This window comes from Poeciliopsis prolifica, unplaced genomic scaffold (assembly GCF_027474105.1).
Source record: "Poeciliopsis prolifica strain line A6 unplaced genomic scaffold, Auburn_PproV2 SCAFFOLD049, whole genome shotgun sequence".
Taxonomy (NCBI): Eukaryota; Metazoa; Chordata; class Actinopteri; order Cyprinodontiformes; family Poeciliidae; genus Poeciliopsis; species Poeciliopsis prolifica.
In genome coordinates this window covers 4,159,628-4,231,716 of record NW_026562424.1, presented here as the reverse complement: position 1 = coordinate 4,231,716, position 72,089 = coordinate 4,159,628, and the positions used below count along the sequence as shown (strand labels likewise).

Sequence of the window (72,089 nt, the reverse complement as noted above, 5' to 3'; positions counted from 1 at the left end):
CCAACCACAACCACAGCAGCTCCAACGACAACCACAGCTGCACCAACCACCACAGCTTCTCCAACCACAACCACAGCAGCTCCAACCACAACTACAGCTCACCAACCACAACCACAGCAGCTCCATCCACAACCACAGCAGCTCCAACCAACCACGAAGCTGCAACAACAGCCACAGCAAACCAACGACCATCACAGCAGCTGCAGTCATAACCACAGCAGAACCAACCACAACTACAGCTCTCCAACCACAACCACAGCAGCTCCAACCACAACTATAGCAGAACCAACCACAACTACAGCTGCTCCAACCACAAACACAGCAGCTCCAACCACGACTACAGCAGAACCAACCACAACCACAGCAGCTCCAACGACAACCACAGCAGCTCCCACCACAACCACAGCTTCTCCAACCACAACCACAGCTTCTCCAACCACAACCACAGCTGCTCCAACGACAACCACAGCAGCACCAACCACAACCACAGCAGCTCCAACACAACCACAGCAGCTCCAACGACAACTACAGCTCCTCCAACCACAACCACAGCAGCTCCAACCACAACCACAGCAGCTCCAACCACAACCACGGAAGCTGCAACAGCCACAACAGACCAACGACATCACAGAAGCTGCAGTCATAACCACAGCAGAACCAACCACAACTACAGCTTCTCCAACCACAACCACAGCAGCTCCAACCACTACTATAGCAGAACCAACCACAACCACAGCTGCTCCAACCACAACTACAGCTTCTCCAACCACAACCACAGCAGCTTCAACCACAACTACAGCTGCTCCAACCACAACCACAGCAGCTCCAACCACACTACAGCAGAACCAACCACAAGCACAGCAGCTCCAGCCACAACCACAGCAGCTCCAACCACAACCACAGCTGCTCCAACGACAACCACAGCTGCACCAACCACGACCACAGCTCCAACACAACCACAGCAGCTCCAACGACAACTACAGCTCCTCCAACCACAACCACAGCAGCTCTCCAACCACAACCACAGCAGCTCCAACCACAACCACGGAAGCTGCAACAACAGCCACAGCAGAACCAACCACAACTACAGCTTCTCCAACCACAACCACAGCAGCTCCAACCACAACTACAGCAGAACCAACCACAACCACAGCACCTGCAACCACAACCACAGCAGCTCCAACGACAACTACAGCTGCTCCAACCACAACCACAGCAGCTCCAACCACAACCACAGCTTCTCCAACCACAACCACAGCAGCTCCAACGACAACTACAGCTGCTCCAACCACAACCACAGCAGCTCCAACCACAACCACAGCAGCTCCAACAACAACTACAGCTGCACCAACCACGACCACAGCTTCTCCAACCACAACCACAGCAGCTCCAACCACAACCACAGCAGCTACAACCACACCACAGCTTCTCCAACGACAACCACAGCAGCTCCAACCACAACTACAGCAGAGCCAACCACAACCACAGCATTTCCACCACAACCACAGCTTCTCCAACACAACCACAGCTGCCAACCACAACCACAGCTGCTCCAACGACAACCACAGCAGCTCCAACCACAACCACAGCAGCTCCACAACTACAGCTGCTCCAACCACAACCACAGCAGCTCCCACCACAACCACAGCTTCTCCAACCACAACCACAGCTTCTCCAACCACAACCACAGCAGCTCCAACAACAACTACAGCTGCACCAACCACGACCACAGCTTCTCCAACCACAACCTCAGCAGCTCCAACGACAACTACAGCTTCTACAACCACAACCACAGCAGCTCCAACGACAACTACAGCTGCTCCAACCACAACCACAGCAGCTCCAACCACAACCACAGGTTCTCCAACCACAACCACAGCATCTCCAACACAACCACAGCAGCTCCAACACAACCACAGCAGCTCCAACGACAACTACAGCTGCTCCAACCACAACCACAGCAGCTCCAACCACAACCACAGCTTCTCCAACCACAACCACAGCATCTCCAACAACAACCACAGCAGCTCCAACCACAACCACAGCAGCTCCAACGACAACTACAGCTGCTCCAACCACAACCACAGCAGCTCCAACCACAACTACAGCAGAACCAACAACAACCACAGCAGCTCCAACCACAACTACAGCTTCTCCAACCACAACCACAGCAGCTCCAACCACAACCACAGCTTCTCCAACCACAACCACAGCAGCTCCAACGTCAACTACAGCTGCTCCAACCACAACACAGCAGCTCTAACCACAACTACAGTAGAACCAACGACAACCACAGCAGGACAAACAACAACCACAGCAGCTCCAACCACAACTACAGCTTCTCCAACCACAACCACAGCAGCTCACACCACATCTACAGCTTCTCCAACACAACTACAGCTCTCCAACCACAACCACAGCAGCTCACACCACAACTACAGCTCTCAACCACAACCACAGCAGCTTCCACCACAACCACAGCTTCTCCAACCACAACCACAGCTGCTCCAACCACAACCACAGCTTCTCCAACCACAACCACAGCAGCTCCAACGACAACTACAGCTGCTCCAACCACAACCACAGCAGCTCCAACCACAACTACAGTAGAACCAACGACAACCACAGCAGAACCAACAACAACCACAGCAGCTCCAACCACAACCACAGCAGCTCCCACCACAACCACAGCTTCTCCAACCACAACCACAGCTGCTCCAACCACAACCACAGCTGCTCCAACACAACCACAGCAGCTCCAACCACAACCACAGCAGCTCCAACCACAATACAGCTTCTCCAACCACAACCTCAGCAGCTCCAACAACAACTACAGCTTCTCCAACCACAACCACAGCAGCTCCAACCACAACCACAGCATCTCCAACACAACCACAGCAGCTCCAACCACAACCACAGCAGCTCCAACGACAACCACAGCTGCTCCAACCACAACCACAGCAGCTCCCACCACAACCACAGCTTCTCCAACCACAACACAGCTTCTCCAACCACAACCACAGCAGCTCCAACAACAACAGCTGCACCAACCACACCACAGCTTCTCCAACCACAACCTCAGCAGCTCCAACGACAACTACAGCTTCTCCAACCACAACCACAGCAGCTCCAACCACAACCACAGCTGCTCCAACCACAACCACAGCTTCTCCAACCACAACCACAACTCCAACGACAACTACAGCTGCTCCAACCACAACCACAGCAGCTCCAACCACAACTACAGTAGAACCAACGACAACCACAGCAGACCAACCACAACCACAGCATTCCCACTACAACCACAGGTTCTCCAACCACAACCACAGCTGCTCCAACCACAACCACAGCTGCTCCAACACAACCACAGCAGCTCCAACCACAACCACAGCAGCTCCAACCACAACTACAGCTTCTCCAACCACAACCTCAGCAGCTCAAACAACAACTATAGCTCTCAACACAACCACAGCAGCTCCAACCACAACCACAGCATCTCCAACCACAACCACAGCAGCTCCAACCACAACCACCGCAGCTCCAACAACAACTACAGCTGCTCCAACCACAACCACAGCAGCTCCAACCACAACCACAGCTCTCCAACCACAACCACAGCTCTCAACAACCACAGCAGCTCCAACAACAACTACAGCTGCACCAACCACGACCACAGCTTCTCCAACCACAACCTCAGCAGCTCCAACACAACTACAGCTTCTCCAACCACAACCACAGCAGCTCCAACACAACCACAGCATCTCCAACAACAACCACAGCAGCTCCAACACAACACAGCTCTCCAACCACAACCACAGCAGCTCCAACCACAACCACAGCATCTCCAACAACAACCACAGCAGCTCCAACCACAACTACAGCTTCTCCAACGACAACCACAGCAGCTCCAACCACAACTACAGCAGAGCCAACCACAACCACAGCATCCCACCACAACCACAGCTTCTCCAACCACAACCACAGCTGCTCCAACCACAACCACAGCTGCTCCAACACAACACAGTAGAACCAACGACAACCACAGCAGAACCAACAACAACCACAGCAGCTCCAACCACAACTACAGCTTCTCCAACCACAACCACAGCAGCTCCAACCACAACCACAGCAGCTCCAACCACAACCACAGCAGCTCCAACAACAACCACAGCAGGTCCAACCACAACCACAGAAGCTGAACAACAACCACAGCAGCTCCAACCACAACACAGCAGCTCCAACGACAACCACAGCCTCCAACACAACTACAGCTACTCCAACCACAACCACAGCAGCTCCCACCACAACACAGCTTCTCCAACCACAACCACAGATGCTCCAACACAACCACAGCAGCACCAACCACAACAACAGCAGCTCCAACAACCACACACAGCTCTCCAACCACAACCACAACCAACCACACCACAGCTTCTCCAACCACAACCTCAGCAGCTCCAACCAACTACTGCTGGTCCAACCACAACCACAGCAGCTCCAACCACAACCACAGCAGCTCCAACAACAACCACAGCAGCTCAACCACAACTACAGCTCCAACCACAACCTCAGCAGCTCCAACACAACTACAGCTGGTCCAACACAACCACAGCTCCAACCACAACCACAGCAGCTCCAACAACAACCACAGCAGCTCAACCATAACCACAGCAGCTCCAACCACAACCACAGCAGATCCAACCACAATCACAGCATCTCCAACCAAACCACAGCTGCTCCAACCACAACCACAGCTTCTCCAACCACAACCACAGCTGCTCCAACCACAACTACAGCTCTCCAACCACAACCACAGCAGCTCCAACAACAACCACAGCTGCTCCAACCACCCAGCTGCCCAACACACCACAGCTTCTCCAACCACAACCACAGCAGCTCCAACACAACTACAGCTCCTCCAACCACAACCACAGCAGCTCCACAACCACAGCAGCTCCAACCACAACCACAAGCTGCAACAACAGCAGCAAACCAACGACCACAGCAGCTGCAGTCAAACCACAGCACCAACCACAACTACAGCTCTCCAACCACAACCACAGCAGCTCCAACCACAACTATAGCAGAACCAACCACAACTACAGCTGCTCCAACCACAACACAGCAGCTCCAACACTACAGCAAACCAACCACAACCACAGCAGCTCCAACACCAACCACAGCAGCTCCCACCACAACCACAGCTTCTCCAACCACAACCACAGCTTCTCCAACCACAAACCACAGCTGCTCCAACGACAACCACAGCAGCACCAACCACGACCACAGCATCTCCAATCACAACCACAGCAGCTCCAACGACAACTACAGCTCCTCCAACCACAACCACAGCAGCTACACCCACAACCACAGCAGCTCCAACCACAACCACAGCAGCTCCAACCACAACCACAGCATATCCAACGACCATCACAGCAGCTGCAGTCATAACCACAGCAGAACCAACCACAACTACAGCTGCTCCAACCACAACCACAGCAGCTCCAACCACAACTACAGCAGAACCAACCACAACCACAGCTGCTCCAACCACAACCACAGCAGCTGCAACCACAACCACAGCAGCTCCAACGACAACTACAGCTGCTCCAACCACAACCACAGCAGCTCCAACCACGACTACAGCAGAACCAACCACAAGCACAGCAGCTCCAGTCAAACCACAGCAGCTCCAACCACAACCACAGCTGCTCCAACCACAACCACATCTGCACCAACCACGACCACAGCTTCTCCAACCACAACCACAGCAGCTCCAATGACAACTACAGCTTTTCCAACCACAACCACAGCAGCTCCAACCACAACCACAGCTCCAACCACAAACCACGGAAGCTGCAACAACAGCCACAGCAGAACCAACCACAACTACAGCTTCTCCACACAACCACAGCAGCTCCAACCACAAACTATAGCAGAACCAACCACAACCACAGCAGCAACCACAACCACAGCTGCTCCAACGACAACCACAGCAGCTCCAACCACAACTACAGCAGCTCCAACCACAACCACAGCTGCTCCAACCACAACCACAGCTGCACCAACCACGACCACAGCTTCTCCAACCACAACCACAGCAGCTCCAACGACAACTACAGCTGCTCCAACCACAACCACAGCAGCTCCAACCACAACCACAGCAGCTCCAACAACAACTACAGCTGCACCAACCACGACCACAGCTTCTCCAACCACAACCACAGCAGCTCCAACCACAACCACAGCAGCTCCAACCACAACCACAGCTTCTCCAACCACAACCACAGCAGCTCCAACCACAACTACAGCAGAACCAACCACAACCACAGCATTTCCCACCACAACCACAGCTTCTCCAACCACAACAACAGCTGCTCCAACCACAACCACAGCTGCTCCAACGACAACCACAGCAGCTCCAACCACAACCACAGCAGCTCCAACCACAACTACAGCTGCTCCAACCACAACCACAGCAGCTCCCACCACAACCACAGCTTCTCCAACCACAACCACAGCTTCTCCAACCACAACCACAGCAGCTCCAACAACAACTACAGCTGCACCAACCACGACCACAGCTTCTCCAACCACAACCTCAGCAGCTCCAACGACAACTACAGCTTCTACAACCACAACCACAGCAGCTCCAACGACAACTACAGCTGCTCCAACCACAACCACAGCAGCTCCAACCACAACCACAGGTTCTCCAACCACAACCACAGCATCTCCAACAACAACCACAGCAGCTCCAACCACAACCACAGCAGCTCCAACGACAACTACAGCTGCTCCAACCACAACCACAGCAGCTCCAACCACAACCACAGGTTCTCCAACCACAACCACAGCAGCTCCAACAACAACCACAGCAGCTCCAACCACAACCACAGCAGCTCCAACGACAACTACAGCTGCTCCAACCACAACCACAGCAGCTCCAACCACAACTACAGCAGAACCAACAACAACCACAGCAGCTCCAACCACAACTACAGCTTCTCCAACCACAACCACAGCAGCTCCAACCACAACCACAGCTTCTCCAACCACAACCACAGCAGCTCCAACGTCAACTACAGCTGCTCCAACCACAACCACAGCAGCTCCAACCACAACTACAGTAGAACAACGACAACCACAGCAGGACAAACAACAACCACAGCAGCTCCAACCACAACTACAGCTTCTCCAACCACAACCACAGCAGCTCACACCACATCTACAGCTTCTCCAACCACAACTACAGCTTCTCCAACCACAACCACAGCAGCTCCCACCACAACTACAGCTTCTCCAACCACACCACAGCAGCTCCAACCACAACCACAGCAGCTCCAACCACAACCACAGCAGCTCCAACGACAACTACAGCTGCTCCAACCACAACCACAGCAGCTCCCACCACAACCACAGCTTCTCCAACCACAGCTTCTCCAACCACAACCACAGCTGCTCCAACGACAACCACAGCAGCTCCAACCACAACTACAGCTGCTCCAGCCACAACCATAGCAGCTCCAACCACAACCACAGCAGATCCAACAACAACCACAGCAGCTCCAACCACAACCACAGCAGCTCCAACAACAACTACAGCTGCAACAACCACAACCACAGCTTCTCCAACCACAACCACAGCAGCTCCAACGACAACTACAGCTGCTCCAACCACAACCACAGCAGCTACAACCACAACTACAGCAGAAACAACCACAACTACAGCAGAACCAACGACAACCACAGCAGAACCAACGACAACCACAGCAGCTCCAACCACAACTACAGCTTCTCCAACCACAACCACAGCAGCTCCCACCACAACCACAGCTTCTCCAACCACAACCACAGCTTCTCCAACCACAACCACAGCTTCTCCAACCACAACCACAGCTGCTCCAACGACAACCACAGCAGCTCCAACCACAACCACAGCTTCTCCAACCACAACCACAGCAGCTCCAACGTCAACTACAGCTGCTCCAACCACAACCACAGCAGCTCCAACCACAACTACAGCAGAACCAACCACAACCACAGCAGAACCAACAACAACCACAGCAGCTCCAACCACTACAGCTTCTCCAACCACAACCACAGCAGCTCACACCACATCTACAGCTTCTCCAACCACAACTACAGCTTCTCCAACCACAACCACAGCAGCTCACACCACAACTACAGCTTCTCCAACCACAACCACAGCAGCTCCCACCACAACCACAGCTTCTCCAACCACACCACAGCTGCTCCAACCACAACCACAGCTTCTCCAACCACAACCACAGCAGCTCCAACGACAACTACAGCTGCTCCAACCACAACCACAGCAGCTCCAACCACAACTACAGCAGAACCAACGACAACCACAGCAGAACCAACGACAACCACAGCAGCTCCAACCACAACCACAGCATTTCCCACCACTACCACAGCTTCTCCAACGACAACCACAGCAGCTCCAACCACAACCACAGCAGCTCCAACCACAACCACAGCAGCTCCAACCACAACCACAGCAGCTCCAACCACAACTACAGCTTCTCCAACCACAACCTCAGCAGCTCCAACAACAACTACAGCTTCTCCAACCACAACCACAGCAGCTCCAACCACAACCACAGCATCTCCAACAACAACCACAGCAGCTCCAACCACAACCACAGCAGCTCCAACGACAACTACAGCTGCTCCAACCACAACCACAGCAGCTCCCACCACAACCACAGCAGCTCCAACCACAACCACAGCATATCCAACGACCATCACAGCAGCTGCAGTCATAACCACAGCAGAACCAACCACAACTACAGCTTCTCCAACCACAACCACAGCAGCTCCAACCACAACTACAGCAGAACCAACCACAACCACAGCTGCTCCAACCACAACCACAGCAGCTGCAACCACAACCACAGCAGCTCCAACGACAACTACAGCTGCTCCAACCACAAACACAGCAGCTCCAACCACGACTACAGCAGAACCAACCACAACCACAGCAGCTCCAGCCACAACCACAGCAGCTCCAACCACAACCACAGCTGCTCCAACGACAACCACAGCTGCACCAACCACGACCACAGCTTCTCCAACCACAACCACAGCAGCTCCAACGACAACTACAGCTTCTCCAACCACAACCACAGCAGCTCCAACCACAACCACAGCAGCTCCAACCACAACCACAGCAGCTCCAACCACAACCACAGCATATCCAACGACCATCACAGCAGCTGCAGTCATAACCACAGCAGAACCAACCACAACTACAGCAGCTCCAACCACAACCACAGCAGCTCCAACCACAACTACAGCAGAACCACCACAACCACAGCTGCTCCAACCACAACCACAGCAGCTGCAACCACAACCACAGCAGCTCCAACGACAACTACAGCTGCTCCAACCACAAACACAGCAGCTCCAACCACGACTACAGCAGAACCAACCACAACCACAGCAGCTCCAACCACAACCACAGCAGCTCCAACCACAACCACAGCTGCTCCAACCACAACCACAGCTGCACCAACCACGACCACAGCTTCTCCAACCACAACCACAGCAGCTCCAACGACAACTACAGCTTCTCCAACCACAACCACAGCAGCTCCAACCACAACCACAGCAGCTGCAACCACAACCACAGCAGCTCCAACGACAACTACAGCTGCTCCAACCACAACCACAGCAGCTCCAACCACAACTACAGCAGAACCAACCACAACCACAGCAGCTGCAACCACAACCACAGCTGCTCCAACGACAACCACAGCTGCTCCAACCACAACCACAGCTGCACCAACCACGACCACAGCTTCTCCAACCACAACCACAGCAGCTCCAACGACAACTACAGCTTCTCCAACCACAACCACAGCAGCTCCAACCACAACCACCGCAGCTCCAACAACAACTACAGCTGCACCAACCACGACCACAGCTTCTCCAACCACAACCACAGCAGCTCCAACCACAACCACAGCAGCTCCAACCACAACCACAGCTTCTCCAACGACAACCACAGCAGCTCCAACCACAACTACAGCAGAGCCAACCACAACCACAGCATTTCCCACCACAACCACAGCTTCTCCAACCACAACCACAGCTGCTCCAACCACAACCACAGCTGCTCCAACGACAACCACAGCAGCTCCAACCACAACCACAGCAGCTCCAACCACAACTACAGCTGCTCCAACCACAACCACAGCAGCTCCCACCACAACCACAGCTTCTCCAACCACAACCACAGCTTCTCCAACCACAACCACAGCAGCTCCAACAACAACTACAGCTGCACCAACCACGACCACAGCTTCTCCAACCACAACCTCAGCAGCTCCAACGACAACTACAGCTTCTCCAACCACAACCACAGCAGCTCCAACGACAACTACAGCTGCTCCAACCACAACCACAGCAGCTCCAACCACAACCACAGGTTCTCCAACCACAACCACAGCAGCTCCAACAACAACCACAGCAGCTCCAACCACAACCACAGCAGCTCAACGACAACTACAGCTGCTCCAACCACAACCACAGCAGCTCCCACCACAACCACAGGTTCTCCAACCACAACCCACAGCATCTCCAACAACAACCACAGCAGCTCCAACCACAACCACAGCAGCTCCAACGACAACTACAGCTGCTCCAACCACAATCACAGCAGCTCCAACCACAACTACAGCAGAACCAACAACAACCACAGCAGCTCCAACCACAACTACAGCTTCTCCAACCACACCACAGCAGCTCCAACCACAACCACAGCTTCTCCAACCACAACCACAGCAGCTCCAACGTCAACTACAGCTGCTCCAACCACAACCACAGCAGCTCCAACCACAACTACAGTAGAACCAACGACAACCACAGCAGAACCAACAACAACCACAGCAGCTCCAACCACAACTACAGCTTCTCCAACCACAACCACAGCAGCTCCAACCACAACTACAGCTTCTCCAACCACAACTACAGCTTCTCCAACCACAACCACAGCAGCTCCCACCACAACTACAGCTTCTCCAACCACAACCACAGCAGCTTCCACCACAACCACAGCTTCTCCAACCACAACCACAGCTGCTCCAACCACAACCACAGCTTCTCCAACCACAACCACAGCAGCTCCAACGACAACTACAGCTGCTCCAACCACAACCACAGCAGCTCCAACCACAACTACAGTAGAACCAACGACAACCACAGCAGAACCAACAACAACCACAGCAGATCCAACCACAACCACAGCATTTCCCACCACAACCACAGCTTCTCCAACCACAACCACAGCTGCTCCAACCACAACCACAGCTGCTCCAACCACAACCACAGCAGCTCCAACCACAACCACAGCAGCTCCAACCACAACTACAGCTTCTCCAACCACAACTACAGCAGCTCCAACAACAACTACAGCTTCTCCAACCACAACCACAGCAGCTCCAACCACAACCACAGCATCTCCAACAACAACCACAGCAGCTCCAACCACAACCACAGCAGCTCCAACGACAACTACAGCTGCTCCAACCACAACCACAGCAGCTCCCACCACAACCACAGCTTCTCCAACCACAACCACAGCTTCTCCAACCACAACCACAGCAGCTCCAACAACAACTACAGCTGCACCAACCACGACCACAGCTTCTCCAACCACAACCTCAGCAGCTCCAACGACAACTACAGCTTCTCCAACCACAACCACAGCAGCTCCAACCACAACCACAGCTGCTCCAACCACAACCACAGCTTCTCCAACCACAACCACAACAGCTCCAACGACAACTACAGCTGCTCCAACCACAACCACAGCAGCTCCAACCACAACTACAGTAGAACCAACGACAACCACAGCAGAACCAACCACAACCACAGCATTTCCCACCACAACCACAGCTTCTCCAACCACAACCACAGCTGCTCCAACCACAACCACAGCTGCTCCAACGACAACCACAGCAGCTCCAACCACAACCACAGCAGCTCCAACCACAACTACAGCTTCTCCAACCACAACCTCAGCAGCTCCAACAACAACTATAGCTTCTCCAACCACAACCACAGCAGCTCCAACCACAACCACAGCATCTCCAACAACAACCACAGCAGCTCCAACCACAACCACAGCAGCTCCAACGACAACTACAGCTGCTCCAACCACAACCACAGCAGCTCCCACCACAACCACAGCTTCTCCAACCACAACCACAGCTTCTCCAACCACAACCACAGCAGCTCCAACAACAACTACAGCTGCACCAACCACGACCACAGCTTCTCCAACCACAACCTCAGCAGCTCCAACGACAACTACAGCTTCTCCAACCACAACCACAGCAGCTCCAACCACAACCACAGCATCTCCAACAACAACCACAGCAGCTCCAACCACAACTACAGCTTCTCCAACCACAACCACAGCAGCTCCAACCACAACCACAGCATCTCCAACAACAACCACAGCAGCTCCAACCACAACTACAGCTTCTCCAACGACAACCACAGCAGCTCCAACCACAACTACAGCAGATCCAACCACAACCACAGCAGCTCCCACCACAACCACAGCTTCTCCAACCACAACCACAGCTGCTCCAACCACAACCACAGCTGCTCCAACCACAACTACAGTAGAACCAACGACAACCACAGCAGAACCAACAACAACCACAGCAGCTCCAACCACAACTACAGCTTCTCCAACCACAACCACAGCAGCTCCAACCACAACCACAGCAGCTCCAACCACAACCACAGAAGCTGCAACAACAACCACAGCAGCTCCAACCACAACCACAGAAGCTGCAACAACAACCACAGCAGCTCCAACCACAACCACAGCAGCTCCAACGACAACCACAGCAGCTCCAACGACAACTACAGCTACTCCAACCACAACCACAGCAGCTCCCACCACAACCACAGCTTCTCCAACCACAACCACAGATGCTCCAACGACAACCACAGCAGCACCAACCACAACCACAGCAGCACCAACCACAACAACAGCAGCTCCAACAACCACCACAGCAGCTCCAACCACAACCACAGCTGCACCAACCACGACCACAGCTTCTCCAACCACAACCTCAGCAGCTCCAACGACAACTACAGCTGGTCCAACCACAACCACAGCAGCTCCAACCACAACCACAGCAGCTCCAACCACAACCACAGCAGCTTCAACCACAACTACAGCTTCTCCAACCACAACCTCAGCAGCTCCAACGACAACTACAGCTGCTCCAACCACAACCACAGCAGCTCCAACCACAACCACAGCAGCTCCAACAACAACCACAGCAGCTCCAACCACAACCACAGCAGCTCCAACCACAACCACAGCAGATCCAACCACAATCACAGCATCTCCAACCATAACCACAGCTGCTCCAACCACAACCACAGCTTCTCCAACCACAACCACAGCTGCTCCAACCACAACTACAGCTTCTCCAACCACAACCACAGCAGCTCCAACAACAACCACAGCTGCTCCAACCACAACCACAGCTGCACCAACCACGACCACAGCTTCTCCAACCACAACCACAGCAGCTCCAACCACAACTACAGCTTCTCCAACCACAACCACAGCAGCTCCAACCACAACCACAGCAGCTCCAACCACAACCACAGCAGCTCCAACCACAACCACAGCATATCCAACGACCATCACAGCAGCTGCAGTCATAACCACAGCAGAACCAACCACAACTACAGCTTCTCCAACCACAACCACAGCAGCTCCAACCACAACTACAGCAGAACCAACCACAACTACAGCTGCTCCAACCACAACCACAGCAGCTCCAACCACGACTACAGCAGAACCAACCACAACCACAGCAGCTCCAACGACAACCACAGCAGCTCCAACCACAACCACAGCTTCTCCAACCACAACCACAGCTTCTCCAACCACAACCACAGCTGCTCCAACGACAACCACAGCAGCACCAACCACAACCACAGCATCTCCAACCACAACCACAGCAGCTCCAACGACAACTACAGCTGCTCCAACCACAACCACAGCAGCTCCAACCACAACCACAGCAGCTCCAACCACAACCACAGCAGCTCCAACCACAACCACAGCATATCCAACGACCATCACAGCAGCTGCAGTCATAACCACAGCAGAACCAACCACAACTACAGCTTCTCCAACCACAACCACAGCAGCTCCAACCACAACTACAGCAGAACCAACCACAACCACAGCTGCTCCAACCACAACCACAGCAGCTGCAACCACAACCACAGCAGCTCCAACGACAACTACAGCTGCTCCAACCACAAACACAGCAGCTCCAACCACGACTACAGCAGAACCAACCACAACCACAGCAGCTCCAGCCACAACCACAGCAGCTCCAACCACAACCACAGCTGCTCCAACCACAACCACAGCTGCACCAACCACGACCACAGCTTCTCCAACCACAACCACAGCAGCCAATGACAACTACAGCTCCTCCAACCACAACCACAGCAGCTCCAACCACAACCACAGCAGCTCCAACCACAACCACAGCAGCTCCAACAACAACCACAGCAGAACCAACCACAACTACAGCTTCTCCAACCACAACCACAGCAGCTCCAACCACAACTACAGCAGAACCAACCACAACCACAGCAGCTGCAACCACAACCACAGCTGCTCCAACGACAACCACAGCAGCTCCAACCACAACTACAGCAGCTCCAACCACAACCACAGCTGCTCCAACCACAACCACAGCTGCACCAACCACGACCACAGCTTCTCCAACCACAACCACAGCAGCTCCAACGACAACTACAGCTTCTCCAACCACAAACACAGCAGCTCCAACCACAACCACAGCAGCTCCAACAACAACTACAGCTGCACCAACCACGACCACAGCTTCTCCAACCACAACCACAGCAGCTCCAACCACAACCACAGCAGCTACAACCACAACCACAGCTTCTCCAACCACAACCACAGCAGCTCCAACCACAACTACAGCAGAGCCAACCACAACCACAGCATTTCCCACCACAACCACAGCTTCTCCAACCACAACAACAGCTGCTCCAACCACAACCACAGCTGCTCCAACGACAACCACAGCAGCTCCAACCACAACCACAGCAGCTCCAACCACAACTACAGCTGCTCCAACCACAACCACAGCAGCTCCACCACAACCACAGCTTCTCCAACCACAACCACAGCTTCTCCAACCACAACACACAGCAAGCTCCAACAACAACTACAGCTGCACCAACCACGACCACAGCTTCTCCAACCACAACCTCAGCAGCTCCAACGACAACTACAGCTTCTCCAACCACAACCACAGCAGCTCCAACGACAACTACAGCTGCTCCAACCACAACCACAGCAGCTCCCACCACAACCACAGCTTCTCCAACCACAACCACAGCATCTCCAACAACAACCACAGCAGCTCCAACCACAACCACAGCAGCTCCAACAACAACTACAGCTGCTCCAACCACAACCACAGCAGCTCCAACCACAACCACAGGTTCTCCAACCACAACCACAGCAGCTCCAACAACAACCACAGCAGCTCCAACCACAACCACAGCAGCTCCAACGACAACTACAGCTGCTCCAACCACAACCACAGCAGCTCCAACCACAACTACAGCAGAACCAACAACAACCACAGCAGCTCCAACCACAACTACAGCTTCTCCAACCACAACCACAGCAGCTCCAACCACAACCACAGCTTCTCCAACCACAACCACAGCAGCTCCAACGTCAACTACAGCTGCTCCAACCACAACCACAGCAGCTCCAACCACAACTACAGTAGAACCAACGACAACCACAGCAGAACCAACAACAACCACAGCAGCTCCAACCACAACTACAGCTTCTCCAACCACAACCACAGCAGCTCACACCACAACTACAGCTTCTCCAACCACAACTACAGCTTCTCCAACCACAACCACAGCAGCTCCCACCACAACTACAGCTTCTCCAACCACAACCACAGCAGCTCCAACCACAACCACAGCAGCTCCAACCACAACCACAGCAGCTCCAACGACAACTACAGCTGCTCCAACCACAACCACAGCAGCTCCCACCACAACCACAGCTTCTCCAACCACAGCTTCTCCAACCACAACCACAGCTGCTCCAACGACAACCACAGCAGCTCCAACCACAACTACAGCTGCTCCAGCCACAACCATAGCAGCTCCAACCACAACCACAGCAGATCCAACCACAACCACAGCAGCTCCAACCACAACCACAGCAGCTCCAACAACAACTACAGCTGCAACAACCACAACCACAGCTTCTCCAACCACAACCACAGCAGCTCCAACGACAACTACAGCTGCTCCAACCACAACCACAGCAGCTACAACCACAACTAAAACAGAAACAACCACAACTACAGCAGAACCAACGACAACCACAGCAGAACCAACGACAACCACAGCAGCTCCAACCACAACTACAGCTTCTCCAACCACAACCACAGCAGCTCCCACCACAACCACAGCTTCTCCAACCACAACCACAGCTTCTCCAACCACAACCACAGCTTCTCCAACCACAACCACAGCTGCTCCAACGACAACCACAGCAGCTCCAACCACAACTTCAGCTGCACCAACCACGACCACAGCTTCTCCAACCACAACCACAGCAGCTCCAACGACAACTACAGCTGCTCCAACCACAACCACAGCAGCTCCAACCACGACTACAGCAGAACCAACCACAACCACAGCTGCTCCAACCACAACCACAGCAGCTCCAACCACAACCACAGCAGCTCCAACAACAACCACAGCAGGTCCAACCACAACCACAGCAGCTCCAACCACAACCACAGCAGCTACAACCACAACTACAGCAGCTCCAACCACAACTACAGCAGCTCCAACGACAAGCACAGCAGTGCCAACCACAACCACAGCATCTCCAACCACAACCACAGCTGCTCCAACCACAACCACAGCTTCTCCAACCACAACCACAGCTGCACCAACCACAACTACAGCTGCTCCAACCACAACCACAGCAGCTCCAACAACAACCACAGCAGCTCCAACGACAACTACAGCAGCTCCAACCACAACCACAGCAGCTCCAACAACAACCACAGCTGCTCCAACCACAACCACAGCTTCTCCAACCACAACCACAGCTGCACCAACCACAACTACAGCTTCTCCAACCACAACCACAGCAGCTCCAACCACAACCACAGCAGCTCCAACGACAACTACAGCAGCTCCAACCACAACCACAGCAGCTCCAACGACAACTACAGCTGCTCCAACCACAACCACAGCAGCTCCAACGACAACCACAGCAGCTCCAACGACAACCACAGCTGCTCCAACCACAACCACAGCTTCTCCAACCACAACCACAGCTGCACCAACCACAACTACAGCTTCTCCAACCACAACCACAGCAGCTACAACCACAACCACAGCAGCTCCAACGACAACTACAGCAGCTCCAACCACAACCACAGCAGCTCCAACGACAACTACAGCTGCTCCAACCACAACCACAGCAGCTCCAACGACAACCACAGCAGCTCCAACGACAACTACAGCTACTCCAACCACAACCACAGCAGCTCCCACCACAACCACAGCTTCTCCAACCACAACCACAGCTGCTCCAACCACAACCACAGCTTCTCCAACCACAACCACAGATGCTCCAACCACAACCACAGCAGCACCAACCACAACCACAGCAGCTCCAACAACAACCACAGCAGCTCCAACCACAACCACAGCTGCACCAACCACGACCACAGCTTCTCCAACCACAACCACAGCTTCTCCAACCACAACCACAGCTGCTCCAACCACAACCACAGCAGCTCCAACCACAACTTCAGCTGCACCAACCACGACCACAGCTTCTCCAACCACAACCACAGCAGCTCCAACGACAACTACAGCTGCTCCAACCACAACCACAGCAGCTCCAACCACGACTACAGCAGAACCAACCACAAGCACAGCAGCTCCAGCCAGAACCACAGCAGCTCCAACCACAACCACAGAAGCTGCAACAAAAACCACAGCAGCTCCAACCACAACCACAGAAGCTGCAACAACAACCACAGCAGCTCCAACCACAACCACAGCAGCTCCAACCACAATCACAGCAGCTCCAACCACAACCACAGATGCTCCAACGACAACCACAGCAGCACCAACCACAACCACAGCAGCGCCAACCACAACCACAGCAGCTCCAACAACCACCACAGCAGCTCCAACCACAACCACAGCTGCACCAACCACGACCACAGCTTCTCCAACCACAACCACAGCAGCTCCAACGACAACTACAGCTGATCCAACCACAACCACAGCAGCTCCAACCACAACCACAGCAGCTCCAACAACAACCACAGCAGCTCCAACCACAACTACAGCTTCTCCAACCACAACCTCAGCAGCTCCAACGACAACTACAGCTGGTCCAACCACAACCACAGCAGCTCCAACCACAACCACAGCAGCTCCAACAACAACCGCAGCAGCTCCAACCACAACCACAGCAGCTCCAACCACAACCACAGCAGCTCCAACCACAACCACAGCATCTCCAACCACAACCACAGCTGCTCCAACCACAACCACAGCTTCTCCAACCACAACCACAGCTGCTCCAACCACAACTACAGCTTCTCCAACCACAACCACAGCAGCTCCAACAACAACCACAGCAGCTCCAACCACAACTACAGCTTCTCCAACCACAACCTCAGCAGCTCCAACGACAACTACAGCTGCTCCAACCACAACCACAGCAGCTCCAACCACAACCACAGCAGCTCCAACAACAACCACAGCAGCTCCAACCACAACCACAGCAGCTCCAACCACAACCACAGCAGATCCAACCACAACCACAGCATCTCCAACCACAACCACAGCTGCTCCAACCACAACCACAGCTTCTCCAACCACAACCACAGCTGCTCCAACCACAACTACAGCTTCTCCAACCACAACCACAGCAGCTCCAACCACAACCACAGCAGCTCCAACCACAACTACAGCAGCTCCAACCACAACTACAGCAGCTCCAACGACAAGCACAGCAGTGCCAACCACAACCACAGCATCTCCAACCACAACCACAGCTGCTCCAACCACAACCACAGCTTCTCCAACCACAACCACAGCTGCACCAACCACAACTACAGCTGCTCCAACCACAACCACAGCAGCTCCAACCACAACTACAGCAGAACCAACCACAACTACAGCTTCTCCAACCACAACCACAGCAGCTACAACCACAACCACAGCAGCTCCAACGACAACTACAGCAGCTCCAACCACAACCACAGCAGCTCCAACGACAACTACAGCTGCTCCAACCACAACCACAGCAGCTCCAACGACAACCACAGCAGCTCCAACGACAACTACAGCTGCTCCAACCACAACCACAGCAGCTCCAACCACAACCACAGCAGCTCCAACCACAACCACAGCTGCACCAACCACGACCACAGCTTCTCCAACCACAACCACAGCAGCTCCAACGACAACTACAGCTTCTCCAACCACAACCACAGCAGCTCCAACCACAACCACAGCAGCTCCAACCACAACCACAGAAGCTGCAACCACAACCACAGCAGAACCAACCACAACTACAGCTTCTCCAACCACAACCACAGCAGCTCCAACCACAACTACAGCAGAACCAACCACAACCACAGCTGCTCCAACCACAACCACAGCAGCTCCAACCACAACCACAGCTGCTCCAACGACAACCACAGCAGCTCCAACCACAACTACAGCTGCACCAACCACGACCACAGCTTCTCCAACCACAACCACAGCAGCTCCAACGACAACTACAGCTGCTCCAACCACAACCACAGCAGCTCCAACCACGACTACAGCAGAACCAACCACAACCACAGCAGCTCCAACCACAACCACAGAAGCTGCAGTCATAACCACAGCAGAACCAACCACAACTACAGCTTCTCCAACCACAACCACAGATGCTACAACCACATCAGCTACAACGACAAACACAGCAGCTCCAACCACAACCACAGCAGCACCAACCACAACCACAGCAGCTCCAACCACAACTACAGCTTCTCCAACCACAACCACAGCATCTCCAACGACAACCACAGCTTCTCCAACCACAACCACAGCAGCTCCAACCACAACCACAGCAGCTCCAACCACAACTACAGCTTCTCCAACCACAACCACAGCAGCTCCAACCACAACCACAGCTGCTCCAACCACAACCACAGCAGCTCCCACCACAACCACAGCTTCTCCAACCACAACCACAGCAGCTCCAACCACAACCACAGCTGCTCCAACCACAACCACAGCTTCTCCAACCACAACCACAGCTGCTCCAACGACAACCACAGCAGCTCCAACCACAACCACAGCAGAACCAACCACAACAACTGAAGCACCGACAAGAACCACTGCAACTACCACCACAGAAGCCACAAAAACTACTGAAGTACCACTAACAACTGCAGCAGCGCCAACTACAACCACAACAGATCCAACAACCATCACAGCAGGTCCAACTACAACCAGAACAGATCCAACCACCATCACATCAGCTCCAACAACAACCACAACAGATCCAACAACCATCACAGCAGGTCCAACTACAATAACTAGTGCAACTCCAACCACAACAATAGCAGCTCCAACAACAGCCACAGAAAATCCAACCACAATACCTGAAGCATCGACAATATCTACACCAGCTCCAACTACAACCACTGCAGGTCCAACCCCAACCAGACCATTTCCATCCATAACCACAGTGACTTCCACAACAACTGGAGCAACAACCATATCAGCCCCAACCACAACTGGAGCACCATCAACAACTACACCAGTTCCCACTGCAACTGAAGAGCCTACAACATTGACAGCAGCTCCACCAACGACCACAAAATCTCCAACAACTGCGGCTCCAACCACCATCACAGCAGCTGCAGTCATTACCACAATGGCTCCCACAACAAATGGAGCAACAACAACAACCACTGCAAAGCCAACCACAATAAGTGAAGCACCAACAATAACTACACCTGCTCCAACCACAACCACACCAGCTCCTACAACTACAGATTATCCAACCACAACTGGACCACCAACAATAACCACTGCAGAACCAACCATAACTACAGCTTCTCCAACCACAGCCTCAGCAGCTCCAAACACAGCTTCGGCATCGCCGACCACAACTACAGCAGCACCAACTACAACCTCAGAATCTCCAACCACAACCACTGCAGCTCAAATCACAACCACAACATCATCAAAAACCACAGAATCTAAAACCATTGCAGCTTCAACAACAAAAGCAACTCCCACTTCAACCACAGAAGATCCAACATCTGAAACTCTGTCCACAACCACAATCACAGGATCGCCTATTAAAACCACAGCTACTCTATTTACAAGCACAAGTTCTCCGTCCACAACCATAGCAGGTCCAACCAGTACAACTGTAGGCATAACCACAACCGCAGCAGCAGCAACAATAACCACAGCAGTTTCACCTACAACCACAGTAGCTCCAACCACAACAATTGCAGCTCTGACTACAATCACAGGATCACCTATTAAAACCACAGCTACTCAATCAACAACCACAGGTGCTCTGTCCCCAACCACAGAAGCTGCAACCAGTACAACTGCAATCATATCCACAACCACAGATGCTCAAATTACTACCACAGCAGCTCAAACTACAGCTGTTTCAGCCACAACACCTGCAGCTCCAAGTACAACCACTTCACCTCCAACAACAACCACAGCAGCTTCAACTATGATCACAGCTGTTGCATCTACAACAACAGAAGCACCATCACTTCCATTAACCACAGAAGCTCCAGCTCCAACTACAATCACGCGATCGCCTATTAAAACTCCAGCTACTCTATCTACAACCACAGCAGCTCCAGCCACTCCAGGTCCCATCTCAACATCTTCAGATCCAACAACCACTGAACCTCCAATGACAACAGCATCTCCAACTACTGCCACTTCAGCAGCCCTTGGCACAACAGCTCCAGGAATAACAACTGCAGCTCCAAATTCAACCATATCTGCTACAACCACAGTCACAGGATCGCCTATTAAAACTCCAGCAACTCTATCGACAACCACAGCATCTCCAACTACTACCACTTCAGCAGCCCTTAGCACAACAGCTCCAGGAATAACAACTGCAACTCCAAATTCAACCACAACAGCTCCAACTACAACTGCAGCTCCAACTCCAACCATATCTGCTACAACCACAGTCACAGGATCGCCTATTAAAACTCCAGCAACTCTATCGACAACCACAGCATCTCCAACTACTACCACTTCAGCAGCCCTTAGCACAACAGCTCCAGGAATAACAACTGCAACTCCAAATTCAACCATATCTGCTGCAACCACAGACACAGGATCGCCTATTAAAACTACGGCTAATCTATCAACAACCGCAGAAGCTCCAACTCCTACCACTGTGGCGATAACCACAGCAGCTGTTACGAAAAGCACAGCTCCTCAAAACACAACTACAACAGCTCCGATAACAAACGCAGCAACTTCATCTGCTATAACAGGAGAAACGACATTTACACAACCTCCAAGTATGTTATAAATATACACAATTTAGCACATATAGCCTCATTAAAGTAGCTGAAATTACTGAATTAAATGATGAAATTCTTACATTACTCTTTTGTGTTTCTTATCACAATTATAAAGATGCATGTGCTTCCAATCCATGCCTCGGTGGAAGCACCTGTGAGGAACGTGATGACCATACCTATGTGTGTCTGTGTGCAGCTGGAGAAGTTTACGGTCCTCAAGGCTGTCAAAGGGGTATGTGTATGACTGTGAAAGCGTTATGGTATTTACAAAATATGTTCAGTAAACAGACTTACCTATTTATAAACCAACAAGTTTTTTTGTCATTACCTTTTTGTGTATCACTTAAATTTACATAGTGAAAGAAGTGCCAACGTTTCGCCGACACAGAACATGCAGTGTGTTGGGCAACAAGCACAAGAAAATGGAATTTTCAAAAAGTCATCATCATTATGCTGGTCATAAAAACATGTTGAAAACAAGAGATTGCTGGATGATGATTGGATGTTGCTCACATTCTGTGCCCCTCTGGTCCACCTGTCCTTATACTTGTGCTGTTTCACAAAATTCAGAGCAGCCATGAGCATCACTTGGTGGCTGATAGGAAAAAATGAGAAACAGGTTTAGAATTTTTCTGGTTTCTGGTGGATGTTAATATTGTTTTATTTGGTACAGAGGTCGCATTATTTTTCCCTATTCGACCTGTTTTTTTTTTAAACGACTGGAAAGTTTAAAGTCTGTCCGTCATTTCACAGGTTATAATTAACACCACCGTCAGGTGCATATGGGCAAAGGCAACTAAAGTCTGTTAGTAAGAAAAAAAATCATTTGTGAAAATTATCTGACGGACACTGAACTAAATGCGTCTTTCTGGAACCGTGATTTGGAGCGCGTCTGGTTCAGAAGCGCATTCCAAACCTTTGGTAGAAATGGCACATTCTCTGGTCTCCATTACAGACCAGAGAAAACTAAAGAGAATGCAACATTTTATTAATCCATTTATAGTCTAAACAAAGGAGCCAGCAGTTCTTCTTGAGGATATAAATAACGGTGCAGAAGTTAATTAGACAATCACAAGCGCAGTGCGCTGCACAACCAATGCAGACCTGGCTTCGCTCTGTGGTTTCAACAACTGGAGCCTAATGGGCGCACGTTATCCTCACGGAGGGTTCAGTTCACCAGTTTGGATCAGACAGATTCAACTGACAGGTGAACTAGTGGAGATTTATCTGCAGATGAGTGTCAGGACAAATTTGAGACGCGTAAATTAAGTGAAGTCATTTAATTGAATTTATTATCAGTTATTGGGGCCACAGTCAGTGGTTTATGTCACTACGGAGAAAAAGTTAGATGTGTTCATCTGCTTTGTTTGTGATGGGATCTGGATTCACGGTTCAACTGGGTGAATATTAACTGAAGCATAAAATTGATTTGATATTCAGATATTTTGACAACTAATGACAAGGAGGGCAGACATTTTTGTGCCCCAGTTTTCACTTTCAAACTTGCTAAACATACATGGAAAAACAGCAACCATTAACTGGTTCAACTGTGATCAATTGCAATGTAGATTGAAAGTCATTCTACTTGCATATCATCCTACCCGTAATTTGCACTTTCTGATATTCATTTGAGCATAGAAGCAAAAATAGATTTCCCTGCTATCATTTTCCTGTGCTATCTCCTTGGTAGATCCCGTATGGTTTAAGGTTGCACCTGCTCTTATACACATAAACCTTTAAAACTGAATTTTCTTTATAAAATCTGTATAGTCATATTTTTTTCTAATTTTGAGGCACAAAGACTGAGACTCACTACTGACTGCTTGTTTGTTGACAGACTGGTGGTTGATCTTTGTGATTGTTTCATCCATCTTTGGATGTCTCATCATCATCATATTGATTGTTCTGCTGCTGGTAGTAAAAAAGTAAGTTTGAACTCACTTTGGTCTTGTTTTTTTTGTTGTTGTTCTTTTTTAAAGCTGCATGAGTTTTATTTTATTTTAAACTTATTTACCAATGTTATAGAAATCTAACTATAAACACTGGAGACAGTTGCAATACGTTGTTATTCTTGTTTTTCAGATTCAAGAAGAAGCTCTTCAAGAAAAAAGAGAAAGACATTTGGAAAGTTCCTTACTTTTCCAAAGGCCCACCATCCTATAACAGCGGTGATAGCTTTTTCACCTGGGTCAAAGAATCACCGTACAGCCCAGGAAATTCAGGGGCCCCACGAATCCCGCGGGCCAAACTCAGTCCCGACTGGGACAGCATGCCCAGCTCTGAGTGGACTCCGAGTAACAGCCGACAAAGCTTGATTCCTTCGGGGATGAATTTGGTGGGTACGCCTTTGCACCAGACACTCTAAAAACAAACATCTGTGTTTTATTCAGTCACTAATTATGATCCGTCTTCTTTTCTCCTGCAGCAATTCAGCGATGGCCAAGATAACATGTTTTCATTCTCCCCGAGTCCTCCCAGGAACATCCCCTACGAGGAGGTCCAAGCCAGAAATAGCCCTTATCACCAGATCCGAGCCACAAACCCTTACGCCAAGACCCAAGGCCAGACCAGCCCTTATTTAGTAACAACCTAATAAAGAAAAGGTACATTGAATCACTTCAGGGGTTCAAATATTGATATTTTTCTGAAGATTTTCTATTTCATTAGGACCCCACTGATGTAAATGCTGCAAACAGGAGCTTATTATCTGAAATGTGAAGTGTAATGTAGTAGATATTGTTGTATTATTTGTTCCTTTACTGCTTTAGCTTCTCTTTTTTACGAAGCCTGTCACAATAATCATTTAATCGCATGATAAATTAATATGAGTGTAATCATTTCCATTCTGATGATTGATTTTTTTTTTTTTTTTTACAGGAAGTTTTGTTTACAGACTTCACAATGCATTTTATTTATGGTTTTCATTGAGTGTGGTTTCTGGTTCCTTTATATTTATTTATTTTGGTTGGATTATATTTTGGATATTTAAAATGTCTCTCAGTTCCAGTGTGGAGTGTTCTGGTCAAAATTAAAATTCATTAGCTGTTGAGAAGGCAAACTTACACTGTTATGCCCTTACAAATATAGTACTTGAAAATATTCTTAAGACAACAATATTTTCCTTTCTTGGAATAATTTCTGGGACGATTTATCATCCAGTAAGATGTATTATGTTCCTGCCATTTCTTGAAAATAGTCTCAAAATTTATCACCATCATGACAATTTATTGTCCGGATAGACCCGTGTGTGACTTCTGTCCTGTTAAGCTGCCAGAAAGCATAAAGATTTATTGTCAAAATCATAAAATTTGGTTAATAATTCCAACATTGTGAGTCACTCAACCTCTCAGTTCTGTATGTTAACCGGACATAGTAAATACATAAGTTATTTAGTGATTATTCTCACAGAGCAAAAAGCTCTTGCTCAGTTTTTTGCTCATTTGTTCACCTATAAATTTACTAAAGTTAGGATTTTTGTTGTAGCTATTTTAGGTTTTATTTTATTCTCAATTGTATATTTAGTGAGGTTTTGGTAAATGAGATGAGCTGAATATTGCTCTAAATCAGAAAATTTTAACATTTTCAGCATCTTTCAATGTGTTTTTGTATAATATTAAAATATATTTATCACATAATTAAAACAACTCAGAGTATTTTAACATAGTTTATATATTTATTCTTTAAATATTGACTTGTTTGATATTGTATTTAACACAATAACTTTGGAACTATAAAGTCTGGATTGCCAGATTTTGAGTCTCACTAGTTTTATAAGTTTTATAATGTTTATAATGTGCATAATGAGTATGTTTAATGTTTAATATTTACTTGAAGTATATTATTTGTAAAAGGCAAATTTAATATCATTTGCTGAAAATGCATGAAGCACTTTAACTGTTCTTGTTTCAAGTCGAAATATTTATACAATAAAACAAAAAATTAAAAAAACAAGTACTGAGTTGAAAGTTGAAATATATTTTCTTTTTTTTCTTTTTTGCACTCATTTTCCTAGGTGACAGACAACTTGATTGTGCTTGAACAATTTTTCTCCTCTAGATGGAACCATTGCCATAATGTCCCTTTTTGCCCTCAGTGCTTCCTGCTGCCACATCTGTTTCTCATTTTCTGGATCCAACTTAATTTAACTCCAGAAATCAGCTCAAATCAAATCAGAGAAAGTGTGATGATGGTTATCTTCAAAAGGAAAGGAAAAATGCAAGTAAATTAAATTGGGGGAAACGCTCAAAGGAACATGTTTGTTGTGAATAAATATCTAAAACACCAGAGGACGTATTGATAGATTGTATGGGGCTCCTGAACTGTCAAACTTTCTGGTTATCAAATAGACGTTAAATTTACTTAGAAAAGCTTAATTTTAACATGAAACAGTTCTATATGTTTGACTTTTCAATAAAAGTCCATATTTCCACATTGCATACTTTGAACAGTTAGGCTTTTTATGTTTTGTTCTATTTGGGTGTTTTTTTTAATTATTATTATTATTTTTTTGTTGTTGTTGTTGTTGTTATTTCAGTTTGTTTGTTTCAGCTCAGTTCAGTTCATTCTTATGAAATATAATTACCAAAACATTTATGTAAAAATTTCCTATGCAGGAGATTGATGCCCTCATTTTGTTTCATTGTTTTGTTCCACATGTGAGAAATGTATGTCGAAAATTATCCACTAAATCTATACCTTCTATGCATTTCTTATATTTACTATGATGAAGAACTCAAAAGAAAAGCAGGCAGTTAAGTGACAATTTTTCATTATACTATTTTATTCACAAGGGCATACAACACTTATTTTCCTGTATTTAGTAGGATTAAAACTACAAAATGCATAAAGTATACACGAGAGATCTACTTTCTGTAGAACAGCTCCCATTGGAGTAACCTCTGGTCTTTATCTGTTTCCAACAAAGGCATTATGTAATTCGTTTGCTTTATTGCATTTTTTAGACCTCATGATGCATCCAGAAATAAACACTGACTTTTTAAACTTGAATTGTGAAAGCCTATCTCAGGTTTTCACAATTCTTCCTAACAATACAGAGAAGGCATGATTGAAATGTTTCAGGACTGAGCCAAGTGTCCTCTTTTCCAGAAACCAATATTTGGTCACCCTGTGTTAGGAAACTCAGAAATGCAGAGCGGTCTGCCCAAGGATTCCAGCTTATGGAAGCATGGACTTAAATCAGATTCTTGGACAACACCATTGTTGATCATTACTTATTGTCTTTAACAACTGGAAGCTAGCCTTCTTAGATTTACAAAACAGCATATTTTGTCTTAATCCATCTCATGTAATCCAAGTGGGAAAAATAAGAAAAAGATTACCTATAAACGCAACTAGATGGACATTCCCTCTTAGTGTAATCTGTACTAATACTGGTCAAAACACTTAAATTGGCTTGCTTAATCTGACTGCTGTCATTTTTTTATGTTGACAATTTATCAGCTTTGAACCCTGTTTGTAATGGACCTTCTCCAGGTTGGAGCTTCCTGTGACAATAACATAACATGAGATGGGTGTTTGAACCACCCTTGTTCACACCAACACCCAATATGTTGATTTGGAGCAAGTGTTGAAGAGTTTCATTGCAAAGAGGATCCAAGTCAAGATAAAAATGATACTTCAGGTGACATAAAACTTAGTTTTATCTCACGTAGGTTGCATCTCTGATATCAGCAGCGAGTAGTTTAGTTGAGTTCATATCATCTTCATGTGCATTTTATTTTTATTGGTTTATGCATGTGATGGATTTATGTTATCACAAAAGGCGTCTTCAAATCAAAGGTCAATTTATACTTAGTCCCACCTTGTTTTCTGGAAATCAAATGATGCATTATATAAGTGGACCAAAACATCCTCTCCAGAATGGTTCCACCCAAAGGTTGGAACAATTCTGTTTAAACTGTTAGGTCAACATATTCTCTCTGAAAGATACTTTGATACTTAATTATCACGACAAACATTTGGTTACCAACAGAACAGGGTGGCAACCAAGCTGTGCACAATATGACCTTTGATTTTAAGACATCCTTTATTATTAAGTTACTGCAGTCACAGGCATAAACCAATATAAAACATACCTGAATGAAAAGTGCATGAAGTCAGTATAAACCCAACTAAATTACTGAGATCAGGTATGCATGCTAAGTGGAAAATAAGGGTTTTTATGCATTGCTGCTCATTAACAGAAATCTCTTTTATGTTGTCTATATTCCTCTATGCCATGATTTTCTCTGCCACACTTGATCCATTTCAAGTGTTGAAGAATGGGAGAAAAAGGGTGGTTTTGTTTATCCATGTTGTATTATCACCGCAAAATGATTTGAAAGTATACCTCGTATCATCCTGAATATTAGAAACTACGCCCTGGACAGGGCTCCAAGTCCATCACAGACAGGTTTTAAAGCTGAAATGGCATAAACTGACATAAATATCATTCATATTGACAAGTATTACCAGAGACAACATTAAGAGGGACTGCTCCTCATGGATAAAAACAAAGCAGTAGTTTTTATTGTTCATTTCTTCTCCAGTTTGATGTAATCAAAAAGATCTAATTTAGGTCCATCATTTTAAACTGATTTATGCTACCATAAGGCTGAAATATCACAGCTATGTTGCCTGTCTGAAGAGAGACAGCTCTACCGTTCTGAGTCTCCTAAACCAGGGTAACCAAATTTTGATTTCTCAAAAAGAAGACACTTGACCCAGTTTCAAAGTATTTTAAAGTTTTAAAATACTTTTAGATAAATTTTAATCTCAACATATAAAATGTGCTTTCTTGAAGTGGTTAGAAACAAAACTTGAAAAGCAAATTTTAAATGGGCTTTTCAACAAAAAGTACTTTAAACATGTCCAAGTTCAGTTTATTTACTCAATTTGTGACAATTAATCAAGATTGTTCAGCTTATGTGATTCTCAAAGGAGAAGAGTGCAAATAATACACTGGGATTTGTATTTTTAGAATAAGTAGTAAAAGTTTACAAAAACTGTGAACGTTGGTTACTTGTCAGCTTCGATGACTTATTCCTTTTCAAATAGATATAGCCTTTTAATACTTTTTTGTGCAGAAACTGCAGCAAAATTGCTTTGTCAAATTTAAGACAAACTAGAGATACAAACTAGAGATGTGATGGAGTTATGTCATAAAATTGCTGTCTTTAACAACCTTGGAGAACCTTGTTAATTCTCCAAGGTGTTTTCTTGGAGAACAAACAAAAGATAACTTGTCAGGCCAAATTCTTTTCAACAAAACTCACAAAAGATGTATAAGTGTACAAACACAATAAACAACATACATTTTTTAAAAGTATTTACAGAAAAGAAGCAAAAATATGGAGCACACACAAATACACCTTGATTTACAAACTGCTCTGTTTTCTCAAACTCACACGAGGTTGTGGCAAATGGCCATTCACTCGGAGTTAGGTTCAGGTTCTGACTGAGGTTTTCTGCTGCAAAAGAGATATTTCTTTTCTGTTGTCATTATCTAATTTCAGAGACTGAGAAAGGTAGAGCTGTCTGTCATCAGCATAGCTGTGATAATTTCACCCAATCAAAGCATGGTTTAAAATGTCCAGCCTAAACCAGAGCGCTTGAGATCACTAATGTTCATCATCGTTTATTGTTTTTAAAATGAGAAAATTGCACTATGTAGATGTAGAAAAAGTATATTGTCACAATCCAGCCTAAATATGTACCTTGGGTAGAATTGAAAGAAATCCTCTGGTATTGATCTATTTGTCCACTTACCCATATTTATTGCTCAATTTGCTAACCATGTGAAGTTTTGACATTTGTTGTTATCAGCTTTGAAATCTATTTGTATTGAACATAAAGGATTGCCCAGGGTGTAGCTTTGCTACAATCAGTACAATACATGCAATACCGTCGTTATTTTGTGATGATGACATAACACTTGTATATCAAAAATGGGTGTGTAAACCACCGCTTTTTTCCATCCACACCCAAAGTGACGTTGAAGAGCAGCAAGCATTGACGATAGCATCGTGACAAAGAGAATCCAAGTTAATATAAAATGGATTTATATTTAAGAGCGCACAATGCAGTTATGCTTCCAGTGACATAAATACCTCCATGCCTTTCATCCATAATCCCAGTAATTTAGTCGAGTTCATAGCAATTTCATACACATTTTATTTAGGCATATTTTATTGGTTTATGCCCGTGACTGAGTGACATAACGACAGACGTCTTAAAATCAAAGGTCATGCTGAAAATAGTTCCACCCTGTTTTCCTTGACAACACAATCATATGGGCTAAAATATCATTCAGAGGGAATATACTGAGACTTTAATTTACACATTGATTTGGGATCAAAAATATTTTATTCATCCCAAAGAAAATTAAATGTAACATATCAATTCAGGATTTTTCAAAGTTTCTGTAGATATTCCTCTATGCCATGTATGGCTGTGGGCAAGATGGATCTCCTGTAGTGGTCTGTGTTACAGCAAATTTGAAGAAGCCTCTGACTGAAGACACTATTTTTCTGATTGCTTGGGACTTTCCTGCTGTTACACCTAGATTTCCCCTCAGTGAAAACATAAAAGATATTTCTGTTCTACACCACTGCAGCCGTTTCTGCTTTAATGGAGCATTTGTTTAAGATAATGGGGACAAATTTAAAAATGAAACAATCTCATAGAAAAACACATCAATATAGTAATAAAATTTTTACTTTGATTTCTGCATTTTTCATTTCCATACTTTGGTTTGAAAAAACAGCCCTTAATGTGCTTTTTTCTTCCAACTGGAAGTATATAACTTTTCCTTTCTTTTTCTTTCCTTCTTTTGCCTTTTCTTCCCTTTTTCTTTTTTACCATAACAGTCAAAAAGTGTGATGAACTTCACATTTATACCTTTCCTTTTATTGTGTTCCATGTCTTTGACCAGTGACACTGTCTAGAATCTGTGGGAGATACAGGTGCCTGAGAAGTGGCAAGACGCAAGCAAAAATACAACAGAAGACATTGTTTGATAAAAATGTTTGGAACACACAAGAAATAGATAATGAAAATAAATGACAAATATCCCTCAGCAATCCAAATTTTGAGCTGTAGAATTACTGAATAATTCCATCCCGTCATAAAGTGATGAAAGTTAAATTCAGATATCTAGAAGTTTATTTAGATTGGTTTTAAATATGTGTACTGTTCTGTTCTAAATGTTTGAGATAATTATTATAGGTTTTTTAGCAGTAGTATAATTATTAGTAGAAAAACTCCATGATCTCTCAACTTTTTATTTTTATGGCCACTCTCCTCTCCATCACCCTCCATGATAATACAGGCAAACTGTTAATTTGAATAGGGTGATCTGCACCATTTATTGACTTCGTAAAGATTAGTTGATGCAACATGCCCAACAGTTGCATGCAAAATCTTTTTTCCATAACCAATATAGCACTTTACTTAGTATCTTTTAGGATCAAACCCTTATTGCTCAGCAACACCCTGGAAGGAGTGGCTACTGATTAAAACTACCACATCAGGGATGAACGACTCACACTCATCCACACAGTTCACACAGCCTTCAGTCAATTTATGCAATTTTGTCCATCAGATTTCTTTTTGCAATGGCTAAAACATTAACTGTGACTTTCATCCTTTGGATTACTGTTACCTCTTTTGGTAAGTGTTTATGTTTTTATATATCTTGTGTGAATGTTATTGTGAAGGAACACATTTCTATGCTTTGAATATTTTATCTGTATGATGTGAAAATATTGTCTGCTCTTCCATTAATGCAGAAAAAGCTGCTGTGTGTTAAGACAGTTTAGGAGACAAACCTAATTTCCTTTTTTAAATATTGTAACTGAAATAAGCCCTGATAACATCAAGTAGAAAACCATAAAACATCAGTTTACTTTGACATAAAAAATTAAAATTGCGCCCAAAAAGTATTTACATTTCACTCTATCCACATTTTTCTAAGTAAGTCTTTTTGAAAATTGTGTTCAATCAATCATAGCTTTATTAAAGACACAAGTAGATTCACATGAGAAAAAAACAGTAATAATAAATAATAGTAATAATAAAAATAAAATCACATAAAAAATAGTAACCACAAATACAGCCACTGACTTACAGAAACGCCAAACAGCCAGTCTATAAAAATTCATTTTTTCAAAATTTTAAACATACATTAAGTCAAAGTGAAAGTTTTTGACTCCTTGCCTGTTTATTAAAAATAAAAATCAATAAAATTACATTTATGTGACTAATACTAAATCTAATACTTTACCGATCCACAGTTTAGCTTATTGTTTTCTGCAGTACGTGACAAGCTTCATCAGGTTGGATCGGAGACATTTGTGTGAAACCATTTTCAGAGATGTTCAAACTCTGAAAAAGAGACACAATCTCAGGGACCAGATTCTGCGTTCATCAGAACAGACTGAGTAGTCTCCCAGTTCCCAGTTCTCCCAGTTCCTGTTGCTGCAAAACATCCCCATGATTTACTATCGGGATGTTGGAGTTTCTTGCAAACATGACACCATGCAATCACACTAGATTAATCTTTGCATCATACAAGCAGAAAATTTTGTTTTTCATGGTCTGAGAGCAGTGGCAGATCTAGAAACTTTTACAAACAGAGGAAAAGAGGTTCTGGCAGGGTGGGAGCGAGAGACCACCGTAATAAACTCTAAAAACTTCGGTGTATACAATTAAAAACAAAGAAATATCAACACAAGAACAGCAAAAAATATATAGATTGTATAACTGTCACTTTGAAGAAAACAAAGATTTAGGTTTAATTGTCCTTTGTTGACATATTTTGTAATCAGGTAATTTTGTAACATAACTTTCTAATTCTATTAGTTAGATGACATTTCTAAACATTAAATCAGGTGGTAAGATTGAGCAGTCTTGACCGTTCCTTTCTAATAATTACTTTCTAACTACTGATCCATTTCTTGGACATCTGATTTTTACTTTTACAAATCCAACTAATACTGTTGAAGGGAATTTGTCCACATCTGTCTGTCTAACTGGCCAGATTATTTGAACTGTCTTGAAAAAGGCCTTTTTCAGATTTCTATAATGTATGACATGAATATACATGTGACTTTATGACTGAAATGTTAAGTGGTTTTGATAAAGTAAAATGTCTGCAACCAACATAATAAATCTCTACAGACACAATACTAAAATCATTGTATAAAATGCAATTTAATTTTTTGTTTATTAATTTGACAATAATGCTAAATTGGTGGATGTAATCTTAACAAAACGAATAACAATTTTTATCTTAACTTCATTCAATGAAAATTGTCTTTCTGAAGCTGCAACAACAGAAGCTCAAACCACAACCACAGTGATTCCAACCACAACCACTGCAGCTCCAACCACAACTACTGCAGCTCCAACCACAACCACTGCAGCTCCAACCACAACTACTGCAGCTCCAACCACAACCACTGCAGCTCCAACCACAACTACAGCAGCTCTAACCACAACCACTGCAGCTCCAACCACAACTACTGCAGCTCCAACCACAACCACTGCAGCTCCAACCACAACTACACCAGTTCCAACAACCACCACAGTGGCTCCAACCACAACCACAGCAGCTCCAACCACAACTACTGCAGCTCCAACCACAACCACTGCAGCTCCAACCACGACCATAGAGGCTCCAACCACAACTACACCAGTTCCAACAACCACCACAGTGGCTCCAACCACAACTAAAGCAGCTCCAACCACAACTACAGCGGCTCCAACCACAACCACAGTGGCTCCAACCACCACCCCAGCAGCTCCAACCACAACTACAGCAGTTCCATCGACCACCACAGTGGCTCGAACCACAACCACAGCAGCTCCAACCACAACCACTGACGCTCCAACCACAACTACAGCAGCTCCAACAACAAAAACTACAGCTCCAACCACAAACACAGAGGCTCCAACCACAACCATTGCAGCTCCAACCACAACTACAGCAGCTCCAACAACAACAACTACAGCTCCAACCACAACCACTGCAGCTCCTACAACTACAGCAGTTCCAACAACCACCACAGCAGCTCCAACCACAACCACTGCAGCTCCAACCACAACAACAGCAGTTCCAACAACCACAACAGTTGCTCCAACCACAACCACAGCGACTCCAATCACAACTACACCAGTTCCAACAACCACCACAGTGGCTCCAACAACAACCACAGAGGCTCCAACCACAACCACAGCAGCTCCAACCACAACTACACCAGTTCCAACAACCACCACAGCAGCTCCAACAACAACCACAGCAGCTCCAACCACAACCACTGCAGCTCCAACCACAACTACAGCAGCTCCAACAACCACCACAGTGGCTCCAACAACCACCACAGCAGCTGTAACCACAACCACTGCAGGTCCAACAACAAAAACAGGAGTTCCAACCACAACAACACCAGTTCCAACAACCACCACAGTGGCTCCAACAACAACCACAGATGCTCCAACCACAACTACAGCACTTCTAACCACAACCACTGAAGCTCCAACCACAACTACAGCATCTCCAACAACCACCACAGTGGATCCAACAACCACCACAGAGGCTCCAACCACAACCACTGCAGCTCCAACCACAACTACACCAGTTCCAACAACCACCACAGTGGATCCAACAACAACCACAGAGGCTCCAACCACAACCACTGCAGCTCCAAGCACAACTACAGCAATTCCAACAACCACCACAGCAGCTGTAACCACAACCACTGCAGGTCCAACAACAAAAACAGGAGTTCCAACCACAACAACACCAGTTCCAACAACCACCACAGATGCTCCAACCACAACTACAGCATCTCCAACAACCACCACAGTGGATCCAACAACCACCACAGTGGCTCAACCCACAACCACAGCAGCTCCAACCACAACTACAGCAGTTCCAACAACCACCACAGTGGCTCAACCCACAACCACAGAGACTCCAACCACAACCACAGCAGCTACAACCACAACCAAAGCAGCTCCAACCCCAACCACTGAAGCTCCAACCACAACCACAGAGGCTCCAACCACAACCACAGCGGCTCCAACCACAACCATTGCAGCTCCAACCACAACTACATCAGCTCCAACCACAACTACAGCAGCTCCAACAACAACCACTACAGCTCCAACCACAACTACAGCAGCTCCAACAACCACCACAGAGGCTCCAACCACAACCACAGCGGCTCCAACCACAACCATTGCAGCTCCAACCACAAACTACATCAGCTCTAACCACAACTACAGCAGCTCCAACAACAACCATTACAGCTCCAACCACAACTACAGCAGTTCCAACAACCACCACAGCGGCTCCAACCACAACCACAGCAGCTCCAACAACAACCACAGCAGCTCCAACCACAACCACTGCAGCTCCAACCACAACTACAGCAGCTCCAACAACAACAACTACAGCTCCAACCACAACTACAGCAGTTACAACTACCACCACAGTGGACCCAACAACAACCGCAGTGGCTCCAACAACGACCACTGCAGCTCCATGCACAACCACTGCAGCTCCAAGCACAACCACTGAAACTCCAACCACAACCACAGCGGCTCCAACCACAACAACAGCAGTTCCAACAACCACAACCACAGCGGCTCCAACCACAACTACACCAGTTCCAACAACCACCACAGTGGCTCCAACAACAACCACAGCAGCTCCAACCACAACTACAGCAGTTCCAACAACCACCACAGTGGCTCCAACAACCACCACAGCAGCTCCAACTACAACCACTGCAGGTCCAACAACAAACACAGGAGCTCCCCCCAAACTACACCAGTTCCAACAACCACCACAGTGGCTCCAACAACAACCACAGTGGCTCCAACCACAACCACTGCAGCTCCAACAACAACCACAGCAGCTCCAACCACAACTACACCAGTTCCAACAACCACCACAGCAGCTCCAACCACAACCACTGCAGCTCCAACAACAACCACAGCAGCTCCAACCACAACTACACCAGTTCCAACAACCACCACAGCAGCTCCAACAACAACCAAAGCAGGTCCAACCACAACTACACCAGTTCCAACAACCACCACAGCAGCTCCAACAACAACCACAGTGGCTTCAACCACAACCACTGCAGCTCCAACCACAACTACAGCAGTTCCAACAACCACCACAGTAGCTCCAACAACAACCACAGTCGCTCCAACCACAACTACAGCAGCTCCAACAACCACCACAGTGTATCCAACAACAACCACAGTGGCTCCAACCACAACCACTGCAGCTCCAACAACAACCACAGTGGCTCCAACCACGACTACAGCAGTTCCAACAACCACCACAGTGGCTCCAACCACAACTACAGCAGATCCAACAACCACCACAGTGGCTCCAACCACGACTACAGCAGTTCCAACAACCACCACAGTGGCTCCAACAACCACCACAGCAGCTGTAACCACAACCACAGCAGATCCAACAACAACCACAGCAGCTCCAACCACAACTACACCAGTTCCAAATACCACCACAGTGGCTCCAACAACAACCACAGATGCTCCAACCACAACCACTGCAGCTCCAACCACAACTACAGCTCTTCCAACCACAACCACTGAAGCTCCAACCACAACTACAGCATCTCCAACAACAACCACAGTGGCTTCAACCACAACCACTGCAGCTCCAACCACAACTACAGCAGTTCCAACCACAACCACTGAAGCTCCAACCACAACTACAGCATCTCCAAACAACAACCACAGTGGCACCAACAAAAACCACAGTCGCTCCAACCACAACCACTGAAGCTCAAAGCACAACTACAGCAGCTCCAACAACCACCACAGTGTATCCAACAACAACCACAGTGGCTCCAACCACAACCACTGCAGCTCCAACCACAACTACAGCACTTCCAACCACAACCACTGAAGCTCCAACCACAACTACAGAAGTTCCAACAACCACCACAGTGTCTCCAACCACAACCACTGCAGCTCCAACAACAACCACAGCAGCTCCAACCACAACTACACCAGTTCCAACAACCACCACAGCAGCTCCAACCACAACTACACCAGTTCCAACAACCACCACAGCAGCTCCAACCACAACCACTGCAGCTCCAACAACAACCACAGCAGCTCCAACCACAACTACACCAGTTCCAACAACCACCACAGCAGCTCCAACAACAACCAAAGCAGCTCCAACCACAACTACACCAGTTCCAACAACCACCACAGTGGCTCCAACAACAACCACAGTGGCTCCAACCACAACTACAGCAGCTCCAACAACCACCACAGTGTATCTAACAACAACCACAGTGGCTCCAACCACAACCACTGCAGCTCCAACCACTACAACAGCAGATCCAACAACCACCACAGTGGCTCCAACCACGACTACAGCAGTTCCAACAACAAACACAGGAGCTCCAACCACAACTACACCAGTTCCAAATACCACCACAGTGGCTCCAACAACAACCACAGATGCTCCAACCACAACCACTGCAGCTACAACCACAACTACAGCAGATCAACAACACCACCACAGTGGCTCCAACAACCACCACAGCAGCTGTAACCACAACCACTGCAGGTCCAACAACAAACACAGGAGATCCAACCACAACTACACCAGTTCCAAATACCACCACAGTGGCTCCAACAACCACCACAGCAGCTGTAACCACAAACACTGCAGTTCCAACAACAAACACAGGAGCACCAACCACAACTACACCAGTTCTAAATACCACCACAGTGGCTCCAACAACAACCACAGATGCTCCAACCACAACCACTGCAGCTCCAACCACAACTACAGCAGCTCCAACAACCACCACAGTGGCTCCAACAACCACCACAGCAGCTGCAACCACAACCACTGCAGGTCCAACAACAAACACAGGAGCTCCAACCACAACTACACCAGTTCCAAATACCACCACAGTGGCTCCAACAACCACCACAGCAGCTGTAACCACAACCACTGCAGTTCCAACAACAAACACAGGAGCTCCAACCACAAACTACACCAGTTCCAAATACCACCACAGTGGCTCCAACAACAACCACAGATGCTCCAACCACAACCACTGCAGCTCCAACCACAACTACAGCTCTTTCAACCACAACCACCGAAGCTCCGACCACAACTACAGCATCTCCAACAACAACCACAGTGGCTCCAACCACAACCACTGCAGCTCCAACCACAACTACAGCAGTTCCAACCACAACCACTGAAGCTCCAACCACAACTACAGCATCTCCAACAACAACCACAGTGGCTCCAACAACAACCACAGTCGCTCCAACCACAACCACTGAAGCTCAAACCACAACTACAGCAGCTCCAACAACCACCACAGTGTATCCAACAACAACCACAGTGGCTCCAACCACAACCACTGCAGCTCCAACCACAACTACAGCAGATCCAACAACCACCACAGTGGCTCCAACCACAACTACAGCAGTTCCAACAACCACCACAGCAGCTCCAACAACAACCAAAGCAGCTCCAACCACAACTACACCAGTTCCAACAACCACCACAGCAGCTCCAACCACAACCACTGCAGCTCCAACAACAACCACAGCAGCTCCAACCACAACTACACCAGTTCCAACAACCACCACAGCAGCTCCAACAACAACCAAAGCAGGTCCAACCACAACTACACCAGTTCCAACAACCACAGCAGCTCCAACAACAACCACAGTGGCTTCAACCACAACCACTGCAGCTCCAACCACAACTACAGCAGTTCCAACAACCACCACAGTGGCTCAAACAACAACAACAGTGGCTCCAACCACAACTACAGCAGTTCCAACAACCACCACAGTGGCTCAAACAACAACAACAGTGGCTCCAACCACAACCACTGCGGCTCCAACCACTACAACAGCAGATCCAACAACCACCACAGTGGCTCTGACCACGACTACAGCAGTTCCAACAACCACCACAGCAGCTGTAACCACAAACACTGCAGTTCCAACAACAAACACAGGAGCACCAACCACAACTACACCAGTTCTAAATACCACCACAGTAGCTCCAACAACAACCACAGATGCTCCAACCACAACCACTGCAGCTCCAACCACAACTACAGCTCTTCCAACCACAAACACTGAAGCTCCAACCACAACTACAGCATCTCCAACAACAACCACAGTGGCTCCAACCACAACCACTGAAGCTCCAACCACAACTACAGCAGCTCCAACAAAAACCACAGTGTATCCAACCACAACCACTGCAGCTACAACCACAAACTAAAGCAGATCCAACAACCACCACAGTGGCTCCAACCACGACTACAGCAGTTCCAACAACCACCACAGTGGCTCCAACAACCACCACAGCAGCTGTAACCACAACTACAGCAGATCCAACAACAAAACACAGGAGCTCCAACCACAACTACACCAGTTCCAAATACCACCACAGTGGCTCCAACAACAACCACAGATGGTCCAACCACAACCACTGCAGCTCCAACCACAACTACAGCAGTTCCAACAACCACCACAGTGGCTCCAACAACAACCACAGTCGCTCCAACCACAACCACTGCAGCTACAACCACAACTACAGCAGATCCAACAACCACCACAGTGGCTCCAACCACGACTACAGCAGTTCCAACAACCACCACAGTGGCTCCAACAACCACCACAGCAGCTCCAACTACAACCACTGCAGGTCCAACAACAAACACAGGAAATCCAACCACTACTACACCAGTTCCAAATACCACCACAGTGGCTCCAACAACAACCACAGATGGTCCAACCACAACCACTGCAGCTCCAACCACAACTACAGCACTTCCAACCACAACCACTGAAGCTCCAACCACAACTACAGCTGCTCCAACAACAACCACAGTGGCTCCAGCCACAACCACTGGAGCTCCAACCACAACTACATCAGTTCCAACCACCACAGTGGCTCCAACAACCACAGAGAATACAACCACAACCACTGCAGCTCCAACAACAACCACAGCAGCTCCAACCACAACTACACCAGTTCCAACAACCACCACAGCAGCTCCAACCGCAACTACTGCAGCTCCAACAACAACCATAGCAGCTCCAACCACAACTACACCAGTTAAAACAACCACCACAGTGGCTCCAACAACAACCACAGTGGCTCAAACCACAACCACTGCAGCTCCAACCACAACTACAGCAGTTCCAACAACCACCACAGTGGCTCCAACAACAACCACAGTGGCTCCAACCACAACCACTGAAGCTCAAACCACAACTACAGCAGCTCCAACCACAACCACAGTGGATCCAACAACAACCACAGTGGCTCCAACCACAACCACTGCAGCTCCAACCACAACTACAGCAGTTCCAACAACCACCACAGTGGCTCCAACCACAACTACAGCAGTTCCAACAACCACCACAGTGGCTCCAACAACCACCACAGCAGCTCCAACCACAACCACAGCAGCTCCAACAACAACCACAGAGGCTCCAACCACAACTACAGCAGCTCCAACAACCACCACAGTGGCTCCCACCACAACCACTGCAGCTCCAACCACAACTACAGCAGCTCCAACAACAACTACAGCAGTTCCAACAACCACCACATTGGCTCCAACAACCACCACAGCAGCTCCAACCACAACTACAGCAGTTCCAACAACCACCACAGTGGCTCCAACAACAACCACAGTGGCTCCAACCACAACCACTGCAGCTCCAACCACAACTACAGCAGCTCCAACAACAACAACTGCAGTTCCAACCACAACTACAGCAGTTCCAATAACCACCACAGTGGCTCCAACCACAACCACTGGAGCTCAAACCACAACTACAGCAGTCCCAACAACCACCACTGCGGCTCCAACAACCACCACAGCAGCTCCAACCACAACTACAGCAGTTCCAACAACAACCACAGTGGCTCCAACAACAACTACAGCGGCTCCAACCACAACCACTGAAGCTCCAACCACAACTACAGCAGCTCCAACAACCACCACATTTGCTCCAACCAAAACCACACTGGCTCCTAAAACCACCACTGCAGCTCCAACAACAGCCACAGCAGCTCCAACCACAACCACACCAGTTCCAACCACAACCATTGAAGCTCCAACCACAACTACAGCAGCTCCAACAACCACCACAGTGGCTCCCACCACAACCACTGCAGCTCCAACCACAACCACAGCAGCTCCAACTACAACAACTGCAGGTCCAACCACAACTACAGAAGTTCCAACAACCACCACAGAGGCTCCAACCACAACCACTGCAGCATCGATCACAACTACGGCAGCTCCAACAACCACCACAGTGGATCCAACCTCAACCACAGCGGCTCCAACCACAACCACTGAAGCTCCAACCACAACTACAGCAGCTCCAACAACAACAACAGCAGCTCCAACCACAACTACAGCAGTTCCAACAACCACCACAGTGGCTCCAACCTCAACCACAGCGGCTCCAACCACAACCACTGAAGCTCCAACCACAACTACAGCAGCTCCAACAACCACCACAGTGGCTCCTACAACAACCACAGTGGCTCCAACCACAACCATTGCAGCTCCAATCACAACTACAGCAGCCCCAACTATAACAACTGGAGGTCCAACCACAACTACAGCAGCTCCTAAAACCACCACAGTGGCTCCAACCACAACCACTGCAGCTCCAACCACAACTACAGCAGCTCCAACTACTACCACAGTGGCTCCAACCACAACCACTGCAGCTCCAACCACAACTACAGCAGCTCCAACAACCACCACAGTGGCTCCAACAACCACCACAGCAGCTCCAACCACAACCACTGCAGCTCCAACCACAACTACAGCAGTTCCAACAACCACCACAGTGGATCCAACAACCACCACAGTGGCTCCAACCACAACCACAGTGGCTCCAACCACAACCACTGCAGCTCCAACCACAACTACAGCAGCTCCAACAACCACCACAGTGGCTCCAACCACAACCACAGTGGCTCCAACCACAACCACTGCAGCTCCAACAACCACCACAGTGGCTCCAACCACAACCACTGCAGCTCCAACCACAACTACAGCAGCTCCAAAAACCACCACACTGGCTCCAACCACAACCACTGCAGCACCAACCACAACTACAGCAGCTCCAACTACAACAACTGCAGGTCCAACCACAACTACAGAAGTTCCAACAACCACCACAGCAGCTCCAACCACAACCACTGCAGCTCCAACCACAACTACAGCAGCTCCAACAACTACAGCAGTTCCAACAACCACCACATTGGCTCCAACCACAACCACCTTGGCTCCAACAACCATCACAGTGGCTCCAACCATAACCACAGTGGCTCCAATCACAACCACTGCAGCTCCAACAACCACCACAGTGGCTCCAACCACAACCACAGTGGCTCCAACCACAACCACAACAGATCCAACGACCATTACAGCAGCTGCAGTCATTACCACAGCAGCTCCAACCACAACTGCAGCAGCTCCAACAACCACCACTGCAGCTCCAACAACAACCACTGCAGCTCCAACCACAACTACAGCAGCTCCAACCACAACTACAGCAGCTCCAACAACCACCACAGTGGCTCCAACCACAACCACTGCAATTCCAACCACAACTACAGGAGTTCCAACAACCACCACAGTGGCTCCAACCACAACTACTGCAGCTCCAACCACAACCACTGCAGCTCCAACCACAACCACTGCAGCTCCAACCACAACCACTGCAGCTCCAACCACAACTACAGCAGTTCCAACAACCACCACAGTGGATCCAACAACAACCACAGTGGCTCCAACCACAACCACTGCAGCTCCAACCACAACCACTGCAGCTCCAAGCACAACCACTGAAACTCCAACCACAACCACAGCAGCTCCAACCACAACCACAGCAGGTCCAACCACAACTACACCAGTTCCAACAACCACCACAGCAGCTCCAACCACAACTACAGCAGTTCCAACCACAACCACAGCAAATCCAACCACAACCACTGCAGGTCCAACTTCAATGACAGTAACTCCAACCACAATGACAGTAGCTGCAACAACAACTGCAGCTCCATCCACAGCTACAGCAACTCCAACAACAATAACTGCAGCGCCAACCACAACTACAGCAGTTCCAACAACCACCACAGTGGCTCCAACCACAACTACTGCAGTTCCAACCACAACCACTGCAGCTCCAACCACAACTACAGCAGTTCCAACAACCACCACAGTGGCTCCAACAACAACCACAGTGGCTCCAACCACAACCACTGCAGCTCCAACCACAACTACAGCAGCTCCAACAACCACCACATTGGCTGCAACAACAACCACAGTGGCTCCAACAACAACCACAGTGGCTCCAACCACAACCACTGCAGCTCCAACAACCACCACAGTGGCTCCAACCAAAACCACTGCAGCTCCAACCGCAACTACAGCAGCTCCAAAAACCACCACACTGGCTCCAACCACAACCACAGTGGCTCCAACAACCACCACAGTGGCTCCAACCACAACCACTGCAGCTCCAACAACCACCACAGTGGCTCCAACCACAACCACTGCAGCTCCAACCACAACTACAGCAGCTCCAACTACAACTGCAGGTCCAACCACAACTACAGAAGTTCCAACAACCACCACATTGGCTCCAACCACAACCACAGTGGCTCCAACCACAACCACAACAGATCCAACGACCATCACAGCAGCTGCAGTCATTACCACAGCAGCTCCAACAACAACCACAGCAGCTCCAACCACAACCACAACAGTTCCAACAACCACCACAGCTTCTCCAACCACAACTGCAGCAGCTCCAACAACAACTGCAGCTCCAACCACAACCACAGTCGCTCCAACCACAACCACAGCAGCTCCAACCACAACCACAGCAGCTCCAACCACAACCACAGCAGCTCCAACCACAACCACAGCAGCTCCAACCACAATAACTGCAGCGTCAACCACAACTACAGGAGTTCCAACGACAACCACAGCAGCTCCAACCACAACCACTGCAGGTCCAACCACAACGACAGTAGCTGCAACAACAACTGCAGCTCCATCCACAGCTACAGCAGCTCCAACAACAATAACTGCAGCGCCAACCACAACTACAGCAGTTCCAACAACCACCACAGTGGCTCCAACCAAAATCACTCCAGCTGCAATAAAAACGACTTCAGGAGTTCTACCAACGACCAATACAGTAGAACCAACTATCACCACACCTGCTCCAATCACAAGCACTGAAAGCGCTCCAACCACATCGTCAGCTGAAATGACAACAATTACAGGATCTCTAAACACAGCCACGCAAGAGTCATCCTCAACCTCTAATGGATTTCCAACCACAGCCAAGCTAACAACATTTTCTGCTAGTGTGCTTCCCACAGGAACACCCTCTTCTACAGTTCCTGTCACAGACACACCCTCTACCACAGCATCTCCCACTGGCACACACTTTACCACAGTGCCTCCCACAGGTACACTCTCTACCACAGCGCCTCCCACAGGCACAGTTTCTTCCACAGCGCCTCCCACACCCACACTCTCTACCACAGAGCCTCCTACAGATGCACTCTCTACCACGGCGCCTCCCTCAGGCACACTTTCTACCACAGCGTCTCCCATGGGCACACTTTCTACCCCAGCACTTGTCTCAGGCACACCCTCTACCACAGAGCCTCCCTCAAATGCTCTGTCTACCTCAGAGTCTCCCACAGATGCACCCTCTACCACAGTGCCTCCCACAGGCACACTTTCTACCACAGCAACTGTCACAGGCACACCCTCTACCACAGCAACTGTCACAGGCACACCCTCTACCACAGCCCCTCTCACCGGAACACTTGCTACCACAGCACCTCCCACAGCTACACTCTCTACCTCAGAGTCTCCCACAGGCACACTTTCTACCACAGCTTCTCCCACAGTCACTCTCTCTACCACAGTACCTCCCACGGGTGCACTCTTTACCACAGTGCCTCCCACGGGTGCACTCTTTACCACAGTGCCTCCCACAGATACACTCTCCACGACAGCACCTCCCTCAGGCACGCATTCTACCACAGCGCCTCCCATGGGCACACTTTCTACCACAGAACCTGTCACAGGCACACCCTCTACCACAACACCTTCCACAGGGACACTCTCCACCATGACACCTGTCACAGACACCCTCTCCACCATGACACCTGTCACAGGCACACTCTCCACCATGACACCTGTCACAGACACCCTCTCCACCATGACACCTGTCACAGGCACACTCTCCACCATGACACCTCCCACAGACACCCTCTCCACCATGACACCTGTCACAGGCACACTCTCCACCATGACACCTGTCACAGACACCCTCTCCACCATGACACCTGTCACAGACACCCTCTCCTCCATGACACCTGTCACAGGCACACCTTCTACCACAGTTACTTCATCAAACACCACAGAAGTAGGCCAAACGACAACAGTTCCTCCCGGTATGTTACTTTATTTTTAAATGTATGAATAAATTTATAAATATAAATTATGCAAATGATTAAGAACTTACCTAATAGCTGAAATTCTTACATGGTGTTCTTTTGGTTCTTGTCTTAATTATTAAGGTGCATGTGCTTCAAACCCATGTCTCGGTGGAAGCACTTGTGAAGAACGTGTTGACCAGACTTACGTGTGCTTGTGTAAGGCTGGTGAGGTTTATGGTCCTCATGGTTGTCAAAATGGTAAGTATCTTAATGTAATGCAACAATATTGCGCTTCTTATAACTAATTGTAGAGAATTGTTCATCTGGGCAACATGTCTTATTGTCTTCAGAAATTGTTCAGAAAACAGACTTATCTATTCACAAATCAATAACCTCAGTGTTTTTGGTGTCTCTTTTACATTTCAATATATGAAAGCAGTTCCAGCCCTCCACAAACATGGTTTATACACCAAATCTTGTGGGTAGAATACTTGGGCACAAAGTATTCAGTGGGCACTAAAAAATGCTTGTGAAAATTCATGATCACTATGTTAACGATGACATGTTTAAAATAAATTCTGTAAAGAATATTGATAAGTAAAACAAAAGGAACAAATTTTGCAATAAATAGATATAAAGAGTCAGGAATGTTAAAGAGAAATAGTTAAATAAGTTGCTCAGAGCAACTTTGAGCACCACTTGGGAGAGGCTGACAGAGGAAATGAGAAGACAGTTTGTAATTGTTTTACTGCTGGACAAAAAACAAGACGAGTCTTTAAGTCTGGAGCAACACTAATCTTTGCTTTGACAAAATTAAACTTTGAAAAATGATAAATACAAAAGATACAAGGGATCCCTTTGTCATTTGTGTTTTTTCCCCCCAAATTATATTCTGGCAAAAAAGTGGAGGTCATGTTTCTCTTTTTTGTCTTTTCTTTTGCCAAAATCACTTTTGGTAAAAATAAATAAATAACTTACGGTATTTTGGCATTATTTTAGGAATGTGACAATTTGCACGTCCTCCTAATATTTTACATGTTTTGATGTTCAGCATATGTTCTCCATATTCATGAATGCATAAGTGTTAAATGGGTTGTGTCTGCTCTGATGCTCATTTTGCAAACAATATTCTTTGCGCTTTGGTAGTATGAGATTTGGTTTTTATACATGCAAATCTTTTAAAGATTCAGCCTTCTTTCTTTTTTCTCTAAATATTATTTCAAAAGCTATCATACAATCTTTTAAATAACTCTTCAAAATATTGAGGCGAAATGCTTGCAAAAATTTTACGTGATCCTGTTGTAGCAAGACCATGCAGAGCCTTAGACTCATTAATGCTTTCTTCTCTGTTGTTAGACTGGTGGTTGATCTTTGTGATCGTCTCCTCTATACTCGGATGCCTGCTCTTCGCGTTAGTGATCACTCTGCTCCTGGTCGTAAAAAAGTAAGTTTGAACGCTATCCATTTATCGCCCCGGTTATTTTTTTATTCAACTTTGTCTTGTTAGTTTCTAACCTTTGTATTAGACTGTAAGCTATGTTAAGTGTGCTAAGTCTTTTCAAAATTAGGTAATTTAGAAAATTAATTAGTACTGGTTTTACAAAATCTAACAATAAACACAACACAGTAGAACAGACGAATTTGCAATTATTGTCTTTTTTTTTTTTGTACAGATACAGGAGGAAACTCTTCAAGAGAAAAGAGAAAGACTTTTGGAAAGCCTACCAAATCCCTTCTTCTGCCAAGGGTCCACCATCTGACAGCAGTGGCAATGGCTTTTCAGGCTTGATCAAAGAACCAGCAAACAGCCCGGTAAATTCTGCGGCCCCGCCTATCCCACGGGCCAATCTCAGCAACAACTGGGACAGTAGATCCAGCTCTGAGCTGACTCCGAGCAACAGCCGACAAAGCTTGATTCCTTCAGGGAGGAACACGGTGAGTACACCTCTGCACGAGACGCCGTGAAGACAAACATCTGTTCTGTTCACTCACAAATTATAATCTCTCTTTCTTTTCTCTTCTCTTGCAGAGATTCAGCAACATCCAAGATGACATGTTTCCTTTTTCCCAGAGTCCAACTAGGAGCATCCCCTACGAGGAGGTCCAAGCCAGAATCAGCCCTTATGGCCCACTCCGAGCCAAAAACCCTTACGCCAAGACCCAAGGCCAGACCAGCCCTTACTTAGTAATAACTTAAAAACGCAGAGGGAACTTGAATCATTTCAAGGGAGCCTTCAGTGATAGTATAATTTTATTATGGTTAAGTTTCTTTAACCATAATCTGAGTCTCACTTTATATTTAAGCATTGGTAAATGACATGAGCTGAATATGTCTCCAAATGTATTTATTTATTTATTTTTGGTCAATTTTAACCTGTATATGTAAAACTAACAACAAAAAAAAAAAAACTGCTGAAAAAATTAAACAAAACTAGAACAGAAACAAATGAATATTTAAATTCTTGTCAAGAACACAAGGGATCCAAAGATTTTTATTCTACAATAAAAATGTAGAACCACAAGCTTATTAAACTTCACTTCAAAGTCAAAACAGCAACATTTTTCCTGTATACTAACATCTCTCCAAGGAATTCCAGCTAAGTGTAGAAAACCCGTAAAACATAATCAAACCATATTGTATTTGTTTAGCAAATGAGTTGCATATATACTATTTAATTAATGAAAAACAGTTTTAACTCCACACAACACACATCCCACTAATTAAAATACAATTGTTTTTAATATTTGTCTTACTTTTAGTTTTTTAGACAAAATCTCTCTTAATTCAGTTTGTTTTTTTAATTTTGAACCACTTCTGAATATTCCTTGGAAGAATTTTATTATATGCTTTGTACAGAGAAATGCAAATCAGAGAATGAAGATGTTCACCACTTTAAAGTGTATTTTGAAAATGGACACTTTATATGTATTATATAATTGTTTGAGCAATATTTGTATATTTATTCTTTTTTATTGCCTATTTTTTAAAGTATTTTCCTCATGTAATAAGGTATTTGAAAAGCTGTAACTCAGAGAGAATACATCTCTGATAGAATTTTATATGGTAACAATAAAGATTCTATTGGTGGTTTATGAGTTTCAAATTATTATAATAAGGGTGATTTCCTGTGATGGACAATTATATTTTTTATATTTATGCCTCTAATTCAGACAGATTATTTATTGCAATAACTCAATTCACCAAAACACGTTTAGATTAATTTGATATACCGATCTTATTTTCATTTTTATCTGTAACTAAACAGAGAATTTTCTGCTAAGTTACAGAAAATGAAGAACAAATTACATGAAGACTCTTCTTTGGACAACTCTGAGCAAGTTTTTGTCTCAGAATGTTTTATATAATGCTAAAATTTGAATCTTAGGAGTAAAGAGCTTGTGGTGAATGAACAGGAAAAACAAATTACATTTGAATTAGAAAAATATAAGGAGACAATTTATTAATAATTGGACAAATAATTACAGACAAAATTATACGTAATGTAAACAAAAAATGCGACTATCAATCAGAAGTTAACAAATCAAATCGATAGCTAGTAATACATCCTAGATTTAAATTCATTTCCAAGTTTAGCATTAATTACGAATTGGCTTCTACATTGATTCATTCACAATATGTTGCACAGCAAGGTTCAAGTCATTCCTAAAAAATACATTCAATGCTCTGTAATAAAAAAAAATAAAAAAAAGTCAAAATATTATGAAAATAAGTATGGGTCAATAGCATTTTACCAGATTTGGACCCTTAAAAAATCACTGGCGCCATCTTGGATATTAAATAGTTTGTTTTGTTTTTTTTTTCAAAAACTTATCAAAAAGTTCCATGTCGCGAACGCGGAAGTGGTAGAAGAGACAAAATGACTTAAAATCATTGACAAAAAGAGTCCAAGCAGCCTAAATGCCAAGCAACTTACTGCCAAGTCTATATCAAGTTTTCATCCAGTTCCAAGATGTAAAAGACGGACGTTTTAGCAGAAACACAGAATCCAGCGCCGGAAGTGGCTTCTTCTTCTTCTTCTTTTTCTCTATTATGGCGGATCGCAAGCAACTTTAAGGTACATATCGCCACCTACTGTACACGAGTATGCAACACATTTACTTTACATCTGTTAAATTCTATTTTTAAATTTTGTATTCTGAAGATAATTAAATATTGTTTTCCTTAATCTGTAAATATCCACTATGCTTCCTTCATTTCCTGGTATTCCTTTAATACTCTATTCATGTCCTGTCCTTCCAACAATTCATCAATACTTTTTGTTTCTGTTCACATTTATCATTATTTTTTCCTCCCTATTGGGAGGAAAAAATGTCATTTAAATATCCTATGACCTATTCTTAATCTGATCATTATTATTTCTTCCCTTTTGTTTCTTTCAGTAACATTTTTTAATTAATACTGACTTTTGTACTTTATATTATTCCTTTCTCCTCCTCATTCCAGCTTTATTGCCATATTTCTATTCCTTTACTTTTAAAAATGGATTTCCCTTCTGTGCTGAAGTGTGGACCAGAATATTAACCTAACCTAAATTCTTATATATATATATACATACATACATACATACTTACGTACGTATGTATGTATGTATAAAATGCTGTTTCCTTTAAAAAGTTAATAACTACTCTATTTATCTTGTCATGTTGAACTAATATCTTTGTCATTTTTAATGTCTCCGCATCATATTTCCTCATGTCTTGTTTAAATTTTTCTCAACTTACCCAATGCTTTTCACAATGAATTATTTCATCCTCCTCATCATATTGACCCTTGTTGCAATTTCCTCCCTCTGAATATAGTATAGATCATCAAACCTATTTAAATATCAGTGAAAGACAACATAAGTAAACATAAAATGCAGTTTTTAAATTCAAGTGTTTATCAATGGAAGAAAAAAAATCAGACCTACATGACCCTGTGTAAAAAAAAAAAGTGATTGCCTGTTACAACATAATTTCACTGTGGTTCATCACACCGGAGTTCACTGCACGTAGTTGTGACTGTTAGACCTGTCTGAGAAAGTGAAGTACACTGAAATATCCATAAAAGCTTGACATCGTGGCGAGATCCAAATCAATTTCTCAAAGAAAGTAACTGAGATCTCTCAGTCTGGAAAGAGTTACAAAGTCATTTTTGAAGCATTGGGACTCCAGCAAGCCACAGTGAGAGCCACTAAATGCCAAATGGTGAAGGCAGGGGAAAATCTGGCTGTTCAAAATTAAGCCATTTTGAAATAGTTTCTGCAGCATTATGAAATAATATTGTTACATTTAGTGTCAATTTAGGACACTCAGAAAGGTAGAGCTGTGTGACATCAGCTGATAATGCCTACTGTCTCTTATTGATTGCACCCTATGGACCCACAGGTCAGTTCAGTGTGTTGGACCTAAGTTAGGTCTTTTGAGAATTATCAATTCTTGTTTTTAACATTTGGAAACTGTCTACTTGGATTTACAAACATATATTTATTTATTCTTAACCCAACTTATAGTATGTACTAACAATATGATTTACAAAAACAAGAAAAATGAAAAATCAAACGTTGACAATTTAGCGTGATACGTGGACAACCTTCAGGTCATTTTGTGATGATGATGATGACGTAACATCCTTTTTCCATCCACACCCAAGATGGCATTGAAATGTAACAAGCAATGAAAAGTGCAAAGAGAATCTAAATTGTTATAACGGTGATTTTGTTTAATGAGTGGCAATATAGTTACACTTTGTACCATAAAAACCTTCACTTCCCACTTAGCATGCATCCCCAATCTCAGCTGTCAGTAAGTTAGCTGAGTTGATGCTGACTTCATTCAAATTTCATTTGAGTATATATTTTACAGTGATTTGATAACAAAGGATATCTTTATATCACAGGTCAGAGTGTACATAATTCTCTGTCTCAGAGACAGAGAATTCTAACAAATAAATTATGATAAAGTATTCAGTGATTTGAGAAGATATTTATATTTATGCTAGTGAACGCATCAAGCTTAAATGCCTGTGATAATTGAGGACAGGGGGGCACTTTTTTGAGTTTTACATCAAGTCGTAATATTATTTCCCTCATCTAAAATATAATGGAATATTGCTTTGATTCTTTGATTCATATTTGAGAAATCTGTTAATGTCCCATTGCAACCATTCAGCAATACCAATATTGAGCTGCAGAGTTACTGGATAACTCCATCCCATCATCACTTCATGGCACTGCTCAGTAATGTGTGATTAAATTAGATAAATTAGTCTGTCTAGAGTTTTTTGGCTTTCATTTTTTTCTGCTATTTTGCAACACCTTGACATACTTTTGTTTTAACGCCGTAATATTATTATTTTTACTCCATAGTCTTCAACTTCGTCTTTCTTGTGGCCGCTCTCCTCACCAACTCCCTCCATGACGACTATCTTGTAACACAGGTAAAATCCATGCTTGTGCAAATTATTATTTTTTTCTTATAAGAGTTTTAGCACTACATAATAGGTTGTTGTTCTCTTGTTTAACTTCTATTCTTGCCTGTTATAAACAGTCATAAGTGGGATTTTCATTGTCAAAAATCAGGAAGGTTGTTTTATACTTCCTAGGTTATAAGTCACCAAGCTTCTCAATTCTGTATGTTCTGGACAAAGATACTTAATTTAATTGATGTATATTCCCTCTGAGCAAAATCTCAGATGAGGAAATCTTATCCAATATTCTTTAATTTCTTCATTTATGGATTCACTAAAGTTGTCCATAATGTGTTGCACAACAAGAATCAAGCCATTCTGCAATCAGTACTCTGTTTGCTTGAACCAAAAATTAACTAAAAATGCTTTGTGCATAGAAGCATACAGATGCAATGAGAAGCAAAGACACTAAGTGTTGAAGAATATATTAAATCCAGCAGCAATTTACAACCAATATTTACAACAAAATTGGTAAAACGTTTCTCTTAAAGCAAACCTATGTGATCAAGTCAAATAATTGTCAGTAGATATTTACTCGTTACATCACTTTAAACTGATGTAGTGACAACAAAGAGAAACAAACTCTTGCAAAACCTGAACCTAGCTCAGTGTTAGCGTCAATCTGCAGGAACTGACTGGGGGTTTGAGATAACAGAACATGCACATGTGTAAAAATTTTAAACATACAGACACAAGGCACTGATCTGGTATTGCATCTATATTGATGCAATGTGAAAAGTTTATGACAGTAGGAACTGTTTTAGTAACTTCATTCAGCAGATAAAGACAGTTAAACAGATAAGCGCTTATCCGGTTCTCAACTCCACAGGATGAAACAGAGCACACAATTACTCAGAAAAAGCTCAATCGATAGATGTGACTACAAGAGTTTAAATACAGAGCAGGAAAAGTTCCGAGTGTAACGGAGTGGAGAACTCATTAGGTGTGCAGTAAATCATTTTGTTGTCGTAATGAACAAGTGCTCAAATGCTAGTTTCCTCCAACTGTTGAGATGAAAAATAATATAAAAGCGTATTTCCTCTCTATCCTTTTATGTAATAATTTACAGTCGTCTTTCTGTGCCAGAGCTACCAGTAAAACATTAATTGCTGCTGCCAACGTGCTCTGATTGGCCCACAACTTTCTGTTTGTCTTCTTTATCTTTATAAGAGCTTCCCGCTGAATCTGAGCCGTCACAATGCCTTTTCTTTTTCTTGGACAATAGCAAATCCTCAGTGACATTGTCTGAATATTTCTTCGGAAATATGGATTATCTATAGCTAAATAATCCGTATTTGAGGGTGAAATAAAGCTTAAATACTATTTTAGTACTGAACATCTTTAAAGACTCAAAATAAAAGAAATTCTGTTATTTTTTGCAACATTTGCCACATGAAGTTTCATTTCAGGTGAATTGAAACTGCTTTTCTCGCATAGCTGTTCCTGAGTTTATCATAAGTATACTGAAATTGTCACTGAAAGTACACATAAATGTAAGTACACATTATTTCATGTAAGAATTAATTTTACATTGAAAAAACCTAATTGAAAATATTTCTTCTGCCTGAATGTGTTATTTTGTATATTTATTTCTGGTATTTTTAAAATTTTATTCTTTCAAATATCAGAACTTGCACAACTTTATAGTTGGTCTAAATTTAGTTGGAATTTTTAATCTTTTACTCAGAGCTTGAGAAGCCTTTGATCAGTGCGAAGTTTCGTTTCATGTGAATTGAAACTGGTTTTCTCACGTAGCGGTTCCTGAGTTTATCATAAGTATCATACTGAATGTTATCATGCTATCTTTCAAACGACAATAAAACACGACAGCTTATGAGCCATGCAGTTCCTGAACAGCTCTGTTAAATATTACTCAGGAGGTAAAACATTACAATACAAACCCTTTTATAATCCAATAAGACAATTATTATTATGAATTGAATAAAATAGGTGCATTTGAGGTAAATTAATGTTGTAGGGCCACAACATTTAATGCTTTAATTTCTGTGTCAAAGCTTTGATCACTATTGGTTTCTGTTTACTGTCACAATAGACACAAAGTCTGGGAGGAGACATTGGACAAGAGCCAGGGATGATGTTGGGTTGGGTTGAAGGTGGGCTGCTGGTGAATGTCCTATTGCGCTCCAACCAGGGGGAACTCTGTTGTGAATGTGAAACATTTTTTTGACTTATAAAACATTTTCTTCATTTGTGAAGGTTGAATGAAGAACTGAGACACTGGAACTGCTCCAGCTCAGAAACTACAATACTTCGACTCATCAAACCTGGACTAGATTATGCTACACTGATAACAGAATATGTAAAGCCCCATTAAATGAAACCTTTATTTAACTTTACTTTCATTTCCCAAAAAGGGCTTCTTCGGAAAATGACACAATATGTTGGCTTCTTGGATGCTGTTTACAGCATTTTATGTGTGGAAAAAATACATTTCAATACTAAGACTATTTGATCTTGCTAAAAATATTTATTTTTATGGATTCCGTCAACATTGCCTTATTTAAAATTTTTTTAGTAGATTTATAGAATACAAAACAAAAGATCTTGCTCGTATTTTTGGAAAAATGATTTTTCCTTTTGAGTGAAAGCTGTGTTGGATGGATTTTACATGTACGAAATCAGGAGCGTAATGGCTTAAGTAATATTGGCTTGCGAAAATTTGCCTTCAGGAAAATGCTTAAAAATAAACAGTAGCGTTAAAAGGTGCTTAAATACTGCAGCACGTTTGAATTCTGCTATAGAGCTACCATTGGAATTTACTGGTTTTCAAGTTGGAACTTCTTTTTTGACCTTTTAAGAAGTGAATTAATTCCCTTAGTTTAATACAGTTATCAAGGTGTATTTTGTGATTTTTCTCTTGCTTATTTGTTTATTTTCAACCTTTAGAAATGTATATTTTAGTGACATATGATACATTATTATACATTTATTCAGTTTGACAGCGGAATTTAAAGGATGTAAGAACAAACCCTTCAGCAAAGAAAGAACCATGGTGTTACATATTTTCTGGATAATTGCAATCACTATGGATTGCTGGTTTTTACCAAAACATCCAAGAAGTCGGTCAGTAAGGTTATGGTAGAAAGTGCATCACAAGAACTGAGAAGTAAGAATTTAAGAGATTTTGCAGATTGATAAAAAAAAAATCACTGACTCACATTGCATGAAGATGAACATTGTGACTCATTTATGATTTTACTTCAGAACTGTTCTCAGTGTTATTGGTAAAGTAAATTTGTTTAACTTTTGCATAAAAAAGGGTCTTTATTGCATATTGCTGTAACTAAGAATGTTGCTGTAGGATGTTTTACTATACTTTAAAGGGACAACTCAACATAAGCCACTGAAATGAAAGGTTTTCTTGGATAAATAAGAACATTTTAGGTGCGCTGCTCTTTGAGAAAAGTTGTGTGAAGGCAAAGACACAGTGTGTGGTTGCTGATAAGGTTGCTGATCTCTGCAAGTTGCAGAGATAAGACAGGATAGTTGATCTAGAGATTCACATCAAATAGTACAGCCTGAGCTGCATTTGAGAAGCAAAAGAGTTCATAATCTAAAAGAAGATGGAAAATAATATAACAAGGAAAAATGGATGAATTAGTGTTTTGCCTCAATAGTTTATAAAAATCAATATCATCAAAGTCATCCTCAAAGAATATATTGGCATCATTCAGACTGGGAGTGAAGTTTCTGGACTAAATATTGTATATGATAAATACAGTAGAATTGATAGTTTGCTTCCATGAATGTTCATTCAAGGAACAAATGAGGGGTTGATTTGGCCTCACTGACTCTGTATTTGTATCCTTGGTTTCCAGTGTTTCACCTGCAGATTCATATTGCTCACAAGCTAATTCCATTCACTCCTATGCATCCTCAGTCAAAAGACAAGAATCAGCTGAGTGTGCAGCTACACAAGCAGCAGTAAAGGTTATGGCAGAGCAAAATACTAAAACTTGAAGTTGAAGATAACCTGACAGCTGCAAAACAAAAAACTGCTGCGGTAATGCAAAGGGAAAAAGATTAGATTATGAATGTTACTTCTAAGGAAACAATGAGAACGGAAAGGGAAAAGAAGTTCTGCTGAAGGTTTGAAATGAAAGATCCTGCATTTGGAGGAGTTCAGAAGGCTTAATGCAGCCGATATTCATCCAACCCAAGAGTCTAAATCGGATTGGATGATCACACAAATTCAAAGTGGCCTTGATGTTACCTTACAATTTCTGATTTGCTTAACAAGATCCGTTCTGTGTGCCATAAAAGGAAATTTGCCTGTACAAATTTCTCAAAAAGCCGGTTTATGACAGAGTCAAATTTGTTGTTAAAAAAAATATGCCCAGGAGGATCTATTGGACCTATGTCTGTTGGGGGTCACATGGTGTTTTAACTGACACTCAGGATGACTTTGAAATTGATAGTGTCAGTGCAAAGATCATAAAGACAAGATAAAAGTGATTTCTGTTAATCAGCAGAAGGCCACTACACTTCAGGTCCCATAAAACAATACATTTCTCACCTTACACACAACCTTTTCTCAGTAGTTAGTAATTCAGCTGAGCTCCTGCCAATTCCATACCCATTTTACTTCAGAATCCTGTCTGATTTCATAAGATGTCTTAAAATCAAAGGTCACATTGTTCATTGTCCCGCCCTGTTTTTCACTGGAAATGGAATGTGATGATATGTATTGTAGGTGGGTAAAAAGTGCTATTGAGACCTGTTACAAATAAATCGTAAACTATTTGGTGATGAGTTATCAATCTAAAGTGGATATAAAAAGTCTACACACCCCTGTTCAAATAGGTTTTCATAATACAACGTGACGGCAAGACAAATAATTTCCTAACTTTTTCCTCCTTCAGTATGACTTATACCCTGTACAAAAAAAAAACTTAACCATTTAAAGGGGAAACATATAAAGTAAAACCTGGTTGCATAATAATGCACACCCTTAAGCTCATACTTTGTGGCACCACTTTGTGCCTCTATTGTCTGTTACTTTTTGGCTTTAATTATGGCACAGGCAGAGTGACACATTTTGGTGCGGCAGAATTTGCCCGCTCTTTGTAAAACCACTCCAAATCTGACAGATTATGAGGGCGCCGCCTGTGTACAGCCCTCTTCAGATCACCCCACAGATGTTCAATGGGATTCAGGTCTGGACTTTGGCTGGGCCATTCCAAAGCCTCAGTGTTTTCGAGTGAAGCCATTCTTTTGTTGATTTAGGTGTGTGCTTCAGGTCATCTCCACGTGATGACAGTCTCCGCTGTGTTCCATAGCATATTTAATTCCTTGGAAATGCTTTTCACAGGGCTGTGCAGAGACCTTTGGAGGGGCACTTTGAACAAGATCTTAAAACACCATACAACAACAACCCATATTAATCAAGAATTCAATCGGATCCTACTATATCATTGCTATCATGCAGGGACAATGTAAAGCAAATGTATTTTCTCCAGCAGTTATAAAGTTCCTGTTTCTGCTTCTGACAGTCCTGGAGGGCTGAGTTGATCTAAGACTCTAGCTGTTAAACAGACCAGAGGAGTGAAGGTCGCTGGTTATGAAATAAGTTACTAAATAAATCCTAATAATTTCTGACGGTGTAACCTTGACAGCTTGGCTGCAGACTGCTTTATTGATACAAAAACTTCAAAGGGGTAAACGCTATATAATGTTTTGATGTTAGCACCTCAGAGATCTAGAATTGTAAGACTTTGATATCAAGGCAAATAAACTTACAATTAGCTGCTGGTCGGGGCCTCATGACATTCAGGGACCCGAAGAAATGATCTAATTATAACACAGACCATAGATCTAAACCTGTAGCATTCATTCATGGAGAATGACAATGTTATATCTTATTTCTTGCATTCAGATGAGAAAAAAAAGTACACTTAGGAAGTTTACTTTGTAAAAGTTTAAAGAATCAGCTTGCTAGTTTGATTGTTGTGTTACTATGGCTACAAAATGGTGTAATCTTTGTGCTATGGCAGGCGGTGAGGAAACGCAGCAGGCCCAGGTTGAAATTAAAAAACATGGTTTTAATGGTGAAAATAATCCAGCACACAATCGAACTTGTCCAACAGCCAGGCAGCGCGGCTGAGAGGAAGCCAGGGCTCAACGCCGGTAGCACTGGTGATACGACTGAGTCGACACTGAATGGACCCGACGAGGAACAAGGAACACAGGCGGGGTTAAATACACAGAACGAGAAACAGCTGGGAACAATCAAGGGGAGCCAGGAAAACACGGAAAACACAAACACAGAAACTCAAATCCTGACAATAACTTTGTGTTATTGTTCACAAATACATCACAGCAAACAACTAATAATCAGGGATGGATTTTAAACTCGGCCAATAAACCTGGTTTCACACAAATCCTCTTCACCGCAGGCCCGCTGTCTGAACAACATGGAGGCAGAGAAAGCCCCCTTCCCATAAGGGTGTGCACACTTTAGCGACCACATTATCTTAGTTCTTTATTTTTAGCTCATCTCCCTGACGATTTCTGTTTGTTTTTCACTTGTGTTGTTCAGGTTAGAGGTCACATTAAAGGTGGAAAGAGTTGTCTCTTATTTGTCTTGCGGTTATTTTTTCTGAAGTCATAAAAACCTGGTATTTGAACAGGTGTGTGCAGACTTTTTCATATGCAGTGCACACATACTTGAGCAAATAAATCAAGGCTAAGAAAGGGAGAGCTAAAGAATTTGCAAACAATGCAATCTTTGTTCCCCTGGGTTATGATTAACATCTTTCTGCAATCTGTGAAGTCACAGGCAGATATGCGTGAGAAATCAAAGCAGACCTATGCATAATTACCTGTTTTGAAATACTGTCACTTTCAATTTGATTGTGTAACATTCACCAAACTCTTTGCAACTTATAAAGCAATTAATAAAAAATTAATATTTAATTGGCAAGCTTTAGTCATTCTATAACATTATCTATTCCACACAAGAATATTTGACACATTTATTTAGTACATTGCTGGGCTTAACAAATACTTTATTTCAGATTTAAAAAAAAAATACTTTAGAGAAATTTACTGTTTAATAAAGGGCAAAACTAACCAAATGGAAAATAAGTGAGAAACCTAAAGCTACAAAATATAGGCAAGAATAAATAAGATTTATAATCTGTTGGTAGCACTGTTGTCTTTCAGCAAGGTCCCGGGTTTGAATCCCAACCTTTCTACATGGAGTTTATATATTCTTCACCTGTTTGCTTCCTGTCATAGTCCAATTAACGTAACTGTTAAGTTAATTAGTCTCAATCGTCCTTTGCTGTGAATTTGTGTGTGCATGATTGATTGTCCTTTTTGTCACTGTTTAGCCCTGCGATTTTCATAGACAGGACTATGCTCTGCATTGTCCATAATTTTCTTGACTTTATATGAAATTGTTTTTCATACTTACATCTCTAGATGTAATAGTTGTTTTCATTGCTTTATTTTGTGTGCCTCTATTGTCTGTCCCTTTGCTGCTGCACCTGTATTTTCCCACATGAAGAATATTTCAATTTAACCCACCCTTACTGGTTACTACAATTATATTAACTATAAAGAAAAGTTAATTTGGAGATACATTTGACTTTTGAGAGCTTTAACTATGTCAATTTTTTTTTTTTTTTCTTCTGTTGCAACACTGGGATATTTGTTTAAATGAAATGTATTATTGTTGTTTTTATCAACTTCATGATTTTCAACTTCAAATTATTTTCATGGCCACTCTGCTCTCTGATGCTCTTCTATTAAATTAAGTAAAAATCTTAATTCAATAGAACTAAGTCTGTTGAGGTCAAGCCTGTAGAGCTAAACAACGCCCCCTGTGGAGAGGGGAGTGGTTACTAGTGAAACCATCCTCATGAGGATGGTTTCACTTCATTTCTCATGTTACGCTTTCAAGCTCTCAGGTGTCATCCACACATGATTTGTATTGTTTTCTGTCTATTTATGGGATTTTTTCCTTCATGTTTTTTTTACAATGGCTAAGACATTGATTTTGATTTTTATCTTTTGGATTTCTGTACCTTTTGGTAAGCTGCAATGTTTTTATGCATTATCTGCAAATTACCTTTGTTTAGAATATGTTGTGAAGGAAAATATTATATCTGTACAAATTAGATTTTGTTTGATCAAAGTCAAGTTAAAATAATGAATTTCTTATTAAAGCAGAATAAAAGGTAGGATAGTTTAACAGGTGGATTATATCTACTGTAAAATATAAATTTACTTTCTTGGATTGTATAACTCTCATTAAGTTAACCCAACCATGAAGAAAATGAATGTCTGAGTTAAAAATTAATCCGTCCATTCACAAAATGAACAGCACAATATAAAAAATATTCACAGCTTGTCACTTTTTCTTATTCCAGATTTATTTAAATTAATTGATTTCCTTAAAATTCTAGACATCAGTATCCTATTATGACAACTTTCTGGGGTTTTTTGCAAATTTATTAAAAATAGAAAACCAAGAAATTACATTTACATAATAAGAAAAGAATTCATAGCCTTTGGCTAATACACTGACTTATTGGCCAGTTGATGTACTTAATTTTGAGAGATCAGTGATCGGCTGATGCTTATAAGTGAAGCTGATACAGTCCATCGATCTTATTTACCTCAACAAAGGTCTAAAAATCAACCACTGTCTTCTCCCAGCCCACCAGGTCATGTCCACACATTTGTGGTTAACAACAGTCGCCCCACTGTTGCCAAGTCATTGACTTTCTTGTTATATTTAGCAACATTTCAGACAAAACAAAATTAGTATTGGTCAAAAGCTGAATCGACTGGTCAAGCTTTTAAAAGGTTGGTAATTGGAGATTTGCTAAAAGACCATAATTGGTGCAGCCCTCGTTAATACCTTGTGGCAGAAATTCCTCAATTCTTTTTTATTTTGATGCCTCGAGCTTAGCACACCTGTTTATAGGCAGTGCTCATTGGGACCTTAATGGCAAGTGACATTTTCAAGAAAAATCAAGCAATTTGCACTGTAGAAACCACAAAAGGATGATCAGTGGAAACAAATCAATTCTAAGCTTTATCAACAAAGTGATAAGCAAATGCTGTGAACACTGATGTAAACGTTATTTTTGTGGTTTTCTACTTTTAATAGATTTGCAAAACACACAAAAAAAGGGATTGTGGTGCCTATCTCCAGCGAATGTTTCGGGAGAGAGGCGGGTTCAGTCGTAGGGCAACACAGAGACAGACGGGACAAACAACCATGCACACACACACACACACACACTCACATGTACGTAGAGAGACCAACAGTCATGTTTTTGGATTGTGGGTGAAAGCCAGAGTACCCACAGTCCATGCACAGGAGAACATGCAAAAAAACACGCAGAAAGACCCTGAGCTGCGAATCGAACCCTGGACCTTCTTGCTGCCAGGCTACAGTTCTACCAACTGAGCCACTTTGCAGCCCAACTTTTGCAAATCACAAAAAAACATCCATAATCTTAAAATAAGGTGTGATAGTGGTGTGAACAACTGTTTGCCTCATTCTTTTCTATTTTTTTGTATGCCAATCAGAAGATCAAGCCAATTTAAAATTGGTTGAATACAACACAAGCAAACACAGAATGCAGTTTCTAAATGAAAGTATTTCTTTTTAAGAGAAACAAAAAATCCTTGTGTATAAAGTGATCTGTACTCTCTGATTAAAAAAAAAAACGTAACTGTAGATTTCTCTTTATCACTTTCCAGTTCGCACTGGTTCTTCCTCTTTCATGTCCCATTCTAAGGGAATAGTCTACCCGGAGTTATTTCTCTAGATTATTTACCTTAGGCTCATGCTACTGGAGGACAAACTGATCACTTTTCTCAACTTTCCTCTTTCACTGTTCTGCAATTTGTATTATTTGATGTTATTTAAACTGTTAAGTTTACAGTTTGTCAGTTTCTTTCTCTTTCCTTAGAAACTGCATCTGGTTTGGTATTCCGATTGGCTATTGACTGAAATAATTGTGTCAACTAAAGTTAACAGCGATGACAGCATTAGTAATATTGGCTAATATTGTTAATGTTAGCCAATATTAACAGCCGGGACAAAACGAACATAGTTGAACTGAACACTCCCCTTTTGTGCCTTCTTGAAATGGTTTGTTCATACCTAGCGGTGATTTTAGCAGCAGTCAGTAGAAGACAATGACAACTGTGATCATCACGAGGAAACCAAAAAAAATAATAATGTTAGGTTTTCAAAAAAAAAAAAAGAGAGAGAGAGAGAAAAGGAGGCATACAAAAAAATGGTGTCAATTTGTAGTCCTGCTATTCTCTTAAGAGAGGCGGGTAGACTATGAGATTATGAACTATTTACCAGAATACCCCCACACACCAGCCGAAACTCCAACTTATTCCAATGAAGAAGATGAGGATCATTGTGTTCGGTGACAAGCAACTTAGCATCATTCCAGGGAACATATGTTGATTTAATATGTCATTTCGTTCTTATGCCTTATTACAACTAACAACAAAAAAAAATATATTTATTACTGACAAAAAAAAAAAAATCAAACAATCTAAATAAAAAAATAATAAAAACTGTCTGGACTGGAGGCTGGACAGTTTGAACAGTGAGTATCCTACCTTAACTTGCATAATGAAGTCATTATTTTTTGACCTAAAGAGGAACGATATAAAGTCAATGCACAGCTTCAGTTATTACAACTAAAAACTAGCGATCAGGCCCGAAACCTAGGAGTAGTGATGGACTAGGACTTGAACCTTGCAAGCCACATAAAGACAATTACAAAGTCGGCCTTCTATCACCTGAAGAACATCTCCAGGATTAGAGGACTAATGTCTCAGCCAGATCTAGAGAAACTCATCAATGCGTTTATCTTTAGTCGCATTGATTATTGCAACAGTGTCTTCACAGGCCTGTCCAACAAATCAATCAAACAGCTGCAACTGATCCAGAACTCTGCTGCTCGTTCTCACTAAAACCAGGAAGATAGAGCACATAACACCAGTTTTAAAGTCCCTCCACTGGCTCCCTGCAGCTCAAAGAATAGATTTTAAAATACTGTTAGTTTATAAATCACTGAACGGTTTAGCACCACAATATATCAGAGATCTACTGTTGTATCAACCTTCCAGACCTCTCAGGTTTCTGGTTCTGGACTGCTCTGCATCCCCAGAACCAGAACCAAGAGAGGAGAAGCAGCTTTCAGCATCTATGCACCAAAAATTTAAACAAACTTCCAGAAAACTGTAAAAACAGCGGAAACCCTGACTTCTTTTAAATCGCAATTAAAAACACACCTGTTTAGAAATGTTTTGAAATGTAATATGTAACAAGTATTGTTTATTATATGTTGCATGACTTTGTTCTTATGTTTATGATGTAAAACACTTTGAAATGCCTTGCTGAAATGTGCTATACAAATAAAATTTGATTTGATTTGATTTGATTTAAATGACACAAATTTGCTGCCACTTTCTCTCATGACATGCACCTTTTCTACTAGTGAGTAAAATGAAATAAATTACATTTTACATAACATTTTTTATACTATTATTTGTGGGGAGAGACCTTACAGTATGTTAAAACTAAAAATAATAAACTTATTTGCATGCAAAGATATTCTGCTACTTTCAATATTGGAATAAAGAAAGTAAGGAAATTGCAAACTTTTAACTTGAAGTAACGCTTTTGATGAGTAATATTGACTCCAGAAATACTTAGCACAACTCTGCACAAGTTGCCCAATTTAACTTTTGGTCATTGGGCCCAAGATTCCAGGCGATGCCCGTGACACAACATAGGTTGGCCGTGGCTCTATGTGAAATATTCAGAACATGGGTATCAGGAGAATCTCTACCATTTAATGGTTATAAACAACTATCAATATAAATGTTAAATTTTAACATGGTTCACAGTACAGCATGAGTTTACTGCCATTACTAATTATAGATTAACTTTCAAGCATTTCCTTAGTGAGAGAAAATGTCTTATTGTAAGCAACTAAGGACAAAACAGTCAGCATATTGCAATACTAGTTAATAGCTACATTATAATGTAGCAGGCAAGATGTGGTAAATGGAGCTGTGCCTGTTTTGTTACAGCTCAGACAACCACAGCAGCTCCAACAACAACCACAGAAGCTCCAACCACAACAACAGAAGCTCCAACAACAACCACAGCAGCTCCAACCACAACCACAGCAGCCAACAACAACCACAGAAGCTACGACCACAACCACAGCAGCTCCAACCACAACCACAGCAGCTCCAACAACAACCACAGAAGCTACGACCACAACCACAGCAGCTCCAACCACAAACAACAGCAGCTCCAACAACAACCACAGATGCTCCAACCACAACCACAGAAGCTCCAACCACAACCACAGCAGCTCCAACCACAACCACAGATGCTCCAACCACAACCACAGCAGCTCCAACCACAACCACAGCAGCTCCAACAACAACCACAGAAACTCCAACAACAACCACAGCAGCTCCAACCACAACCACAGCAGCTCCAACAACAACCACAGATGCTCCAACCACAACCACAGAAGATCCAACCACAACCACAGCAGCTCCAACCACAACACACAGCTCAGACCACAACCACAGCAGCTCCGACCACAAACCACAGAAGCTCCAACAACAACCACAGAAGCTCCAACAACAACCACAGCAGCTCCAACCACAACCACAGCAGCTCCAACAACAACCACAGCAGCTCCGACCACAACCACAGCAGCTCCAACAACAACCACAATAGCTCCAACAACAACCACAGCAGCTCCAACAACAACCACAATAGCTCCAACAACAACCACAGATGCTCCAACCACAACCACAGAAGCTCCAACCACAACCACAGCAGCTCCAACCACAACCACAGATGCTCCAACCACAACCACAGCAGCTCCAACCACAACCACAGCAGCTCCAACAACAACCACAGAAACTCCAACAACAACCACAGCAGCTCCAACCACAACCACAGCAGCTCCAACAACAACCACAGAAGCTCCAACACAACCACAGAAGCTCCAACCACAACCACAGCAGCTCCAACCACAACCACAGAAGCTCAGACCACAACCACAGCAGCTCCGACCACAACCACAGAAGCTCCAACAACAACCACAGAAGCTCCAACAACAACCACAGCAGCTCCAACCACAACCACAGCAGCTCCAACAACAACCACAGCAGCTCCGACCACAACCACAGCAGCTCCAACAACAACCACAATAGCTCCAACAACAACCACAGATGCTCCAACCACAACCACAGAAGCTCCAACCACAACCACAGCAGCTCCAACCACAACCACAGAAGCTCAACCACAACCACAGCAGCTCCGACCACAACCACAGGAGCTCCAACAACAACCACAGAAACTCCAACAACAACCACAGCAGCTCCAACCACAACCACAGCAGCTCCAACAACAACCACAGATGCTCCAACCACAACCACAGAAGCTCCAACCACAACCACAGCAGCTCCAACCACAACCACAGCAGCTCCAACCACAACCACAGAAGCTCCAACCACAACCACAGCAGCTCCAACCACAACCACAGAAGCTCCAACCACAACCACAGCAGCTCCGACCACAACCACAGGAGCTCCAACAACAACCACAGAAACTCCAACAACAACCACAGCAGCTCCAACCACAACCACAGCAGCTCCAACAACAACCACAGAAGCTCCAACAACAACCACAGAAGCTCCAACACAACCACAGAACCTCCAACAACAACCACAGCAGCTCAGACCACAACCACAGCAGCTCCGACCACAACCACAGAAGCTCCAACAACAACCACAGAAGCTCCAACAACAACCACAGCAGCTCCAACAACAACCACAGAAGCTCCAACCACAACCACAGCAGCTCCAACCACAACCACAGAAGCTCCAACCACAACCACAGCAGCTCCAACCACAACCACAGATGCTCCAACCACAACCACAGCAGCTCCGACCACAACCACAGAGCTCCAACAACAACCACAGAAACTCCAACAACAACCACAGCAGCTCCAACCACAACCACAGCAGCTCCAACAACAACCACAGATGCTCCAACCACAACCACAGAAGCTCCAACCACAACCACAGCAGCTCCAACCACAACCACAGAAGCTCAGACCACAACCACAGCAGCTCCGACCACAACCACAGAAGCTCCAACAACAACCACAGAAGCTCCAACAACAACCACAGCAGCTCCAACAACAACCACAGAAGCTCCAACCACAACCACAGCAGCTCCAACCACAACCACAGCAGCTCCAACCACAACCACAGAAGCTCCAACCACAACCACAGCAGCTCCAACAACAACCACAGAAGCTCCGACCACAACCACAGAACCTCCAACCACAACCACAGCAGCTCCAACCACAACCACAAAAGCTCCAACCACAACCAAAGCAGCTCCAACAACAACCACAGAAGCTCCAACCACAACCACAGAAGCTCCAACCACAACCACAGCAGCTCCAACAACAACCACAGAAGCTCCAACCACAACCACAGCAGCTCCAACAACAACCACAGAAGCTCCGACCACAACCACAGCAGCTCCAACAACAACCACAGAAGCTCCGACCACAACCACAGCAGCTCCAACCACAACAACAGCAGCTCCAACCACAACCACAGAAGCTCCGACCACAACCACAGCAGCTCCAACAACAACCACAGAAGCTCCAACCACAACCACAGGAGCTCCAACAACAACCACAGAAGCTCCGACCACAACCACAGCAGCTCCAACAACAACCACAGCAGCTCCAACAACAACCACAATAGCTCCAACAACAACCACAGATGCTCCAACCACAACCACAGAAGCTCCAACCACAACCACAGCAGCTCCAACCACAACCACAGATGCTCCAAGCACAACCACAGCAGCTCCGACCACAACCACAGGAGCTCCAACAACAACCACAGAAACTCCAACAACAACCACAGCAGCTCCAACCACAACCACAGCAGCTCCAACAACAACCACAGATGCTCCAACCACAACCACAGAAGCTCCAACCACAACCACAGCAGCTCCAACCACAACCACAGAAGCTCAGACCACAACCACAGCAGCTCCGACCACAACCACAGAAGCTCCAACAACAACCACAGAAGCTCCAACAACAACCACAGAAGCTCCAACCACAACCACAGCAGCTCCAACCACAACCACAGAAGCTCCAACCACAACAACAACAGCTCCAACCACAACCACAGAAGCTCCAACCACAACCACAGCAGCTCCAACAACAACCACAGCAGTTCCAACAACAACCACAGAAGCTCCGACCACAACCACAGCAGCTCCAACAACAACCACAGAAGCTCCAACCACAACAACAGCAGCTCCAACCACAACCACAGCAGCTCCAACCACAACCACAGAAGCTCCAACCACAACAACAGCAGCTCCAACCACAACCACAGAAGCTCAACCACAACCACAGCAGCTCCAACAACAACCACAGCAGTTCCAACAACAACCACAGAAGCTCCGACCACAACCACAGCAGCTCCAACAACAACCACAGAAGCTCCAACCACAACAACAGCAGCTCCAACCACAACCACAGCAGCTCCGACCACGACAACAGCAGCTCCAACAACAACCACAGCAGCTCCGACCACAACCACAGAAGCTCCAACAACAACCACAATAGCTCCAACAACAACCACAGATGCTCCAACCACAACCACAGAAGCTCCAACCACAACCACAGCAGCTCCAACCACAACCACAGAAGCTCCAACAACAACCACAGAAGCTCCGACCACAACCACAGAAGCTCCAACAACAACCACAGAAGCTCCAACCACAACCACAGCAGCTCCAACCACAACCACAGCAGATCCAACAACAACCACAGCAACTCCGACCACAACCACAGCAGCTCCAACAACAACCACAGCAGCTACGACCACAACCACAGAAGCTCAGACCACAACCACAGCAGCTCCGACCACAACCACAGAAGCTCCAACAACAACCACAGCGGCTCCAACCACAACCACAGAAGCTCCAACCACAACCACAGAAGCTCCAACCACAACCACAGCAGCTCCAACCACAACCACAGATGCTCCAACCACAACCACAGCAACCACAGGAGCTCCAACAACAACCACAGAAACTCCAACAACAACCACAGCAGCTCCAACCACAACCACAGCAGCTCCAACAACAACCACAGATGCTCCAACCACAACCACAGCAACCACAGGAGCTCCAACAACAACCACAGAAACTCCAACAACAACCACAGCAGCTCCAACCACAACCACAGCAGCTCCAACAACAACCACAGATGCTCCAACCACAACCACAGAAGCTCCAACCACAACCACAGCAGCTCCAACCACAACCACAGAAGCTCCAACCACAACCACAGCAGCTCCAACCACAACCACAGAAGCTCCAACAACAACCACAGAAGCTCCGACCACAACCACAGGAGCTCCAACAACAACCACAGAAACTCCAACCACAACCACAGCAGCTCCAACCACAACCACAGAAGCTCCAACCACAACCACAGCAGCTCCAACCACAACCACAGAAGCTCAGACCACAACCACAGCAGCTCCGACCACAACCACAGAAGCTCCAACAACAACCACAGAAGCTCCAACAACAACCACAGAAGCTCCAACCACAACCACAGCAGCTCCAACCACAACCACAGAAGCTCCAACCACAACAACAACAGCTCCAACCACAACCACAGAAGCTCCAACCACAACCACAGCAGCTCCAACAACAACCACAGCAGTTCCAACAACAACCACAGAAGCTCCGACCACAACCACAGCAGCTCCAACAACAACCACAGAAGCTCCAACCACAACAACAGCAGCTCCAACCACAACCACAGCAGCTCCAACCACAACCACAGAAGCTCCAACCACAACAACAGCAGCTCCAACCACAACCACAGAAGCTCCAACCACAACCACAGCAGCTCCAACAACAACCACAGCAGTCCAAAACAACCACAGAAGCTCCGACCACAACCACAGCAGCTCCAACAACAACCACAGAAGCTCCAACCACAACAACAGCAGCTCCAACCACAACCACAGCAGCTCCGACCACGACCACAGCAGCTCCAACAACAACCACAGCAGCTCCGACCACAACCACAGAAGCTCCAACAACAACCACAATAGCTCCAACAACAACCACAGATGCTCCAACCACAACCACAGAAGCTCCAACCACAACCACAGCAGCTCCAACCACAACCACAGAAGCTCCAACAACAACCACAGCAGCTCCGACCACAACCACAGAAGCTCCAACAACAACCACAGAAGCTCAGACCACAACCACAGCAGCTCCGACCACAACCACAGAAGCTCCAACAACAACCACAGAAGCTCCAACAACAACCACAGCAGCTCCAACCACAACCACAGCAGCTCCAACAACAACCACAGAAGCTCCAACCACAACCACAGCAGCTCCAACCACAACCACAGCAGCTCCAACAACAACCACAGCAGCTCCAACCACAACCACAGAAGCTCCAACCACAACCACAGCAGCTCCAACAACAACCACAGAAGCTCCAACCACAACCACAGCAGCTCCAACAACAACCACAGCAGCTCCAACAACAACCACAGAAGCTCCAACCACAACCACAGCAGCTCCAACAACAACCACAATAGCTCCAACAACAACCACAGATGCTCCAACCACAACCACAGAAGCTCCAACCACAACCACAGAAGCTCCAACCACAACCACAGCAGCTCCAACCACAACCACAGAAGCTCCAACAACAACCACAGCAGCTCCAACAACAACCACAATAGCTCCAACAACAACCACAGATGCTCCAACCACAACCACAGAAGCTCCAACCACAACCACAGAAGCTCCGACCACAACCACAGCAGCTCCGACCACAACCACAGGAGCTCCAACCACAACCACAGAAGCTCCAACCACAACCACAGCAGCTCCAACAACAACCACAGCGGCTCCAACCACAACCACAGAGGCTCCAACCACAACCACAGCAGCTCCAACCACAACCACAGCAGCTCCAACAACAACCACAGCAGCTCCAACCACAACCACAGCAGCTCCAACCACAACCACAGCAGCTCCAACAACAACCACAGAAGCTCCAACCACAACAACAGAAGCTCCAACAACAACCACAGCAGCTCCAACAACAACCACAGATGCTCCAACCACAACCACAGCAGCTCCAACCACAACCACAGAAGCTCCAAAACAACCACAGAAGCTCCAACAACAACCACAGCGGCTCCATCCACAAGCACAGAAGCTCCAACAACAACCACAGCGGCTCCAACCACAACCACAGAAGCTCCAACCACAACCACAGAAGCTCCAACAACAACCACAGCGGCTCCAACCACAACCACAGCAGCTCCAACCACAACCACAGCAGCTCCAACCACAACCACAGCAGCTCCAACAACAACCACAGAAGCTCCAACCACAACCACAGCACCTCCAACCACAACCACAGCAGCTCCAACAACAACCACAGAAGCTCCAACAACAACCACAGCGGCTCCAACCACAACCACAGAAGCTCCAACAACAACCACAGCAGCTCCAACCACAACCACAGAAGTTCCAACCACAACCACAGAAGCTCCAACAACAACCACAGCGGCTCCAACCACAACCACAGCAGCTCCAACCACAACCACAGCAGCTCCAACCACAACCACAGCAGCTCCAACAACAACCACAGAAGCTCCAACCACAACCACAGCACCTCCAACCACAACCACAGCAGCAACAACAACAACCACAGAAGCTCCAACAACAACCACAGCAGCTCCAACCACAACCACAGAAGCTCCAACAACAACCACAGCGGCTCCAACCACAACCACAGAAGCTCCAACCACAACCACAGAAGCTCCAACAACAACCACAGCGGCTCCAACCACAACCACAGCAGCTCCAACCACAACCACAGAAGCTCCAACCACAACCACAGCAGCTCCAACAACAACCACAGAAGCTCCAACCACAACCACAACAGCTCCAACAACAACCACAGCAGCTCCAACAACAACCACAGAAGCTCCGACCACAACCACAGCAGCTCCAACCACAACCACAGCAGCTCCAACAACAACCACAGAAGCTCCAACCACAACCACAGCAGCTCCAACCACAACCACAGAAGCTCCAACAACAACCACAGCAGCTCCAACAACAACCACAGAAGCTCCAACCACAACCACAGCAGCTCCAAAACAACCACAGCAGCTCCAACCACAACCACAGAAGGTCCAACCACAACCACAGCAGCTCCAACAACAACCA

The 72,089-nt window shown here is 45.4% G+C and overlaps 3 protein-coding genes across 3 annotated transcripts; all 3 read left to right on the top strand.

Annotated features, from left to right (window-relative positions):
- Positions 1-15,278: 15,278 nt before the first annotated feature.
- On the top strand, positions 15,279-16,527 carry LOC129377670 (probable serine/threonine-protein kinase clkA; the record flags this gene model as incomplete). Its single annotated transcript, XM_055057772.1, has 1 exon — positions 15,279-16,527. A coding segment is annotated over one exon (1,153 nt), but the record flags the coding sequence as incomplete, so codon positions are not given.
- A 6,294-nt stretch (positions 16,528-22,821) lies between these two features.
- LOC129377678 (mucin-2-like) lies at positions 22,822-44,994 on the top strand. The gene is made up of 12 exons (XM_055057779.1): positions 22,822-22,938; positions 24,397-24,401; positions 24,789-25,041; positions 25,132-25,287; positions 34,831-34,899; positions 35,503-35,550; positions 36,026-36,244; positions 36,580-36,654; positions 38,054-38,236; positions 38,989-39,156; positions 39,658-39,795; positions 44,968-44,994. The coding sequence occupies exons 1-12, from the start codon at positions 22,822-22,824 to the stop codon at positions 44,992-44,994; spliced, it is 1,458 nt and encodes a 485-aa protein (XP_054913754.1).
- Positions 44,995-45,062: 68 nt separating this feature from the next.
- LOC129377669 (uncharacterized) lies at positions 45,063-48,563 on the top strand. Its single transcript, XM_055057771.1, has 5 exons — positions 45,063-46,266; positions 46,393-46,509; positions 47,608-47,695; positions 47,925-48,186; positions 48,281-48,563. The coding sequence occupies exons 1-5, from the start codon at positions 45,063-45,065 to the stop codon at positions 48,446-48,448; spliced, it is 1,839 nt and encodes a 612-aa protein (XP_054913746.1). The 3' UTR covers positions 48,449-48,563.
- Positions 48,564-72,089: the final 23,526 nt, after the last annotated feature.

Coding starts and splice junctions, on each gene's coding strand:
- LOC129377678 (XM_055057779.1), top strand. CDS start 22,822: ATGCATGTGCTTCCAATCCATGCCTCGGTGGAAGCACCTGTGAGGAAC. Junction 25,288..34,830: donor GCCAGACCAGCCCTTATTTA/GTAACAACCTAA, acceptor GTTCCAACAACC/ACAACAGTTGCTCCAACCAC. Junction 36,655..38,053: donor CCACAACTACACCAGTTCCA/ACAACCACCACA, acceptor ACAACAACCACA/GTGGCTCCAACCACAACCAC.
- LOC129377669 (XM_055057771.1), top strand. CDS start 45,063: ATGACAACAATTACAGGATCTCTAAACACAGCCACGCAAGAGTCATCC. Junction 46,267..46,392: donor AACGACAACAGTTCCTCCCG/GTATGTTACTTT, acceptor TTAATTATTAAG/GTGCATGTGCTTCAAACCCA. Junction 46,510..47,607: donor TCCTCATGGTTGTCAAAATG/GTAAGTATCTTA, acceptor CTCTGTTGTTAG/ACTGGTGGTTGATCTTTGTG.